We start from the raw sequence: 60,948 nt of genomic DNA, 5'->3' as shown, positions 1-60,948 counted from the left end.
CAACCCTAGAATTAGAAGTCATTGGCTGAGTTTACACAGGCAGCCCAATTCTGATATCTTTCCCACTATTGGTCTTTTGACCAATCAAAGATTTTCACATCAGATCTTTTTCATAGCTGATCTGATTGGTCAAAAGACCAATTAGTGAAAGAAAGATCAGAATTGGGCTGTCTGTGTAAAGCAGCCATAGTGGCATCAGCACTGCAAATAATTACAGCTCTTTTACAGTGATACTAGAGGACAGGTTGTCATTAAAATAGTTAAAATAATATTCTGTTCTCCAATTCAGAATTCATTTTCAATTGATTACAATATAGCCATAGCAGCGTTATTCCATATTAAACTACTGAATGAACAATAGTCTATCCTTTATGCAACTGAAAAACTGTAGAAATCTATTGCATAACAAATTAGTTTACTATGTATATGTAATCGATGTGACTCACATTTTATTCAATTATATATCCAAAATGCCCCCACAACAATTTATCAACAAATGTTAAAGAAAACCAAGAAAATAAAGATTTAAAAAACTATTTCTGATTTATTGAATGAGTCATGCATTTAGTTGACATTATACAAGGTATTTCTCTGTACCATGTGTATGAGAAAAACATATAATAAGGAAGATTAAATGGTAAAAGGGTTAGCGTTCTGATACAAAGTGGGCAATATTTCTTCCCCTGTACATTCTAAATGTCTTTAGTATCAAGGACGAGGGACTCGTTAATTTACTAGAATAAATGCTTTGCTTGGTGTTAGAGGTGGACCAATTCCGTCTAAAACCATGTCTCTTTCAGGAGGGCACAATGTTCAGAACTTGGAAGGAAAAAACTTACATGTAGAGCAGACATTTTTCTATTCAAAACTATAGTGTGATCTATCCAATACATTTATCTGTAGCAATCTGAACATATTTCTGCACTGAATATACCCCCGGACAAGCATTTAGCTGGTGTGACACTGGACAAGGACACAATTCTGCTTCGCCGTGGTTCAGAATGGGAGAGACATCAAAATCAACTCAGGTTTGACAGAACCCGCTCCAGCAAAGATAAATGCACTTTAGAGTAATTTACATCATTTTACAGAATAATGTTAGGGTTGGAATAAATGAAGGGAAAGGCAATGAAGTAGTATTTACTTTAGAGTAAGCAGGAGTGTTTAAACTTTTGATAAAAGCACTTCCTGGGTACATGACCTGCATGCCTTTTTCCCCAACTGTTGCATTGATAAAAGTTGTATGTTTCAAGGCATCGGTTTGCTCACAGGAATGACTTCATTTTGGAGAGACAAGTTCTCTGTCACTTTTGCTACACACAAAAGCCACCCACCAACGACACAGCTTTCAAACATAAAGACATGAGCCGGTATTATAAGTTATAGGCCATCCACGCATGTCGCTTTTGAAACAGCTCTCTTCAATACTGAATACATATGTGTTTGAGACCGAAAAAATAAAATAAAATCGGTTTAGTAGAGTATCATAAAAAAACATTCACATATCAAGGAAGTTGACTTGTGATAATGAGCTCATACTGTTCAAAACAAGGAGAAATAAACAGACTAAGACAGACAGAGGAATGATATCACTCCCATTATTTACATGGTCTGCTCAAGGACAACCCTCTCTCTGGATTGGCCTGAGTTAGTCACAGGAATGCAGCCCAGAGCCAACCAGAGAGGGACGTGTTGAGCATTCGTTAAATATGCAACCTAAGTTAAAACAACATACAATAATAATGCGTTAATATACACAGTTAGAGATGAAAGACGAACATTAGTGGAACATCAATGTTGAGTTTTTTGCATAAATCCATTGCAATTGTTTTGTATATGTAACCACAGGTAGCCATTTTGGTTCAACATAACTGTCATTAAGTGCATGAGGCTCATCACTACGCTAGCGTTCCTTCAAGTATGATGGTTTAAAGAGTGACACTAGCAAAGCAAAGACCTACATGATGTATGTTGGCATGACACAGTCGGCATATTCAACAGTACAACATTCTGCCCTTTCCTGATGGTTTCAGATACTAGGCAGACTTGCCTGGTGCTTATTCAGTAAGGACAAGAGTCCCTAGATAACTGAACTGTGATGACAGAGAACAGTCTCCTTTCTATTCATGGCCTTTCTATCTGTAACACTAAGTACAGATGTGCTCTACTGGATGAGCCCCAGTTGTCTGAAACCCAGATTGAAAATGAAACTGCTCCTTTTAAGGATGGGAAGAAAAACACATACAACCAGCAGCTTTGCTGCATGCTTGGACCCCTAATAAGAGACGAGTTGGTCCTAGTTCAAACTTCCAGTTTGAAATTTAAACATTGTTCAAAACGAATCAAAACCTTGGAATAAAGAGTTGTTTTCCAGACAGATAACACTCATACACCAATGGTTTTTAATAGTCCTTTTTTCTCCCCTCTCTTTGGGCTGGCTCATTCTTGTTAACCACAGAATTTTCAGAGAAGAAGGAAAATGTCCGTTAGAAAACCCCAGCAAATTATGTCTTGTGCTTTCTTTGTCGTTACATAGTGGCTTCAACTTCTCAAAGTCCATTTTGTTCTAAGAACAATGAAAATAAGTACATATATTCGATATGTACCTCTTTGTGATTCGCTCTTGCACAATTGAGCCACAGGACTTCAACAAACAGTTTTGTCATTTGTCCATTCTGAGAAAACTCTTCTGGGCACCTCTGAATATAGACCACGCCCTCTCCAATGTTGCCCCTCCCCCCTTTGAATTAAGTACCTCCTCTGATATTGATACTTAATCCTTTTCGTGTGTGATTTGAACTGTGCGTTATGCCTCGTTTTAGAACAGTCAATGCGGTAAAAGTCCTATGGATAGGAGGACAAGATGAGGTGCAGACTCCCCCTCCACAAGGCCAAAATAAGGAGGGGGAAAACAGAAGTCCATCTACGACAAAGAACATATCAAGTTTGCAAACAGATCCTGTAGCACTAATCTATACATGAGTCAATTTTCGTAGATGTGCTGCTATGGCAAGCACACATGCGTGAGTCCATATGCACATGTTCGCCACCATCTGTGTGTGTACACGATTGCTTGCTCTCCCATGTGGTTGTCCCATGTAGTTGAGTTTCGTGTCTTGGTGTTGAACTGTTCACATGATGCCGTTGGTGAAGTACTGGAAGCCGTCGTAAAGCTTGGTGGTGATGGAGCGCATGGAGCCATCCACCATCTGCTCCACCAGCACCTGTAGCTGCTCCTCTGTCAGGCTCATGTGGAAACGCTCCTTCAGGTAGCGGATGGTGCTGGAGCCATGGAAGCAGGGCAAGTGAGAGCCTGGTGGGGGAGGAGAGACCCAGGGAGAGGGAGTCAGAGGAGTTGCAATAGCAATACCATAGAGAAACCAGACAGAGGGCAGAAAGACCATATAAATGGAAACCACCACAACACACTGATCATGCTAATATACTGTTTTAGCTAACAGTACCTTGCTGCATGATCTCCACTATTTGGACCACCTTCTCCATGTGTTTGCGAGCAGCTATCAGGCCCTGGAGCATCAGCATCTTGTAGTAGTTGAACATGTCTCCATCCAGGCCTCCCATCACCTGAGAGAGAACCACGGACAACAGAGGTTAGTCTTTACACATACAAAACCGACAGGTTATGCAGGCTACTGCAGATAAGCAGCAAACTCAATGTCGCTAATAGCATCTTTGAACACACCAACAAATGTATGTATTTATGTAGTGAACATTGTGACATTAATAACTAAATTGTTAGGCAGCTAGCTGTGTGATCAATTCCACATTGCGTTCTCCGGTTTACATTTTAATGTGACAATGCACATTCACTGATTTATTTGACTCACATCCACAAATTCGCTGGTGAGCTTAAAAGCAGAGGTCTCAAAGCCCAGGTTCCTGGGTGAGCTGGACAGGATGAAGCCAAAGTCAATGTGGATAATGTGGCCCTCAGAGTCCAGGAGGATGTTGCCATTGTGTCTGGAGAAAGGAGATAAGAAGGGGGAGTGAGTAAAGAGTACAGGAATACAGGAGAGGGTGGGATGTGGTAGTTGATATTATTGGCAAAAGATCTGAATTGAGCTGCCTGTGTAAACGCAGCCAAACAGGCTCAAAGATGCAGGAAGCTAAGAACAGGGGAGTAATAGTACTAGTGAAACTAAAGGAGGGATGAGAAGGGAGGGCTGCCCACCTGTCTTTGACCTGCAGCAGGTAGCAGATGAGGCTGTAGCCGGCGCAGCTTTCCACAAAGTTGCGCTGGGCGGTGAGGAAGGCCTCGGTGGTGTAGCTGCCGTGCTCCTGCAGGAAGTAGTCCAGCAGAGACAGCTGGCTCTGCTTCCTCACCTGGAGCACAGACACAGCATTTCATTAGAAATAGCAACCGACACGGTATTCCATTAGAAATAGCAACCGACACGGTATTCCATTAATAATAACTACCGACACAGCATTCCATAAGAAATAGCTACCGACACAGCATTCCCTAAGAAATAGCTATTGACACAGCATTCCCTAAGAAATATCTATTGACACAGCATTCCCTAAGAAATAGCTATTGACACAGCATTCCATAAGAAATAGCTATTGACACAGCATTCCCTAAGAAATAGCTATTGACACAGCATTCCCTAAGAAATAGCTATTGACACAGCATTCCCTAAGAAATAGCTATTGACACAGCATTCCATAACAAATAGCTATTGACACAGCATTCCATAACAAATAGCTATTGACACAGCATTCCATAACAAATAGCTATTGACACAGCATTCCATAACAAATAGCTATTGACACAGCATTCCATAACAAATAGCTATTGACATGGTATTCCATAACAAATTACTACTGATAATAGCGTGATCAAACTGTTACTTATTTTATCCAAATCTTTCATCCCAAGAGGGCAGTCGTACCGGATTACTTAGCTAAACAACCTCTGCTTGAATGTATTGTTAGGCAACTAAGATTTCAAGTGCGCAATTGGATTAATTTCATTTTCAAAACGTGCTCACCTGGTGCAGAGACACAGCGTTCAGTACGGGCTCGATCATCCCGCTGTCCGATGACATCACCAGGATCTTATAGGGCTTGATCCACAAGGGGACACGCTCCTGCTCCCAGATAGACTGGAGAGGAAGGGGGAGAAGTAGAGCGAATTAGTGAATGTTAATTATTATTATTATTATTATTATTATTATTATTCAGAGCATTTCTGTGGAATGGGACTGTGGAGGGTCACGTACCTGTAGTTGGCTGAGCACCTGGAAGGCCAGTAGCTCCTGCCGCAGGTCGTCCCCACACTTCACAATGACCGACAGCAGCCGCCAGTTTGGCAGGTGACCGTAAGGGGAGCCCTCCCTTATCCGCCTGAGGAATGGAGAGAGAGCGGAAGGAAATAGTGAGAAACAACAAATGACTTTACAATGCCACTGTGTTGTTCTTCGCTGCACTAAGTGGCCTAGACATGTATCCTCAGGGGGGGATTGTGTATGCCCATCCATTTCTGTGTCCCTTCTATTAGTTCTATGTACCAATCACCCACCTGACTTTCTCCTGCCAGGGCTCCTTGAGCGCCACAGCGGACGGGTCCTCCGGATCTTTCCGGAACGTGGTGGGGGTGTGGGCCAGGTTCTCTGACAGACGTCGCCTAAGACAAAAGAAACATGCCGTTGTAAAACCTCTATCCAGACCATAGCGATGGACCCAAAACATGAAACTATAACAAGCAGTGCTTGGACTTGGGCCGGAGCTGTCCGGAGCGCTGTACCGGCACCTCCAATTTTTGGGGAACTGCCGTCTCCTTTAGAAAACAAAGTGGCCCATCACACAAAAGCAGCAAAAAATATGCAAAAAAAGGTTGATCCAAGTGGAATGAAGGCAGGATCTGCATTGATTAGCAATGGAGTATGCATTCATATCCTGATTCCTCTTTGTTCAAGCTTATTTGACATATCACCAGGATCTTATAGGGCCATCACTAGCACATTAGAGGCTGCTGCCTATTGATAGACTATAAATCACTGGCCACTTTAAGAAATGGAACACTAGTCACTTGAATAATGTTTACATATCTTGCATTACTCATCTCATATGTATATACTGTATTCTATACTATTCTACTGTATCTTAGTCCATGCCGCTCTGTTATTGCTCGTCCATATATGTATATATTCTTAATTCCATTCCTTACTTAGATGTGTGTGTATTGGGTATATGTTGTGAAATTGCTAGATATTACTTGTTAGATATTACCGCAGTCGGAGCTAGAAGCACAAGCATTTCGCTACACCTGCAATAACATCTGCTAAACACGTGCATGTGACAAATAAGATTTTATTTTATTTGACTAGTCTGTGAATCCAGTGTATGTGTCCCAGTAGACAGTTCGAGTTTGAGAATGCGCCAGCCTGAACGCGCAGGATGCGATGTTCCAAATTGTCAAATGAGGTCATGAAAATCCAGGAAATCTTAACAATTCTACATATCAGCCCTGATCAGAATTATGTCTACCCTTCAGCGCGTCTGTGTGCTGTGGATCATCTGTGTGTGTGTGCCAGTGGAAGTAGGCCATTGACCAAGGGGAGAGAGACATTTCAGCAGCAGGTGGCCTATAAAATAATGATAGACTAACTAAATAGCCAACTCAAAACATAATTAGCCTTGCTACAAGCCATCTCGCTAGTTAATGCTTAGGCCTATAGCTAAAAAGTTAATGTCGTTGACTCGTTGTAGCCTTTCCACCGGCAATGTTGAGAAATACATTTTACACCGTTATTTGAAAGCTGGAATTCCCCTCTATTAAACAGTAGTCTATGTAATTCCGACGTTAAAAATATTCTAAGAATAGCCTAATTGACAAATATCTCCCCTGAAACAAATATTTTAGCCTTATAAAGGTTAGCTACCTTGCTTTAAAGTAGCCTACATTATCAATTTTATCCCTGATTCATTGAATGAGGGAATAATTCTATGAAGACAAAAGTATTTGGTTGTAATGTTGCAATATTTTATTTCAAGGGTGGTCAACCGTCCTCCAACAGAGCTACTGGTTGTGCAGGCTTTTGATCAAGCCATGCTCTAACACACCACATTGTAGCCTAAACATCAGCTGCTCAACAGGACCTTTATAGGCAGACTCTTGTGCGTTTCAGGGCTGGATCAAAAGCCTGCATACCCAGTAGCTCTCCAGATGGAGGGTTGATCACCTGTTTTATACAGTAGCCTAACAGTGCAGCTATTTTACTTTGTGGGGGGTTAAGTGCCATGATCAAGGGCACAACGGCAGGAGATAGTAGGCCTACATGGGTTCAGAGACCAGCAGCCTTCTAGTGTCAATACCACATTTATTCTGACTTTTCATGTAGGCTACAATTATTGGTCATGGAAATTTGGTTGAAAGTCATGGAAAAGTAATGAAATTCCATCTGTCAAAATGTGTATGAACTCTTAACAGTGAATAATCAGGAGATAGCATAATGTCATTTGGGAATTTCTGTGAACATCTAATGGACCGACTTGAAAAAGGACCGCTCCTGCTTTCATCCCAAGTCAAGCAAGTAGGGCTGTGGCGGTCACGAAATTGTCAGCCAGTGATTGTCAAGCAAATAACTGGTCGGCCTCACGGTAATTGTCCGTTAATTAACAAACACATTTAGCATCTCCTGGCTTCCACACATAGCCTACAAGCCATTTGAAAAAGTCTAATAAATCCATGTAATATAGCATATACCTTCACAATAAATCCATTATTTATTTTAGACAGGTCTAAAGAAGCATGATATGAAGAAAATGTAGTCTATTTCAGAAGAAAATAATAGCATACTCTGAGTTGTCCTTATGTTAGGTCCTGATGTGGCTATGCCAAATGGCGGTGGGCTACACTAGTTCATTTAGCAGACAAGATTTGCTTAGAATTCCGTGGCATTATTTTATAGTATGAAGAATACAATAAATATAAAATAAATATTTTAACCAAACGATTTGAAGGAGTGCGCACATGCGGCTATTCTATGTTGAGCGGTTAACAAAGAAATAGGTACTCCTACATGCTTAATTTAGAGTTATTAATGTAACTTTAGTTGTTCTACAAACGTTGGGCTATATGTTTAGATTTTTAATACATTGTAAGGCTGCATGATGAGACTAATGATGATTTGAAAAGTCGCTTGAAAGGCATGAGCTCTGCTTTTTTTTTTTTTTTACACACTCCAATAGTCTCTCATTCACAATTTGACAAGCACTTGATAATGCCTTGAATTTCACAGTGGCAACCCCTTTGTGGCCATAAAGCACCCTAAAATAAGCCATGCCTTTTGCGGCCCAGAGTGCTGCGTTGTTCTCTTCTCCCTGAGTGTGCTGCGCAATCCAAAGCGTCTCTCACTCACACGGCTCTCCGTCACGTGATCGGGTCTTTCTCACAGGCTACAAGTTAAGACAGACACATCGGGGACGCAACTGCGTGCGTCCTTATCCAATTCCGAAGTGCATATTGAAGATATTGGAAGAACTGTCCACATTTACTTTTCGTCAGCCAACAAGATGAGTAGCCCTAACGACCAGCAAAAGCACTAGCCTATGTCAATCTACTATCCCCCATAGTACAAAAGTCGACCTATTCTATTCTGTGCGAGAAATAAATATTCCAAACATAGTCTGAGACAGTTGTGGGGTGCAATAGATCCCAAATTAATACAACCACTAGCATCAAATAAACTTTTTTATGCAATGTGGCTGATGCAACAGATCAGAACGTTTAGCTTAAAATGTTGATAAACTATTAGTCTATTTCTTCACATTATAAGTGCAGCAATGCGCATATGGCAGTAGGCTATAAGCGTGAATGTTCCATTAGCGGAAAACACCATTATCAAAAGTCACTGCAAATGCAATTATGCATGTAATGCTTTTATTATAAAAGGTGCATTTTTATGGTGAACATTATCTTCCCCAAACTTGAAACTCACACACTGCTTATATGCCAGTTAGGCTCTATACCCCTTGTAAAGCGGATTAATGTGCTTAATTTTAAGAAGTTATTTGGCTACTTTATTTGTGATACAAACCTTATTAAAACATATAAGCATATATGGGCTAGGCTACATGAGGTGTGCCGACTGATTCGAACAAGTCGCAAAAAAAAGGCTTTGTTTCTTATGCTTGGCATCGTTCACAAGTGATAATATATAATTCACAAGTGATCGGCTAATATTGTCACCCATCAGACTATTCTTGATTTAATCTGGTCTTTACATATACTAAATGATGTGTGTGACATTTGAGTACCAGTCAGTTAGCAAGTTTGGTAGGCTACTAATGACCATCAGCAGCATCAGAGCTTGGAGAAGCCTAATTACCGTGACTAAACGGTCATGTGGAATTTGACTGCCTTCATGACTCGTGACCGCCTGTGTGGCGGTAATACGGTCACCGCAACAGCCCTACAAGCAAGTCTTAAAAGAGAAGCTACAAGCTAGCACAGCAATTCTAGCTGACAGTGACCCTGTACCTGATGTCGCCGGCGGCGATGAAGACAGGCTCCTTGCTCTCCGTGCTGGTGATGCTGTCCACAGAGAACTGGGAGATGTTGTCACTGCTACTGGTGTGGCCTTCTGGGAGCTGGAACCATAGAAGGACCCCAGGGTTATAGGACATTCAAATCTGATTCACTCCCACTTCTCCTACACCCTAGTCATCAAAATGTGATGAAAGTCACAGTGCCACCACGTGGTTGCCACGGGTACCTACCTCCACTTGCAGCTCGCCGATGTCGTCCACGGCCCAGGCCTCGTCGTCGTTGTCATAGTTGGGCACGGTGGAGAAGCTGCCGGCGCGCTGCTCGGCTGTGATGCCAATGCACTCCGGGAGGAGGTTGTCCGCAGAGCGGGCGCTGCGGATGCGCGTCTCCGGGATGCGCACAGGAATGGCGGACGTCTCGAAGCTCTCGCACTCCAGCACCTCCACGTAGATTATGTACGGGGCCTGAGAGGATGGGGAGAATTAAGAAGTCAGAGGTCATACTTAGGGAATGGAGTTCTAGAGCTATTTTTTAAAGGTACATTTAACCAGGAAGTCCCATTGACAAAGAGCATTGGGGCCCGCTCCATTTAAACTCCAGGCACCTCAGGAAATAACAAACTAACAAATTAGTTAACTAAAAGGTTTCAAAACTACTAGGCCTTCTGGTCACCTTGTTTTTGGAGCCTTTGTAGTGTGTGTGTGTGTGTACCTCCATATACAGGTATATTACAACAAGTCGCCTCACCTTGTCTTTGGAGTTGAGCACCACGGCCTGTGTGTGGGGCACGCGCACCACGTGGTGGTCGAAGGCTGCAGTTGGCAGCCAGACGCGGGCGGGCAACTTGTGGTTGAGCACTAACAGCTCTGAGGTGAGCTGCTTGGTCTTCTGCTCCTTGGTGGGCAGTGTGGCCAGCCGCTTGCCGATGCCCATCAGAGACTTGATGAACTCCCTCTGCGGGGTCAGGCGCAGCGGCTACAGCAAGGAGGAGAGAGGTTAGATCAAGACATGTCTTTTTGTTTTGAAGAAATGTACAGCAAGTTACAGCAAATGACAAGTGGCACAACTTTTCCGGGTCCCTCCTTCAATAACTACTCAAATAAGAGGCTGAGAAAGGAGGGAGGACAAAGATGGTATGATGGGAAATGAAAGAGGGATGTTTTAGTTGCAGAATCAAAAGAAAGAAAACCAAGGGAGGTATAAGACTAAAAATACATGGCCAAAGGAGAACGAAGCAGAAAATTGAGAATTTATGTAAACCTATTGCAGTACCACATACTAGCACCAGGGGTCAGTATCACAGTGGTTAAAATTAGGGAGTCGAGAGAAACGCAGATGCCAAACAAACTCTGGGGCCTTGGGGATGTTTAGTCCCCACTTATGGTGTCCAATATCTTCATATCTAAAGTATGAACAATATTCAATACCATTATAGTAGGTCAAAGTACAAATCTAGGAAGTCCTTTGTTTTACAGTCCACCATTAAAGTGGAACAGACAGCGTTTTAACTACTTTGCAGATATGAAACAAACAGACAATCATAATATCAGTAAAAATATATATCTAATTCCCAGTTTATGCTACAAAACCGACTTAATAAAGTTATTAAAAATAGGTTGTATTTGAATCAACATTCCATTACGTACACTAAGGCATTGTTGGTAGAATAGATGGATGCAGTTCAATGCATGATTAATATATTTTCAATAAATTTCTTGCTATCAGGTTGTAAATCACAGCTGGCCAGGTACATTGTTTGCTGCCTCCATTCGAGATACACTGTTTCAGTTTCAATAATCAATATTTTGGACAAAAACGGACGAATGTAACTAAGGATGGGAATGTCAATACAATCAAACTAGCAAGGGCAATGATCACAAGTCAGTCATAACGTGGCTAATAGGCTAGCGTATCTATTTTTGTAGCAAGGTAAAAACATGGAGCCTAACGTTAGCTAGCTAGCTAGCTAGCTAGCTGCTAGGAGGATGTCATGTCATTGGAGGAGTGGGTGAGTGACTGACTTTCCCCCCCCTCATTGTGTTTCGGTGGTTATACACAGCTAGAGATGTAGGTGTCAATTGGTTAGCTAGCAAGAACTAGAACAACTTATCCAGTTAGCATATCTCTTGCGTTCGCAAATTCACTCTGGCTATCTACTCCGAATTCGTCTGTGTGCCAGAGCGCAGAATAACTGATTAATTTACGAACGCGCCAGAGCCGCAATATGACCGTGTCAGTAATAGTCACAAACGCTCTGGATCAGGGTTTCTCAAACTCTTTCCCGGGGCCCCCCTTGGCTGCACGTTTTGGTTTTTGCCCTAGCACTACATAGCTGATTCAAATAATCAACTCATAATTAAGCTTTGATTATTTGAAACAGCTGTGTAGTGCTAGGGCAAAAACCAAAACGTGCACCCAGGGGTGGGCCCCAGGACAGAGTTTGGGAAACCCTGTTCTAGATAACATGTAAAACAGCCTAACCAGCTCTGCTAGGGCGAGTAAAATGGTCAGAGGGAGGTGTTCTCTTATTTGTGTCTGAAAGTAGCTAGCAAGCTAGCCAACTTTAGCCAGTTAGCTTGGGTGCTTGGTTGGGACAAGCATGCATCATAGGCAGGCAAGCTGCAGAAGGACGAGTAGGTTACAATTCCCCATCGTTTATCAGTGCAATTTTGACAGCCAACTACCTGAAAAGGTTTGAGGGTTTATCTAATGTTCCTTCGTTAGATTTTAGTTAATCTTTCTCTGGCTAGCATTAGTTGTTGATCTTGTTGATGTGCAAAACTGAGGAAGAGAGCCTACCTTTTCATGACAATTTGATCAATAGGACTGTAAAGTTCCCAAATGTAAGAGGACGCCCATGGTTTTGACATATTTGCAGAAATCCATTCAGGTGTAACGTTATTTAGTGGCTTTTGGCGAATCTGTTCTAATTATCTGAAGTCGCAACTGCCTGTAAACACACAGTCCAGTTCAAAGTGAATGATGGCAGGCCTGTGTGGCAAATGGCTTGTTTGCATAAAGGCCTACTGTAGCTCTGATTGGCTATGGTGCACCGGTCTGCATATACTCCGGTCCTGGACGAGACAGATGTTATTAGGTTTTATTTACTGTAGTGTCTATTAAAAATTGTCCAAACGCACAGCCGCTTTCCCACTCTATATTGCTATAGAATTTTCATAAATGCCTTTCTATACGTAATTCCCAAACATTCTAACGTGAAACTGACCATATCTAAGTGCTTTCTTGTCAGAAAATGTATTAAAAAATAAAAAAGTGTAATTCTTCCTGGGAGGGTGTATATGAAAATATTTTAATAAGATTTCATGTTGCTAAAATGCTGTCAGTTCCACTTTAAAATTAGATAACATCTCAATCATAAGGTTACTATTTAAAAACATACTTCATTTTTAGTTTTTTATGGAAACAATGAATCAAGCTCCAATTAAGTAGGCTAACATATGGGACAGTTAATTTTTGTTAAAATACATAACACAAGAAAAAGCTTAATTAGTCAATTCTTAGATAAAAAGGTAGACTCAGCGAAATTATGTTGCCATGAGCAGCACCACAGATATTGAGATGAGTGAGATGAAAGACTTCATTCTCACAGTTACAGCGTGGTAGCCAGGGGACCAAAACAGTGGAGAAGTTGAGCCTCGCGCTTCAATTTTATTTTATCTTTATTTAACCTTTATTCAACCAGGTAAGCCAGTTGAGAACAAGTTCTCATTTACAACTGCGACCTGGCCAAGATAAAGCAAAGCAGTGCGATAAAAACAACAGAGTTACATATGGGGTAAAACAAAGTCAAAAAATACAACAGAAAATATATATACAGTGTGTGCAAATGTAGCAAGTTATGGAGGTAAGGCAATAAATAGGCCATAGTGCAAAATAATTACAATTAGTATTAACACTGGAATGATAGATGTGCAAGAGATAATGTGCAAATAGAGATACTGGGGTGCAAATGAGCAAAATAAATAACAATATGGGGATGAGGTAGTTGGGTGGGCTAATTTCAGATGGGCTGTGTACATGTGCAATGATCGGTAATGCTCTTACTTACAATGCTCTTACTTGTTGCAGAAATTGACCCACTATGCTGTTAACTTTCTGCATCTACGTCATATCGCTGAGTCCACCTTAAATACCAGGTCGGCCAATTTTTGCCACATGAACTACTACCAGATTGGCATGATTGTTGCTTAGGACTACCAAGTAAAATGTGTAAATGTGTAATTATGACTGACTTTACATGTGACAATGGAGATTTCCATTCAAAATGTTCCCATACTATCCTCTCATTCAGTACAAGCCACTCCAGGTGTCTTTACATTTAGCGGTGTCTAAATTTTTTTTGGGGGAAAACCTGAAGCAAGTTATCCGATTACAGAGAGAAAACAACCCAAGGGGTTGAGAAACCGTTGCACTACATTCCAATGTCCATACTAGTATACTACAAAGAAATCATGCCCAATACATACACTAAGTAGTATGCTGGTTGGTGTGGACATTGAAACATAGCCTAGAGGTGGCATTGGCACACACACCCGTTAGGCCTATTCAAAACCAAAGATTTTCCAGGATGAGGAACCCGTTTTTCATTGCATTTCCGTAGTCTTTTTGTGATGACAAGCAAACCAAACAGCTTCCTTTGCGTTCTACTTTTGTAGTCAAATATCAAACGCCTTTCCTGTGAAGTGTCTTTTTCTGGACCATGACCAAACGTCATGACTTCCTGAACATCACTTCCAGAGTGGACAGGACGTTCTATTGAGGAAGGGTCGCTGGGATCTGATTTCCCTATTCAAAACAATAAATCAACTGTTCTAAACAGAAAAAAATGAACAGATTCTGGACCAGTGCTTAACAAGGCACAATAATTAATCTGTGTTCAAAACAAATAAAGTGTCTGGGTAACACTTCCGAAAATGTAATTAATAGATTTGAAAAGTATAGTGGATACCTGCTCTATGATGTAGAGCAGAATCCTGTTGCTGTTAGGGTCGGCACAATTACCATATAACATTTTATTCGTCACGCAACAGACGTCATCAAAGCGCGCAACAGAACAGTGTACTGTCTACACTTGGTTTGTTGTTTTTAAAGTTTTAATTAAATCGTTTTTAAATCATAGCTAAAGTTTGTATTGCAACCGATTCCGCGACACGGTCAGCTTTTACAGCGGAGACCACAAGTTTGTGTCCCGGATTCCTGTGAAGTAGCAGTTAGCCATCATGAAAACGGAGCAGGCTAACGCTAGCAGTGCTAGCTCACCAGTGTTTTTATCCACGGCTGGGCACAAATGCGTCAGGTGAGAGATGTTTTCCACGCAATCACACAATGAAGATAAGGTTGGACTGGAAAATGTACAGGGATTTGTCTGCCCTAAATGCACCATCATCAAGCAGCTTAGGGAAGAGATCGTCCGGCTGTTAGCTCGGCTGCGAGAAAAGGAGAACCGGCTTTCTTCCGACCTTGCTGTAACCCAAGCAAATCAAGTCTCCGTTTTAAATGCCTCCTATAGCAAAGCTGTCGATGAGTCGGGCGGCGTTGATCTGTCCCAATCCAACGGACAGATGTTAAGGTCAACTCCGCGGCCCATGCGTGACTGGACACTCGCAAGGCGTAGGAGATAGGGGAGGCAGTCTATCCGAGAAGATCCGTTCCAGCTATCAAACAGCTTTGCCCCGCTTGAGACGGACCTACCAGCCCCGGAAGTCAACAGGGATCCTGGGTGTATACCAACAGCCGGCAGTCGCCCAGTGGCACCCTCCCCACGGCCACCGCAGTTCAGCAGGTCGCTTCCCCATCGGATTCCATCACAACCACCATCATTGTGGGCAGCTCGATGGTGAGAGATTTTGGCCTGCCTACGATCTGTGGACCGACCAAGGTCCTCTGTCACCTAGGAGCCTGTGTCCATGACATCACCTCCCTTCTGTCCACGGTTCTGGCCAACTACTCCAATATTGACACCATCGTCACTCATGTAGGTTTTAACAACCTTCGTTTTAGGCGATCTGAGGAACTGAGGGAGAACTACAAAAATGTTTTAAACACCCTCGCTAGCACAGGGAAGATAATAATTATCTCTGGCCCCATCCCGTGCTACCGAAAGGGTTCAGAATGTTTCAGCCGACTCTTCGCCCTGAACGAGTACCTGAAGAAACTTTGCAACGACAGGAATGTCTCTTTTTGTAACAACTTTGCTGTAGGAGCAAACAGCACTTTTTAAAAGAGACGGGATTCACCCTATCCGCAGGGATTCCATTATTATTTCCAGTAACATTGCAAACTGTTTTAGAGACTGATGGACAGGGTCTGGTAGTGCTCCAGTTCTCCCTGTCAGAATAAGCAACAGAGGACTTGGAAATCAACTCCTGTAGAAATGGCACTATGGTTATTGTTAGTAACCGAATTTACAGTATGTTCCTTTAACTTCGCCTTCTAGTGGTTGTAACGTTACGTGGTTGTAATGTTAATCATTTGGTTGTTATTCCATTGGTTACCTCGAGGCAGATGCTCCAGGGGCAGAGTGGCCCACACTCATTGAATATGGCAGTTTTAAATGTTAGAGCAATCACAAGTAAAACCTCTCGTGAATGACCTCATTACTGAGCTCAAAGTTGATTGCATGTTTCTCACTGAAACATGGCTGTCATCAGACTGTAGTGCCGCTCTTATTGAAGCCTCCCCCCACACTACACCTTTTCATACTATATCAGAAAAGCGAAAAAGGGTGGGGGGACAGCCTCTATTTTTACTAATGCTCAGTTGTAAGGACATATCCTTTTGGCAACTTTGGGTCTTTTGAGCATCATGCTATACTGTTTAAATGTCAGCCACCAGTGCTGCCCATAACCCTGTATAGGCCACCAAAGCACTGCCCCACTATCTTTACTGATTTATCTGAACTATTGTCCTTGAGAACTATGATAAAATCATTGCGTTGGACGATTTTAATATTAATGTTGACAAAGAGACTGACTCCAAGGCCATTGAATTTATTCATCTTTTGAGCTCTATGGACTTTATCCAACATGTTACTGGGCCCACCCATAACCGCGGCCATACTCTGGACCTGATTATTACCAAGAGGCTTTCTATTGACATATCCTCTATTGTTGATGTTGCTTTACTACCTTGTTGCCCATAGTAATGCGTTAGCGTTTCTTAGCACAGGGTAATACCTATCTTACCTTTGAGTTGCTACAGATTTTATTGAGTGTATGAACAATACTCCACCACCTACTCTGCCTTCCTCGTGATGATTTAGTTTATAACTTTAATAGCAAATTAAAGGCAACCATTGATGCCATAGCTCCAGTAAAGTTGAAAAAGGCCACATCCAAACAGAGAGCCCCTTGGATGAGTGAGGAAACGAATCAATTAAAAAAGAGAAATTGCAGAAAGGCAGAGCAGAAAGTCAAAGTTGCAGGTCCATTATGATATTCTGAGAGAGCAACTTGGCATATATAACAAGGCAATTAGACATGCCAGACGGGCTCATTTATCTACCTTGATCACTATTAAAATCAGAATAATCCGAGAGTGCTTTTCACGACCATTGATGGCCTGATAAATTCTACCCCCGCAAACCTATGTGAACTTTCCTCCACATCTAAATGAGATGAGTTTGCTGCATATTTCAGAGATTAGATGCTCTTAGATTTAAGTGCTGCATTCGACACTGTTGACCATGATGTCCTTCTGGACAGGTGGGTTGGCCTGTCCGGTCCAGTTCTAAATTGGTTTAGGATCTATTTAACAGTTTGAGACTTTTTCACCCTTGGTGAACATAACTCAGAGAAAATACATATCACATGTGGCGTTTCACAAGGTTCGATTTTGGGTCCGGTACTGTTCAGTTTATATATATATATATACACACACATATATACACACACACACAGTGGGGAGAACAAGTATTTGATACACTGCCGATTTTGCAGGTTTTCCTACTTACAAAGCATGTAGAGGTCTGTCATTTTTATCATAGGTACACTTCAACTGTGAGAAACGGAATCTAAAACAAAAATCCAGAAAATCACATTGTATGATTTTTAAGTAATTAATTTGCATTTTATTGCATGACATAAGTATTTGATCACCTACCAACCAGTAAGAATTCCGGCTCTCACAGACCTGTTAGTTTTTCTTTAAGAAGCCCTCCTGTTCTCCACTCATTACCTGTATTAACTGCACCTGTTTGAACTTGTTACCTGTATAAAAGACACCGGTCCACACACTCAATCAAACAGACTCCAACCTCTCCACAATGGCCAAGACCAGAGAGCTGTGTAAGGACACCAGGGATAAAAGTGTAGACCTGCACAAGGCTGGGATGGGCTACAGGAAAATAGGCAAGCAGCTTGGTGAGAAGGCAACAACTGTTGACGCAATTATTAGAAAATGGAAGAAGTTCAAGATGACGGTCAATCACCCTCGGTATGGGGCTCCATGCAAGATCTCACCTCGTGGGGCATCAATGATCATGAGGAAGGTGAGGCATCAGCCCAGAACTACACGGCAGGACCTGGTCAATGACCTGAAGAGAGCTGGGACCACAGTCGCAAAGAAAACCATTAGTAACACATTACGCCATCATGGATTAAAATCCTGCAGCGCACGCAAGGTCCCCCTGCTCAAGCCAGCGCATGTCCAGGCCCGTCTGAAGTTTGCCAATGACCATCTGGATGATCCAGAGGAGGAATGGGAGAAGGTCATGTGGTCTGATGAGACAAAAATAGAGCTTTTTGGTCTAAACGCCACTCGCCGTGTTTGGAGGAAGAAGGATGAGTACAACCCCAAGAACACCATCCCAACCGTGAAGCATGGAGGTGGAAACATCATTCTTTGGGGATGCTTTTCTGCATAGGGGACAGGACGACTGCACCGCATTGTGGGGAGGATGGATGGGGCCATGTATCGCGAGATCTTGGCCAACAACCTCCTTCCCTCAGTAAGAGCATTGAAGATGGGTCGTGGCTGGGTCTTCCAGCATGACAACGACCCGAAACACAAAGCCAGGGCAACTAAGGAGTGGCTCCGTAAGAAGCATCTCAAGGTCCTGGAGTGGCCTAGCCAGTCTCCAGACCTGAACCCAATAGAAAATCTTTGGAGGGAGCTGAAAGTCCGTATTGCCCAGCGACAGCCCCGAAACCTAAAGGATCTGGGGAAGGTCTGTATGGAGGAGTGGGCCAAAATCCCTGCTGCAGTGTGTGCAAACCTGGTCAAGACCTACAGGAAACGTATGATCTCTGTAATTGCAAACAAAGGTTTCTGTACCAAATATTAAGTTCTGCTTTTCTGATGTATCAAATACGTATGTCATGCAATAAAATGCAAATTAATTACTTAAAAATCATACTTGATTTTCTGGATTTTTGTTTTAGATTCCGTCTCTCACAGTTGAAGTGTACCTATGATAAAAATGACAGACCTCTACATGCTTTGTAAGTAGGAAAACCTGCAAAATCGGCAATGTATCAAATACTTGTTCTCCCCACTGTGTGTGTGTGTGTGTGTGTGTATATATATATATATATATATATATATATATATAACCCCTTGGCAGCGTTATCAGAAAGCACAGCATTGACTTTCACTGCTACGCAGATGATACACAACTTTACATTTGTGTCACCAGAGGATTTTAACGCCACAGATAAATTAGACTATTAGTGATTTACAGTGGGCTCCAAAATTACTGGCACCCCTGACTGGCAATGCACAAACATGTGAGAAATACTGTACTTTATTAATGTTTCAATGGAACCAACCAAAATCATACAATTACTTACTACATAATAAAATGTCACCAAAATCAAAAGGTTTCATAATTATTGGCACTCCTCATTTAGTACTTAGTGCAACCACCTGTCAAGGATAACAGGATGGAGTCTTTTCCTGTAATGTTTGACAAGGTTGAGGAACACATTTGGAGGGATTTTGGACCATTCCTCTATGCAGATCCTTTCAAGATCCTTCACATTCATGGGTTTGCGCTTATCAACTGCCCTCTTCAACTCAGCCCATAGATTTTTGATTGGATTGAGGTCCGGCGACTGAGATGGCCATGGCAGAACATTGATTTTGTTGTCACAGAACCATTTGTGTGTGGATCTTGAGGTATGTTTTGGGTCATTGTCTTGTTGGAAAGTCCACCTATGGCCAACTCCCAGCCTTCTGGCAGAGGCAACCAGATTGTCAGCCAAAATTTCCTGATACTTGATGGAATTCATTATGCCATCAATCTTAGCCAGTACCCTGGACCTCTGGAATTAAAACAGCCCCAAAACATCACTGCCCCACCACCATATTTCACCGTGGGTATGAGGTGCCTCTCCTTGTATGCATCTCTGTTTCAACGCCAAACATGGCGATGCTGTATCTGACCAAAACTTTCAATTTTGGTCTCATCTGACCAGAGCACCTTCTTCCAGTCATAATTTTAAATGACGTTTGGCAAATTCCAAGCGCTTGCGTCTGTGTCTTGGGGTCAGAAAGGGCTTTCTTCTGGCAAACATTCCAAAGAGCCTGTGGTTGTGGAGGTGGCGTCTGATGGTGCTTTTTGAAACCTGGTGACCCCAAGACGCCGCCAAGGCCTGCAATTCTTTCACAATGATTCTTGGGGATTTTGTTGCTTCTCTCACCATCCTCCTCCCTATCCTGGGAGGCAAAATGCATTTGCGTCCTCTACCCGTGAGGTTTTCAACTGCTCCATATCTTGTAAAAAAAAATGTATAATTGCCCTGACATTGCTCAGTGGTATATTCAATCGTTTGTGGATCTTCTTGTAGCCATTACCATATTTATGAAGGTCTACAACCATCTGTCTCTTCTGAACTGCGAGTTCTTTTGTTTTCTTCATGGTGTTGGATGACAAAGGGATATTGCATGCATGTTACCTCATTTTTATACCCTAGTGAAACAGGACGTGATGTAATGGCTCAATATAGTTCCATAAGACAGAAACTTAAATAAGTGGAATTTAATTCCTTGTTTAATTTAGGTAGATGTTATTTAAAGTAATCTTTAAGGGTGCCATTAATTGTGAAACCTTGATTTGGAGGACATTGACTTTTTATTAAATCAATAAATGATTTTGGTGGGTTTCAATGGAACATTAATATAGTACAGTATTTCTCATATGTTGGTATTTTGAGTTCCTCTCTATAATTATATTGTTTATATTTTATATTTTTATTTTTAAGTATTGTTTGTGCATTGCCAGTCAGGGGTGCCAGTAATTTTGGAGCTCACTGTAAATACTTGGATGGCTTACAAATTCCTCCAGCTAAATCAAGACAAGACCGAGGTACTTATTGTTGGAGCCAAAGCACAGAGAGAATCTAGCCGCACATTTTAATTCACGGGCAATAAAGATAAAACACCACGTAAAAAACCTAGGTGTTATTTTAGATTCTGAACTCAATTTTGAGTCACACATTACGAATGTGACCAAAATAGCATTTTACCACCTGAGGAACATTGCCATGGTGTGGCCGTTTCTCTTAGGCTGATTCAGAGACTCATCCATGCTTTTATTACAAGCAGGCTTGACTACTGTAATGCTCTGCTGTCTGGTCTACCAATGAAAGCCATTGGACAACTGCAAAACATACAGAATGCTGCAGCACGGGTACTGACCAAGACCAGATGGAGAGCACACATTACACCAGTTAAGGTCTCTGCACTGGCTGCCTGTGAGTTTTAGAATTCATTTAAAAGATTATTCTATTGGTTTTTAAAATCAATCCACGATTGTGCACCCCAACACATGGGAGACATGCTTTTAAGGTATGTACCCAGTAGGTCCCTCAGGTCCTCTGGCATTGGCCTTTTAACTATCCCAAAGCCTAGGACCAAGAGGCATGGAGAGGCAGCCTTTATGCCAGAGAACCTGAAGGGGGCTGAAACTGTGGACATATTTAAAAGAGATCTTAACACAAATGTGTAGCTTTGCTTTTCCTTAGGCTGCTTTTTAGTTGTTCAGTTTGTAATCTTATGTTTGTTGTATAGTAAATATATTTCAGCTTTTATTTTTTCCTGTAAAGCACATTGCGTTGCATTCCATGGCTGAAATGTGCTGTATAAATAAAGCTTGATTTGATTTGGAACGAACGGCTGACTGAAGACGGGACGGCCTGCTACAAGACTCTACATCATGAAACTTTGTTGCCGCTTGCTGAAACAAGCAAGGTGTTCTAGCAACGCCCCCCTCCCTGCAGCACCAGCACATGCAGTCTGACGAGAGGAGAAAATGTGTAGAGGGAAACAATTATCAAATGAAATACTTTATTGTTGGCTGACCAAGTGATTTGACCGACCAATAACCGCCATCTAAAAGTCCATGATCTTCACAGCCCTAGTCATTGTTGTTCTACAGTTGGGGTCAAATATATTGGCACCCCTGCAAAGTAATTTTAGAAAATACAATTGCGATTTTTCACTTCAAAAGGCCTGGAAAATTATGCAGAATTCAAATTCATTTGTTTGGAGGCAGGAAATTCTCGTTTACTGTGTAATTTCTCACCTGTGGTAAGTTGCAGGTGCCTACATGGTACAAATTATAATTCAACACTTTTTGAAAAGAGAAAACTGAACATTCTGCACCATTGCACTCTATTGTAAAGTACAAGGATGCCAATATATTTTGACCCCAACTGGAGCCACATTTTAAAGAACTGAAAATGTCATGCGTATTGTTTTCAGTGCTTAATGACACAAAAATAGATAAAGATACTTGTCTTTCTCTGCGATGCATTTCAGGAGTTTAGCCTAAATGAGCAATTAGCTGTAGGATACCTTCCGGAATGTACCTGTACAGACAGTAACTGTTCACCCAATAGACCTGTAACCAAAGTACACGTTGCTGATGACTGCCTTCGGGATAGAGTTGACAGGGAGACAGAGCCTGGGGCTTGGTTACCTGCATAACACAAGGTGTGGCATAAATGCATCATCTGTGTGCATGGACGTCAGCAGTAGAGCAGACGTCCTTTGCACCTGTAGTCCAGGTGATTGTTGAACACAGGGCCACGTGTTAGAATACCATTTTGTAAGGTCGGAGCTAATCTGGTGACAAATAGCTTCTCTGTACTAGCTTATTTTATAAAAGGAAGTCCGTCTAAAGATTTACAACTGTGACTTTACAGCAGTCAAATCGATGTTGAAGCATCTGTCTGCCACAAAACGTCTATTTTAAAGTAAATAATTCCACCAATCGAACACACAATAAGCTTCTCAAATTATGTGCACAAATTTGTTGACATCCCTGTTAGTGAGCATTTCTCCTTTGCCTAGATAATCCATCCACTTGACAGGTGTGGCATATCAAGAAGCTGATTAAAAACAGCATGATCATTACACAGGTGCACCTTGTGCTGGGGACAATAAAAAGGCCACTCTAAACTGTGCAGTTGTGTCACACAACACAATGCTACAGATGTCTCAATTTGAGGGAGCATGCAATTGGCATTCTGACTGCAGGAATGTCCATCAGAGCTGTTGCCAGAGAATCAAATGTTCATTTCTCTAAAATAACCCGCCAACAATTTCATTTTAGAGAATTTGGCAGTACGTCCAACCGGCCTCACAACCACAGACCACATGTAACCACACCAGCCCAGGACCTCCACATGCAGCTTCTTTACCTGCGTGATCGTCTGAGACCAGCCACCCTGACAACTGATGAAACTGGGTTTGCACAACCAAATAATTTCTGCTCAAACTGTCAGAAACAGTCTCAGGGAAGCTCATCTGCGTGCTCGTCGTCCTCACCAGGGTCTTGACCTGACTGCAGTTCGGCGTCGTAACAGACTTCAGTGAGCAAATGCTCACCTTCGACGGCCACTGGCACGCTGGAAAAGTGTGCTCATCACGGATGAATCCCGGTTTCAACTGTACCAGGCAGATAGCAGACAGTTTGTATGGCAATGTGTGGGCGAGCGGTTTGCTGATGTAATAATAATAATAATATGCCATTTAGCAGACGCTTTTATCCAAAGCGACTTACAGTCGTGCGTGCATACATTTTTGTGTATGGGTGGTCCCGGGGATCGAACCCACTACCTTGGCGTTACAAGCGCCGTGCTCTACCATCTGAGCTACAGATGTCAACGTTGAACAGAGCGCCCCATGGTGGCGGTGGGGTTATGGTATGGGCAGGCATAAGCTACAGACAACACAATTGCAATTTATCTATGGCAATTTGAATGCACTGAGATACCGTGACAAGGTCCTGGGGCCCATTGTCGTGCCATTCATCTGCCACCATCACCTCATGTTTCAGCATGATAATGCACGGCCCCATGTCACAAGGATATGTACACAATTCCTGGAAGCTGAAAATGTCTCAGTTCTTCCATGGTCTGCATACTCACCAGACATGTCACCCATTGAGCATGTTTGGGATGCTCTGGATCGACAGCGTGTTCCAGTTCCCGTCAATATCCAGCAACTTCGCACAGCCATTGAAGAGTGGGACAACCTTCCAAAATCAACAGCCTGATCAACTCTATGCGAAGGAGATGTATCGCGCCCCCACCTTTTTTTGTTAAGGTATCTGTGACCAACAGACGCATATCTGTATTCCCAGTCATGTGAAATTCATGGATTAGGGCCCAATTAATTAATTAATTATATATTTGAACCTGGCCTGGAGTTGGTGCAGTGGGGCATAATAATAATAATACACCTTGGACTTTTAAAGAGACAGTACTGTATTGTTGTATCGGATGGTGATAGGAAGAGTGTTTGAAGAGATGATACTGTAATAGCTGGACATTATGTAATACTTAAAGCTGCCAAAGAAAAGCAGTGACTGCGAGGCTGTGCAAATAGTTTGAGCACACACAGTGCATTCGGAAAGTATTCAGACCCCTTGACCTTATCCCCATTTTGTTACGTTACAGCCATCTAAAATGGATTAAATAGTCCCCCCCAATCTACACACAATACCCCATGACAAAACAAACAGGTTTTTAGAAATGTTAGCACATTTATAAAAAAAAATAAAAAAAATGAAATATTACATTTACATAAGTATTCAGACCCTTTACTCAGTACTTTGTTGAAGCACCTTTGGCAGTGATGACAGCCTCGAGTCTTCTCAGGTATGACACTACAAGCTTGTCACACCTGTATTTGGGGAGTTTCTCCCATTCTTCTCTGCAGATCCTCTCAAGCTCTGTCAGGTTGGATGAGGAGCGTCGCTGCACAGCTATTTTCAGGTCTCTCCAGAGATGTTCGATCAGGTTCAAGTCCAGGCTCTGGCGGCTGGGTCACTCAAGGACATTCAGAGACTTGTCCAGAAGCCACTCCTGCGTTGTCTTGGCTGTGTGGTTAGGGTCGTTCTCCTGTTGGAAGGTGAAATGTCGCCCCAGTCGGAGGTCCTGAATGCTCTGGAGCAGGTTTTCATCAAGGATCTCTGTACTTTGCTCCGTTCATCTTTCCCTCGATCCTGACTAGTCTCCCAGTCCTTGCCGCTGAAAAACATCCTCACAGCATGATACTGCCACCACCATGGCTCACCGTAGGGATGGTGCCAGGTTTCCTCCAGACGTGATGCTAGGCATTCAGGCCAAAGAGTTCAATCTTGGTTTCATCAGACCAGAGAATCTTGTTTCTCATGGTCGGAGAGTCCTTAAGGTGCTTTTGGCAAACTCCAAATGAGCCGTCACGTGCCTTTTACTGAGGAGTGGCTTCCGTCTGGTCACTCTACCATAAAGGCCTGATTGGTGGAGCACTGCAGAGATGGTTGTCCTTCTGGAAGGTTCTCTCATCTCCACAGAGGAACTCTGTCAGTGACCATCGGGTTCGTGATTACCTCCCTGACCAAGGCCCTTCTCCCCCGATTTCTCAGTTTGACTGGGCGGCCAGCTCTAGGAAGAGTCTTGGTGGTTCCAAACTTCTTCCATTTAAGAATGATGGAGGCCACTGTGTTCTTGGGGACCTTCAATGCTGCAGAAATGTTTTGGTACCCTTCCCCAGATCTGTGCCTCAACACAATCCTGTCTCAGAGCTCTACGGACAATTCCTTCGACCTCATGGCTTGGTTTTTGCGCTGACATGCACTGTCAACTGTGGGACCTTATATAGATATGTGTGTGCCTTTCCAAATCATGTCCAATCAAGTTGTATAAACATCTCAAGGATGATCAATGGAAACAGGATACAATACTTATGTAAATAAGGTATTTGTTTATTTTAAATAAATTTGCTAACATTTCTAAAAACCTGTTTTCGCTTTGTCATTATGGGGTATTGTGTGTAGATTGATGATGAAAAACATTTACTTAATCCATTTTAGAATAAGGCTGTAATGTAACAAAATGTGGAAAAAGTCGAGGCGTCTGAATACTTTCTGAATGCACTGTATGTATGTATGTATGTATGTATGTAGCCCGCGGCCCTGTTGCCAAGACGATGCGAGGGGGACAGGAAGAGGGAAGTAGTGAGGCAGAGGGAGCATGCTGGGCACTGACAGCTGAGCCCAGACTGTAAACAAAAGCACTGTTATGCAACACCCACCCAACCTGCACTGCGGGGGCGTCCCACTCACATTACAGCACGGCTCAAAATGGTGGACATACAGTGTACAAAACATTAAGAACACCTTCCTAATATTGAGTTGCACACCCCCTTTTGTCTTCAGAACAGCCTCAATTCGTCGGGGCATGGACTCTACAAGGTGTCGAAAGGGATGCTGGCCCATGTTGACGCCAATGCTTCCCACAGTTGTGTCAAATTAGCTGGATTTCGTTTGGGTGGTGGACCATTCTTGATACACACGGGAAACTGAGTGTGGAAAAACCCAGCAGCGTTGCAGTTTTTGAAACAAACCGGTGCGCCTGGCACCTACTACCATACCCCGTTCAAAGGCACTTAAATCACATAATTTGTGTCTCAATTGTCTCAGGGCTTAAACATTCTTTAACCTGTCTCCTCCCCTTCATCTACACTGATTGAAGTGAATTTAACGAGTGACATCAATAAGGGATCATAGCTTTCACCTGGATTCCCCTGGTCAGTTTGTCATGGAAAGAGCAGGTTCATAATATTTTGTACACTCAGTGTATTTCACAGCATTCTTCTTCCTCCTCACTGTGCTTTGTGCCTCGGTTTTTACTCACTGTTTCAATCCAGCCAGAGGCCAAGTAAAAAGATTAAAACGAAATTAGTCAGTTAGGCCTATAACCAGAGCCGTGTTTGAATACACACACTAACATACTGTATACTACATACATACACACACTACATACTATTAGTTTTAGTATACTGTAAACAAACGGTATCCTTTCAGCTGCTGTAATGATATGCTATGCGGTTCGTAAGGCTAGCATAGCTAACAAATTGTCAGCCAACAAAGTGTAACGCACCTTATTTGAAAAGTCATTACTTCATAACATTGCTCAGCATTTTCTTAACATTTGTCATAATTAGTTGAAACAATGAATTTGTATCCGCTCACGTCGGACTTCGACTGCATATTTTCCGCCATGTTCTTCGAATCTGAAAATGTTGTGAAGCCATGCCCATTTTCTGGAGAATTGCATTATGGGTCCTAAAAGCACAGAAATAGTGTCCACTGCTTGTATACCTCGAATTTTGGCAATTGTAGTACGACATCCGGGATCTTTTGGCATACTAACTATATCCATACTATGACCAATAAGCATACTACATACTCAATTTGTCCCAAATAGTATGGTTAGTATGAGTATTCGAACACTCAGCTCAGGACTAACAAGACGGCGAGTGAAGCCTTATCGATAAGGACCATCAGTACAGTATTTATTATCAAAGCAAAATGGACTGCTTGCCATCCAACTAGCGATCACTATGTACTAATATCACAGAGTTTCTAAACCCAGAGACGCAACATTGCGAGACTTCCGGGAACGCTTGCGAAGCAGACTCCACAGACCAGACCGGGGTTTGGCAAGTCAATAGGAGAAGTGAAAAATGTGTCCTTAGTTGTTAATTTTCTCAAATGCAAAACAGAATCGAGCCAATGTCTTACGTAGCGGAAACTGTCATTACTATAACGTTGTGAAAGTGACACGTTTTTATTTTCATCAAAAACTTCATATGGAAGGAGTGCCTTTGATTTGACGGCCTGCACATGCGCAGTTCAGCGCGACAGGGATTTCTATTGGAGATGCAGTTTCTGCCCATCTTTGCTAATAAATCCTAAAGAGCAGAGTCAATAGAGTGATGCGCCCTTGAACTCCTTTGGGGTGTTGGTTGCGTTCTATGGATTGTTATTGTGCTCCAGCTGCCAAACAGGAGTCTTCACAGAGCACCGAGACACATTAAACATGGATCACTGACCACCAAAACACCAGCGGGGAGGTTTGATGCAGGCACAAGTGGGGAAGGGAGAGGAGGAAAACAGAGTGAGGGACAGTGAAAGACAGGGAGAGGATATTCGCTGAGAGGGAGGGTTGGGGATATTAAAAAGGATGACAGAAACAGAAACAGAATGAAAGAGGCAGTAGAGAGAGCGACTAGAGGTGAAAGAGGGAACATTGGTAGTAGGAAGAAAAATGCATAACGCAGCAAGATGCCTGGGAGAGTCCACTTGCCCATAAAGTGTATAAAAAAAGAAGAAGGGGTGAAAGTGGGAGGACAGTAAAATATATAAAATGAGAGGAGCGGGAGTATGACCATCTCTCTGCTCTGGTGCAGGACATTGTTCCATCTAAAACTACCCCATTTTATTTCTCATAAAATAACTGATCCCCTGATGAGACAGAGACGAAGGCTGCAAGCCAGATTTCAGTTCAGACAGTCAGCGAGACAGAAAGGCCAGACAAGGGGAAGCAGATAAACACTCTCCCTGACATTCTTTCCCCTGTGCACTCACAAGGCACTCATAGGGAAACCACACGGTCTAAAAGTGTCTCTTCCAACCAAGAGGCATGGCTTTCATGTGGTTTACCACAAGGCCCATATCCCTGGTCAACACTAACAAATCCTGCCCCAACACACAAACATGCTCACAATAGCATCTGCTAAACAATCCAATATCTGCAACAGAAAGTGACCAATTTTTCCACCAAGCTCTCCATTCGAGAGGGACTCAACCTCACTCCGACACCAGCTGCAGAGCAATCTGGCTGAGAAGTCCAGCCAAAAAGGAGAGGGAGGAGACTGCACGTCCAAAACAACAGGGAGGGAACTCTGGAGATGTGGGACAGATGCTACCTAACCCCACCCCCTTCTTTATTAGTTAGACTGAGGGTAGTCTGGCTAGACCATAGAAAGAGCTTAAATAGTGCTCCTGAAGATCCAAAACTTGTAATCCTGTGCTCCCAAAGAAAGTTGCATTTTGACCCTGGTCCTCGAGTACCCCAACAGTACACATTTTTATTGTAACCCTGGACAAGCACACCTGATTCAACTAGTCAACTAATAGTCAAGCTCTCAATGAGTTGAATGAGGTGTGTTTGTTCAGGGCTACAACTAAATTGTGTATTGCAGGGGTACTCGAGGAACAGGGTTGGGAAACACTGATCTATAGTGACTATTAAAAAAGAGAACATGTATGCAACAGGCCGATACCACTCTCCCCTCTTTTTGTATGACAAAAGATGTTAAAAAGGCACTCACCTCATCGTAGGTGCTTTCCACCTTGGGGTTGCTGGCTGTTCTCTTGAGGCTAGTCCCCAGGCTCGTGCAATGCGTGGCGTCCGACTTGGACCGCTGGTGTGTCCGCTTAGAAGGCGAGAGGTAGGCATCGGCGGGGATGATTTGGCTGTCGGGGGCCGGGGACAGCTCCACGGTGTGCCGCTGGTGGTGGTGAACCCGCGCACCGTTCCGCAGCCCAGGGCTGGCGGCCGCAGCACCGGCAGGATCCACACCTTTAGAAGCTGCGTGGGGCTTTAGTTCATCTGAGAGGATTAGCTTGCGCAGCTTGGTGCCGCGCGAGTGGCGCTGGGTGGAGATGTGCATGTCGGAGGAGTAGGCGCCGAGCAGCCATGCCGTCTGCAGGGAGAAGGCAATGCTCTGGCGGCAGCGGTGCACCACGTAGGGTCGGATGGCGTCGCCCATATCCTCGTCCATGTGGACGTACATGTTGAGCAGCTGGGGCAGGTGGAAGTCCACATCTTCGTCCGAGAAGCTGAAGAGGCGGTTGCCAATGTAGGCCTGGACACCGGGCTCTTTGGACTTGTACAGGTAGGAGATGGCCATGGAGACATCGAAGAGCTTGGACTCAAACAACCGCAAAAGCAAGGACTGCTTGGCTGCCGCGGAGGACTGGTCGCCATTTTGCGGTTGCGACTGAGGGCATGTCTGAGTAATTTGTCTGGGAGGATCACACTTCTCTTCCTCCTCCTCTTTAATCGAACCTGTGTCACAAGGCTGTTGTGACGGAGGGCATGGCTGCGTTATTTGTTGTGAAGGATCATGCTGTTCTTCCTCCTCTTTAATCGAATCTGTGTCGAAAGGCTCCAGGTATACTGTTCCATTGGGCAGCAGCCTTTGCGGGCTGCACTTTTCCAACAACTCTGGTTCTTCCTCAACCTTCAGGAGTTTGACCTTCTGCAGGACCTCCTGGCAAGCCTTCAGGGCCACTTCAGGGTCGATGACCAGGTCCAGCTCCACAGCGTCCTCAGATATGATGTCCAAAGGAGGGCTGCAGCCACGCATGCCATCGCTGCTGGGGCTGGAGCTTCTGGGACTGGAGGAGGACTGGTGCTGGTTGGGGCAGTCCGAGGAGCAGTCCGAGCAGGAGGATGAGGAAGAAGAGGATCCAGGTGAGGAAGGGCAGGAAAATGTAGAGGTGGAGGACAGCGAGGGGCTGAGGTGAAGTGCCTCGATATGGGCAGGGGAGATAGCCACTTCCATGTCAGCCATGGTGGCAGTTGAACCTGGGAGAAGGAGAGATGAGTCAGTGAATCAAGAGAGACCAGTGCACAGACAGGGAAAAATAAGCGTGTATTCATAACATCAGATTGATTCTTAAAAGTGATGCTTTAGGCTAGCTCTTGAAGTCATACATTAATTTGTTGTTGTTTTATTAAAATATTTAACTGAATGGCTCAATTAACATTTACCAAATAGCAAACAACTATCTGGAATATACACTGAACAAAAATATAAAACAACAACATGCAACAATTTCAACAATTTTACTGAGTTAGTTCATATAAGGATATCAGTCAATTGAAATAAATAAATTAGGCACTAATCTATGGGCAGGGGCGCAGTCATAGGTGGGCCTGGGGAGCCAGACCCAGCCAATCAGAATGAGTTTTTCACCACAAAGGGGCTTTATTACAGACGGAAATACCTGTTGTCTATTCCATTTGCACAACAGCATGTGAAATGTATTGTCAATCAGTGTTGCTTCCTAAGTGGACAGTTTGATTTCACAGAAGTGTGATTGACTTGGAGTTACATTGTGTTGTTTAAGTGTTCCCTTTATTTTTTTGAGCAGTGTATTTTTGTTCAGTATAAGACGGGTGCCTCTCTCCATGAACAAGTATTAACAATTTTAATCTATCCACTACATTTACCAAAATCAATTCACAAAGCATGCAGTTCCAATCAGCATAAGATCTACTGGGTCACAAGGTCAGAGTCCTCCAGACATCCGTGATCGCACTCATGCCATAACCAAGTCCAAAGCCGTGACAAACACAGTACTCTACGCAGCTGCACTCCCAAGGTTTCCTAGAACGAGTCTGAGCCAATGACACAAAAGCCTCACAGATGTGCTTGAGGCCCTTTCCAATTCCCTCGGACGGAAAGGATTAGAGCATTACGTAACCAGGCAGATTCACCTCATTGCTTGAAGGGGATGAGATGAATGCTTTCTTGCACTTATGTGATAGTGTCCATGACAGTATTTCCATTCAAAAGGTCTGGAAATGTATTTGAGAGCTCAAGATTTCACATCCAGTGTGTCCATCATTCATACATAGAAGTGTCATGACAATAAAATGCTAGTCACTTTCAGCAAACAGAGCGAGATTGGCACTTTTCATAAAATCTCTCTGCTAAAACTAGGGTTTCGCCTTTAAAAATGAGCTAATAGGCAAGTCTTTTAGGGGATTCAACAGGGGGGAAATGGCTATTAAAGCATGAGAACCACTTGAGGGACCAAAGTAAACATATTTCCAGATAGAAACCATCAGGCTAAAACTAGGCCTTTTAGACGGATTTCGGTAATGAGAATTTGGGGTGAAATGTACAAAATTCAGATGAAAATGTAAAATGTGTTTAAAATAAGACAATGTGCCATAAACTAGGCATCTTAGTCTTCAAAATTATAGTGGATTGTTGCAGATACATCATGGTTTTCTAACTTAATTCGCTACTGCCATGGTTAAAACTGATTTTATGAGAATCTCCCGCATGCGCGTCATTCAACAGGTTTCAGCACGCAGTCAGCGACAGGGCCCCCCTATGAATACCACAGGCTTGAGCAACAACAGTGAAACAGAAGATACAGCCCTGCATGTTTGCCTTTATCAGTACCACATACGTTCACATCACCAACTGAAAATTGACCTCTGACTTCCACAATCACCCAAGCGTCTGGAGTCAACCTCCGGTTGGATTAAAGGTTTGATCAAGTATAGACTCTTCGCATGTTTCACTTTTTAGAATAGAGCCTATTTTCTGAAGGTATTTGGAGTCGTCTACCTCCTGAGTCCCTTTTAGAATGCATGTCGCGTGGCTTAGCTCTTTCTGGTGAACAATCCTTGAAAGCATGTAGCCCGGACTACATATCATGAGTATTGCACTCTATATAAAAAAAGGCAAGGTCGCTGAAGACCTAGGCCTACCAATAAAACAGCATATGGCTCAGGTTCCTACACCTATTAAAATGAGCATATGCTGTAGCTCTCATCGGTTTAATTGGGTTGTGGACCTATTAAGATTGAGCATTTGTGGCCTTGCTCTCTCAGGTACAGTTTACTTTGTAAGACAGCCTGATCCTCTCACCGTCACCAGATCTGATTATGTTGTGGAGGCTATTCTCTCCAGCGATTTCTGTCCAAAGGTCCCGTCCCTGCTGTGTCAGAGAATCAGGCACTGATACCCCACAGCTGAACAGTTTGTAGAATACACATTGCCATTCCAGCCTCAACTTTGAGAGAACAAAACACACAAGTAATCTACTTCCCTCTCAGTGTGTGTTTAGCCTACATGTTAAACACAGACCACGATACAATATTCTGATCTGCTGCAACTGACACTAATTTCAGGCCCCCCCAAAAAATGGTGCTATTAGGCTAAGCCTGTTCCTATTACTACAGCTTTAGAGTCAAACGTATAAGCTAGGCCAAGCCTAATTAATTAACCCCACAAATGTTGTTTTAGAAGCTGATCTGAGATTAGCACACAATGGAGATTGACTTTTCCTTGCATATAGGCCTAGAGTATGAATTAACAGTGACAAATGCCCAAAGCACTTATATGGTACTGATAAGATTACACACTGACCTCCAATGATGTAAATGGCTAAGAGACATGGGATAGGCCTACCTAATATTTATTCCGATAAATGTTTAACCAACTTTACAAGCTGTAACCTAGGACACGACTCATTCTTGTGGGATGTGCTTGATGTTCCGATTTCATTAGCGATACGCCAGTTGACACTATCAGAAATTCTTTAGGTGGAATTTCAAGAGGAATTTCAGGAAGTAAATGTTTACAGCAATTGAAAAAAAGTATTATTACTTTGACAAGTGATGAGGCTCTGCGTGGTTGTAATAATTGCACACTCTGCCAACTGTAAAATACAGCCCAGATGAAACACGTCGCGATTAATCTAACACAGGTGACTGAAGTAATGGCTCTTTGCCAGCTCCTCCAGGCCCTGTCAGGCAGGGGTGGGACGATGGCTTCCAGATGTGGGCTTTTGGAGGCTGTAGGGGTGGGCGTCTGCCACCTCTCTTCCTCCACACAGCTGCTGCACTCTGCAGGAAATTCATCTGCTGCTCCACAGAGCGAGTCATACAGCACAGGCACGAACAGAGCCAACAGCGTCTCCCTTTATGGCATCAAGTCTGTGTGTGAGCTTGTCATAGTTAATTAAGGCAGTGAGAAGGTTATTTACCAGACCAAAGGTTTGAGGCAAATGTGCACTTGATAATTATGAGTATTCGTACTGGCACCTCCATTTCTCTTTTAAGGCAAATATGACAACTGCCAACTGGGCTTGAGATATTTGCAGGACAATGTAGGCCATACCATGGCAGTTCAGCCTGGCCTTCAAGCCTATTTAATGTACAGGCTGGCCTTCAAGCCTATTTAATGTGGCCCCTTAACGTGTTGTGCACAAATAATCACTGTGGCCAGCCTGAATGGCCTTTATCATTGTTGTGGTTGGGTGATAAAGTATGGAGTGAAATGCGGGATGTTCCCTAAACGTTTGTATTTCACTGTTACCAATTAGATCAATGGTGAAAAATCTCTTACTCATTTTACATTTGAGTCATTTAGCAGACACTCTTATCCAGAGCGTGCATACATTTTTCAAATTACTCCACACACAAACGACATCTGACCTAATTGGACTGACCAACCAGCAATGTAGCAGCAGGAGCCCATCTGCTGTCCTTCCCTCCTGAACTCCGACCCTTGGTTATCAGGAATCTAGAGCTGTACACAGAATTTCATCACCCCTTAAACAAACAGCATCTAAAAACTTGCTGGAAAATGACCCTTCCACTGACCCCATAACATACACAAGCTTGTATGTATACTCTAAAATGTCACTGCCACAAGTGAAGGCATTTCCAGCAGGTGTGACAGGAGAAACAGATCTTTAATTTGTTTCTATAGTGTGGACACTGGACAGTGAAAACAACAGGAAGGGTAGTCAGTGAGTGTGTCATTGGGGTGGAATATCAAGCACACAAAGCCCTACCTCTCCCCTGTCCCGATTTATTATTTAACGAGGTAGTGGCACAATCAGCTACCCAGGCGGAATAACACCGATTGGCGTATCGTTCGCTCTCTGAAACTGTGACCAGCAGGATCAGTTGCACACTTCAGGTCTTTCCATCACAGCACAGATGGTAAAGTTTCTCTGCTATAGCGGGGGAGTGAGTAATCTGGCACTGGTTCAAATCACGATCTCGCACACATTATGACTTCACCAAGAACATCCCCCAGCTTTTAGAAGACGTAAGAATAAACATAATGATATTACATGCTCTTTTAGAGTGGGAATGTGTGGTTGTGTCGTCAATATTCAACAAAGACCCTCCAACACACATCTCCAGAAGGCAGCTTGTCCATTAACAGTGCATTCGGAAGTATTCAGACCCCTTGACTTTTTATAAATGTTGTTACTTTACATCCTTATTCTGAAATTGATTAAATTGTTTTTTCCCCCCTCATCAATCAAGTCGGAGATTTCCGAGTTCCCAGTTGTTTTGAACACGCAACGAGGGTCAATTATCGAGCGTTAACGATAAACAGTGTTGTGACGTCTCATCCTGTACAAAGTGTCAAGAGGCACGTGCATTTCAAAACAGTCCGCAAAGGTAACCATCGGTCATGTGACTCCACTGGCATTAATCTCTTCCGAAACCCCCCGGCAAACCCACTCGTTTTCATCGCAACGACTCGAACGAGGGTAGCCCTACCTAGTATCATGCACACTTTTCCTCACCACTTGACTCCTACCGTGGTTAGTCATGATGCGGGGTAGGAGCACTTCCCAAACGGTATGCCTAACTACTTCGCACATATTGTTGTTTTTAAAGTACATAGACCGACGATATTGCTATTTAACTAAAGTCAGGAATAGGCGAAACCAATAAACTATAATATATTTACTATGGCTAAATACAGTAGCTAGTAAACTAGAAAATCTTGGCTATCAAGGCGTGCCACAACTCCATCGTCGTTACAGTCAAAGCGGTTAGTTAGCTATCAAACAACCTAAAACCACATCAGTGCCCACCTGAGAATGACTAGCGTCCTAGCTGTATTTAATGCCCCGTCTCCATCGTGTTTTATATTTTTTAGCTAATGCTTTCACAGAAGGCCAGATAAACTGGGTCATGTGAGTTATTGTTTGGCATCTACTTTACTAGCTGAGCGAGCCAGGCTAGCTAGCCGCCTAGCCCAGCAGCTCGCTAACTACAGTTAGCTACCACTTGAAGATCCTGAATGCTACAACAAGCTTTACACAGATTATTCAAATCACTGGTTTCAACCTCCAATCGTTAAAGGACAAATACATTCATACTGCTAAACTCAAAGAAAACAAATAAAGCCTGGCTTCTGACTAATTTGCTCGCTAGCTAGTATTGTTAGTTAGCTACTGCGTCGCCCGCTGGAAGAGGAAGCGTTCCTTAAAACGCCTAGCCGGAACAACCAATATCAGTTGAACGTTGTTATATAAATAAACAACTTACCCTCTTGACAAACAATTTCGATTTTAGGGTCTCAATCTATCCATTGGATTTGTAATTCCATTTGGAAAGACTCTAGCTCCCCAGCTCGAATCTCATTCTGATGCTGCGCAAATCCGAAACCTGTAGCCAACGGATCCGCCTCAAAATATTTAAATAAAAGAACCGATGACGCCAGCATTATCACTTATCAGTGGGCAAGTGAATCTGATGCGGCGTTGAAAACAACTGGGAACTCGGAAAACGAGGTCAAATCACGACGTCAGTGATCTTCAGAATTCCGAGTTGGATGACCGTTCTAAACGATTTTTTCCAGTCAGAGACGTTTTTCCGTAGTTCCCAGTTGTCTTGAACGCACTGAAGTCGGAGAGTTCCGAGTTCCCAGTTGTTTTCAACGCGGCATAAATGAACACATCCCTTGGCATCAAGATAAGTTACAGTGTGATGCGTCCTATCTGTTCATTACCAAAGCCAACCAAACATATACCCAAATAATGGTTTATGGTCTGTACTTTACATTGTGTGATTTGAAAAGAGGAAGATCAGAATAACCAATGTTGGAAATAAATTACATTGGAATATTAACTTGCTATGTCTCATTTTCTCGTAGACCATGAGTCTTTGGAATCTTCCTGTGTTGTGTGACTTCTCGCTGTGTTTCAGGAAGATTTTATGTTTGCCTTGTGCACTCACTGCATTGATTTGCATTAACTCATTTTATGTCTGTGGATAGTATGCCACCCGGTGGCCAATGTGGGAAGATACACCAGTCCCTGAACCCTGGGTATATTCATTACGGAAACGAAAAGGGGAGGGACCTACCTGAATTTGTACAATAAAAACTAATTTTCAAGCTCATGTAACTCAAAATTGCAAGCTCTAAAATTGCTAAAATGTGGAATACAAGTAGTCATTTGTCTGCCCTACATATACAAACAAACAACATTTGGATTTCTTACTGCATATTGGAAATATAGACCTGTAAACACACAGATACAATAGGCGGAAATATCAACTATGAATATTCATGATGAATGGCGAAATGCTTGTTTCTAGCTCTAACAGTGCACTAATACTTAGCAATAAATAAATAAAACAATGCACACGTAATCCAAAATGAACAAGGGCTACTTATATGCAGGCAAAGATGCTTGAGTGTAATCATGTTTGCCATATTGGATTCAGAATCAAATTGATATACACTCAAAGTTTTTGTAGGCATGAGTGTTGTACACAATTCTGAAAAAATGCCTAATTTACACAATTCACATTTGCAGGTGATTTAACTTCCAACAAATGTCATTATGGCAGCCATATTGGATTTTGGACACCATACTGGATTTGAGGCCAAATATAAAGATAATCTGTGATGGCCCCTTGATTTAGGGCTCTATTCAATCCTTATCATGGAAATTCAGCTTTACAACGTGATTGAAATTTAAAGGCAATGTTCCCGCGTTAGTGGAGACTGCATTCACGGCTCAATTGGAAATTACCTTTACATTTATTTTGCGCAAACTGTAACGCTTCAGCGATACAGATTGAATAGACCCCTTAATTGCAAAACTAGGGTCTAAGGATACAAAATCCTTTAAGGAACCATAGACCCCCAAAAATTGTAATTTCAATGTCTGAGCCCACTTGTTTTCATTAGAGCTGATTACAATAGCCACAACATAAAAATAAAAAAACATAACTGTATGGATTATTGTCAGGCAGGACGATACAGTACTGAATGAGAGCTAATTTTACTTGGAAAGTTGTCAATTGAACAGCTACCAAAAACATACGTTTTTACATCCATCATGAATATTCATAGTTTATATTTCCGACTATTGTATATGTGTGTTTACAGGTCTATATTTCCAAGATGCATGACGATATCCTAATGTTGTTTGTTTCTGTATGTAGGGAAGACAATTGGCTACTCCTATTCCACATTTTAGCAAAATCAGAGCTTGCAATATTGGGTTACATGAGTTTATGTGCCCCCTCCTTCCCCCTTCAAGCCAGGCTATATTTTACACTGAGTTACGTGGGCAGGTGTGTCATATATATAAATGTAAACACTTTTGCAGTAAAATATTTTTACATAACCATCCATTTCATATATGGGAGACCTTAGAGATATAGAAAAACATGGTTGTGTTTTGTTATACCTCGGGTCGGGGTACTTGCAACTAGCCTAACTGAGCCGAGACCTTTCTTTGAACAAGTGGGGCATTCATTTCCTTTTTACTACTTTGGTACAGTAAAATCACTGGTACCAGTAAAACTGCTGAATTTCTGTAAACTGGGTGATCATTGGGACCAGAAAGTGCATTGTGGTAACTTGGAAGAAAAAAAGAACATTTTTGAACCTCTAGCTACTGTGGCCAGAGCCCTATACTACGGATCAGGTTTGAGGAGTTAGCAAGATAACTTTGGTCAACTCTGAGTTCAACTCGGTATAACTGGTAACACAATAGTGGCTTACCTTTTAGCCAGGTACATTTCTATGGCAACGAATCCTTCAGAACTAACCTGCTCTGGGCAGGCTAACTCCACTTACCCTGAATAAAAGTGTCTGAGCCACGAGTCGAGGACGAATGAAATCAGATACCTCCCTCTCGCAAAGATTGTGTCATCGTCCCCTTCATTTGAGGAAGTCGACTGATTTAAATATGTCAAATGTTGTTTTTTTGTGTGTAAAAAAATAATGTTAAAATACTGTGGGGGTCTATTTTCTTATAACTAGATGTGATGCCTAGCTTAGAAAGAATACATTAATGATTAAACATAATAGGTTTGTGCTGTACTGTTATAGATTGGTCAACATAACAAGCTGTGATTAATGTGAGGAGCTGTTAGGGGGTAGGCCGAGACAGACTTGTGTCTCACATACACACACTGCCTCTTTGTTAGACCGCTCAAGGACATGTGTACTGCAAAAGTGCTGACTCTCTGGACAAGTTGCAAAACAACTAAACACCTGGCAACAGTGAAGCGCCAAGGGGCTGGGACCAGCCTGTGCGCCAACGATAGGCTGAGTAAGTCTAAACCACGCTCAGTCTCTACTCTGATAGGCCAGCAGGGAGCGGGAACTATCTCTGTCAGAGTATTTAAAGAAGAACTTATAACAATGGACCAGTTCTCTGTCTGCCCTGCGTGGTATTTCAGTGAGCCCGTATACGAACTCTCATACTTGCCATTTAAGCATTAATAAATACTAGACTAACTTGGATACTGTGTAATGACCTCTTTTGTTCCCAAATACCAGATTTGAATTGACGCAACTTATCAATACCTATGACATTACACATTTAGTAATGACAGCATTTACTTTCCAAACTGTAGCCTACGTTTTTCGCGCGATTTTATTAAAACATTTGCAAAAGACAAATTGACAGCCGCTTACCAACCATAGACATTTGGGCTAATCCATAGATGGCAGTTTCCGTTCAAGTCAAAACCATTTGAGAGTTTGGGACTAGGCTATAAGGTTCTATCTGCATTTTTGTCAAAATTGAGTTATTAACATAGCCTTGTTCTGTTCAATGTGCTCTACCGATATAGTACTCTAAATACCCCAATTCATGTTGTTAAGTTCAAAATAATACAATATAAAAATTACTGACACCATTCAAACCAATGAGGGTTTGGAAACTTAAAGCCAATTGTCTCAGAATCATATTTTTGCAGATATAACTTTATAGTCCCAAACCCTTGCATTGCTAGCATATCCATGAGTGTAACAGTCAAATTGCCAGGGTTAGAGGTTCCAAAAGCATGGCCGTGGGAAGTAGGGGTGCTGAGGGTGCTGCAGCACCCCTTGAAAAATCTGAATAAAAAAAACATATTTATAAAAAATATATACTTTTTTTGGAGAAAAAATTTTCCCCCACAAAGGTAGTGCACTGGGCCTTTACTAGTATTAGAGGACTGATGATATAGACATCTGTAGAGCAGGCAAAAAAAAAATTCAGCATCTCCACTTTGGCAAAAAAGCAATAAGGCACGAGGGGGTGTGGTATATGGCCAATATACCATGGCTAAGGGCTGTTCTTAAGCACGATGCAATGCGGAGTGCCTGGATACATCCCTTAGCTGTGGTATATTGGTCATATACCATCAAACTCCGAGGTGCCTTATTGCTATTATAAACTGGTTACCAACGTAATTAGAGCAGGAAAAAATATGTGTTTTGTCATACCCGTGGTATACGGTCTGATATACAACGACTGTCAGCCAATCAGCATTCAGGGCTCGAACCCTCAGTTTGCAAGGCAGGCTCAATGGCTCCGGGGGAGAGCAAAAAGAGAGCGATAGCAAAGACGTGGTGCACAAATGTGCACATGTGTGATGTAGTATGCAATTTTCGTGTACCACATTTGCCTTGTGAGTGCCACTTTCTGAACCAGAGGCCAAACTTCACACACGGCATCTTTAAAAGTAGCTTTTGACTAATGTAGGCAGTGCTTAGTCAAAATTGGACTAGCTACTATCTAAGACTGCTAGATTGTTTACCAAGACATTTGCACACCGAAGACAGGAAGTCATCAACCAGTGTCCCAATGTTAAAGACATGAAAGGTAGATGGCCTGCTCTGTTTGAAGCCTCTCAGGTGAGTCAGCAGCCAAAAAATACAATATCAAATGAAATATCTTTACTATCACAAACCTCTTATGAGCCTTGCTTGACAATATTTCAGTATTTGTCTTTCAGATAAATGAAGAATTCCAGAGGATCACCACAAAGCATATTGAGCCAAGGTTTATGCCATGTTGGACCAGTACACCCCTAAGCTGCTGTCCTTATTCCATTCCAAGGGAGGAGCACTTGGACACAGATTGCGGGTCATGCTGGATGTCCTACTCCAGGTAAAGTATTCTCAGGAAACATCCACTGTTTTATTTTTAGCTGGCTAATGTTTGGTGCTGCAATTTAAGCCACAGGCCCTGCTCTGCTACCCAAGCATTGTATGCCTTTTAGTAATATAGTATACTTGGATCGGTGAATGCATAGATTTCACTCCTTCACATGCACAGATTCAATCGTATTCAATCTGTAGTGTTACTATGCAATGAGCAATTAATGGTATGTGGTTTGTGTTGAATACCTTGTAGTGGAAATTCTTACACAGGGACACTCAAAGTCAATGTTAAATGAATCATTGTTTATTGTCAGCGCGCTGGAGTGGTTCCAACAAACTCAATGCACCATAGTGAACGTCTGTCAGAAGCTCTAACGGGGCAGTCCCGTTAGTTCTCTTATATACTGTCAAGTTATATTTGCATGATTTAGCTTATTCATCATTAATGTTTGCTTCATTCATGTGATGACCAATACTGGGTCATGCATGTGAAAGACCAATACCTCACAAGTCTTCTTCTCTCTAAGCTGAGACCTTGAAACTGAGATATCCCCTTCTCTAAACAAGTTTCTGGGCGTACTGCCAAATTGCAGATACTGATAGTGAGGATTCGTTCAATCAGTCACTTGCATGAACACAGAAATTGGTTTATAGAAAAGCACAAACATAGAAATTGGTAAATAGAAAAGCACAAACATAAAAATTTCCATCACAACCTCATTTCAGAACCCAAGCAGTACACCATTGAGAAGACAAGATAAGTGGTTTTACGTTGCTTGATTAACTACCTGGCTGAAGATGAGCCCTGAATTACATAAATTACAGAAAATACACAAATAAAAATAAAAATACTAAATGCAAGCAGAAAGAAAAACACAGTCATAAAAAACAGACTTTCATCAGTAAAAAGGTCCTCAATCAGCATTCTGAATTGCCCTAGAGGCAACAAAACATCAAATTTCAGAACATTTTGAAGATTGTTCCACTAATAAGGTGCAAAAAAAACTAAAAGCTGATTTACCTAAGTCAATAGAGACCAAAGGTGTGGTAACTCGTATGTCTAAAGTTTAGTAATGATGTTAGGTACAGTGGGACTTTTTGTAAAAGGGCTTTATAAATTAAAAATAGCAATGTATCAACCTACGTGACATCAAAGAGGGCCAACCAACTTTCTGGTAGAAAATGCAGTGATGAGTGCTAAAACTTTTGCCCGTAATAAAGCACAGTGCTCTGTGATAAACTGCATCTAACGGCTTTAATGAAGTAGCAGCTGCATTCATATAGATGATGTCACCATAGTCTAGGACCGATAGGAACGTCGACTGAATAATCTGCTTTCTACTATTTATCGAGAGGCATGACCTATTTCTATAGAAGAAGCCCATTTTCATTCTCAGCTTCTTAACTAACTCGTCAATATGCTTTTTAAAAGACAGCTTTTAATCTATTCCGACGCCTAGATACTTGTAAGCAGGGACACGATCAATATGGACACCATCCAAAGTACATATGCTTAAATCATCAGACTTATTTTTATGCGCTCTAGAGAACAACATATATTTAGTTTACCTGCATTCAATACTAATTTCAGGTCAATAAAGTTTTTCTGCAATACAATGAAAGCAGACTGTAGTTCAGATAGAGCCTGGCCAACAGTGGGGGCAATAGCATACACAACAGCGTGTAGCTCAGTTGGTAGAGCATTGCGCTTGCAACGCCAGGGTTGTGGGTTCGTTTCCCACGGGGGGCCAGTATGAAAATGTATGCACTCACTAACTGTAAGTCGCTCTGGATAAGAGCGTCTGCTAAATATGTAAAATGTAAACAACAGTATCATCGGTATACAAGTGCAGGTTACAATTCTTTACAGACAAGTCGATATTGTTAATGTAAACAGTAAAAAGTACAGGACTCAAAATCGACCCATGCTAGACACCTTTAATAATATCCAGGAATTCTGATTTAACACCATCAGTAGATATACATTGAGTTCTAGCTGTCAAGTAATTTTTAAACCAGTTACATGGAGTCTGGTCTAGGCCAATTGAGGAAAGCTTCTGAATTAGCAGTGTGATCAACAGTATCGAAAGCCAGGTCAATGAAGAGGGCAGCACAATGTTGCATTTTATCCATACAATGGACTAGGGATGCAGCAGAGATAGTGCTATGACCTGGTCTAAAACCTTACTGATGTACATTTAGAATACATTTCAAAAATAAGAAAGATCTTAGGTGAGAATTAATTAAGGATTCTAATATTTTAGCTAGGCAAGAGGGTTTAGAAATAGGGCAATAATTATTTAGGTCACAAGGGTCACCACTTTTGTGAAGGGGGAGTAAATCGGCCGCCTTACAAACCTTGGGGATAGTACCAGATATAATCGTCAGGTTAAAATATGGGTTAATGATTCTGCAATCAGGAGGGCAAAGAGCTGCAGCAAAAAAAAATCAAGCATATAAACCCCAGTGGATTTTTTTTTACATCAATCTTAAGCAAGGCATCTAGCACATCACAGATAGTATATTGCTGAAATGAAATTAAAGATTCACTAGAAGTTTGCAGGTTAACCGTCGAGTCAGCTAGAGTCTGGCAGAGGGAAGAGCAGTCGATTGACTGACCAGGATCAACTACACCACAGTTTCTCTCAAATAAAAAGCCTGCTGAGATAAAATGATGATTAAAAGCATCACTTATCCCCTTCTTCTCAGTTATGATGCCAGAGTCAGACAGAACTTGGTTAGGCAGGGAAGAAGAGGAATTTGTACACTTCAGTGAATTTACTGTTTTCCAAAATTTTGAAGGATCACCAGCAGAGTCAGAGATTAAAGAGTAGCTTGATTTAGCTTTCTTAATCGAGATAGTATATATGTTTCTCAATTGTCAGAAAAATCACTGAGATCATATGCAAATACTCCACTAGACAAATATTTATGGGGGTTATTAGTAAGAATTAAATCAATCAATGAGGAGTTGTCACGATCGTCGTAAGGAATAGACCAAGGCGCAGCGTGATGAACGAACATGGTTAAACTTTATTATCTTTAGTGATAATAGACCACAATAACCAAAACAAGAAACGACTCGTGAAGTCCACGGTAACAATGACCAACACGGAACAAAAACCCACAAACACAAAGGGAAAACAGACAGTTTAAATATGGCTCCCAATCAGAGACAACCAACGACAGCTGACACTCGTTGCCTCTGATTGGGAGTCACTCTAGCCAACATAGAAATAAACACAACAGAATGAACACACCCTGGCTCAACATATAGAGTCCCAGAGCCAGGGTGTGACAGTACCCCCCCCCCTAAAGGCGCGGACTGCGACCGCGCCTCAACTTGAACAAAACAGGGGAGGGCATACTTCCTCGGCGGCGGTTCTGGCTCCGGCCTTGCCACTCACCCTCCAATAAACCCCCCATAGCGCCCCTGGTCCAGTCTGGCCCCGCTGGCTGGAGCTGAACTGGACTTAGCAGGAGCGGTTAGCTTCAGCTCCATAGTGGAGCAGTTGACCGGTACCTTACCAGGCACCGGTGACCCAGGCACGGGTTGTGCTGGACTGACGACGCGCACCCCTGGCTTGGTGCGTGGAGGAGGAACGGGCCTTACCAGGCTGACGACGCGCACCCCTGGCTTGGTGCGTGGAGGAGGAACGGGCCGGACCAGGCTGACGACTCGCACCCCTGGCTTGGTGCGAGTGGCAGGAACAGGCCGGGCCGGGCTGGCAACGCGCACCGTAGACTTGGTGCGAGTGGCAGGAACAGGCCGGGCCGGGCTGACGATGCGCACCATAGGCTTGGTGCGTGGAGCAGGGACAGGCCGGGCCGGGCTGGCGACGCGCACTGTAGACTTGGTGCAAGTGGCAGGAACAGGCCGGGCCGGGCTGACGATGCGCACCATAGGCTTGGTGCGTGGAGCAGGGACAGGCCGGGCCGGGCTGGCGACGCGCACCGTAGACTTGGTGCGAGTGGCAGGAACAGGCCGGGCCGGGCTGACGATGCGCACCATAGGCTTGGTGCGTGGAGCAGGGACAGGCCGGACCGGGCTGGCGACGCACACCGTAGGCTTGGTGCGTGGAGCAGGGACAGGCCGGACTGGGCTGGCGACGCACACCGTAGGCTTGGTGCGTGGAGCAGGGACAGGCCGGACTGGGCTGGCGACGCACACCGTAGGCTTGGTGCGTGGAGCAGGGACAGGCCGGACTGGGCTGGTGACGCACACCGTAGGCTTGATGCGTGGAGCAGGGACAGGCCGGACTGGGCTGGCGACGCACACCGTAGGCTTGGTGCGTGGAGCAGGGACAGGCCGAACCGGGCTGTGGAGACGGATAGGAGACCTGGAGTGAAGAGCGGCCACAACCCGTCCTGGCTGAATGCCTACCCTCACACACTCTGTGTGAGGCATTCGCACAGGACGTACAGGGCGGTGTACCCGTAACCTGGTGGCCTTCTGAATCCGCCCCTTTTCTGCCTCCGTCAGCCCCGTCGTCCATGCCGTGTGCCCCCCCTAAAAATTTTCTGGGGTTGCCTCTTGCCTGTCCGACGTTGACCCGTTTGGCGCCGCTGCTCCTCTCTACGGCGCGCCTCCACCGTCTCTTCCCACGGACGCCGATCCATCCCGGCCTGTATCTCCTTCCAAGTCCAGGATCCTTTCCCGTCCAATATCTCCTCCCATGTCCAGGCTGCCTGCTCCTGGACACGCTGCTTGGTCCTTGTTTGGTGGGTTTTTCTGTCACGATCGTCGTAAGGAATAGACCAAGGCACAGCGTGATGAACGAACATGGTTAAACTTTATTATCTTTAGTGATAATAGACCACAATAACCAAAACAAGAAACGACTCGTGAAGTCCACGGTAACAATGACCAACACGGAACAAAAACCCACAAACACAAAGGGAAAACAGACAGTTTAAATATGGCTCCCAATCAGAGACAACCAACGACAGCTGACACTCGTTGCCTCTGATTGGGAGTCACTCTAGCCAACATAGAAATAAACACAACAGAATGAACACACCCTGGCTCAACATATAGAGTCCCAGAGCCAGGGTGTGACAGGAGTTAACAGGGTTTTTCACATTTAGCTGTGTGTGTTTTGAGATCAATTGAGTCAGATTAAAATCAATGCATATACATATTTGCATAAATTAATCTGAGGCCGGGGATATACAGTGGCTTGCGAAAGTATTCACCCCCTTGGCATTTTTCCTATTTTGCTGCCTTACAACCTGGAATTAAAATAGATTTTTTTGGGGTTTGTATCATTTGATTTACACAACATGCCTACCACTTTGAAGATGCAAAACATTTTTGTGTGTGAAACAAACAAGAAATAAGACAAAAAAACAGAAAACTTGAGTGTGCATAACTATTCACCCCCCCAAAGTCAACACTTTGTATAGCCACCTTTTGCAGCAATTACAGCTGCAAGTCTCTTGGGGTATGTCTCTATAAGCTTGGCATATCTAGCCGCTGAAATTTTTGCCCATTCTTCAAGGCTAAACTGCTCCAGCTCCTTCAAGATGGATGGGTTCCGCTGGTGTACAGCAATCTTTAAGTCATACCACAGATTATTTCTTTAAACAATGGCTTTTTTCTGGCCACTCTTCCATAAAGCCCAGCTCTGTGGAACGTACGGCTTAAAGTGGTCCTATGGACAGATACTCCAATCTCCGCTGTGGAGCTTTGCAGCTCCTTCAGGGTTATCTTTGGTCACTTTGTTGCCTCTCTGTTAATGCCCTCCTTGCCTGGTCCGGGTGTTTTGGTGGGCGGCACTCTCTTGACAGGTTTGTTGTGGTGCCATATTCTTTCAAATTTTTTAATAATGGATTTAATGGTGCTCCGTGGGATGTTCAAAGTTTAAGATATTTTTTTATAACCCAACCCTGATCTGTACTTCTCCACAACTTTGTCCCTGACCTGTTTGGAGAGCTCCTTGGTCTTCATGGTGCCTGTTACGAACCCCATGGCTTTACACGTCTAGGGTGGATGGACAAGAGACCCGTAACATAATTCATGCAAATTAGAATCGTGACATGGAAACAGTGAGAACAAAAACTAAACGACAACCATAAACTACCGTCAAACATAAAATGTTTATTCTGAACACACAGTAAAGGTTTGGGAAAAAGGGCTGAGCAGGACCCAAGAAATGAAACAATAGTGTAAAAAAAAACTAAACTGATCTTGCCTGCCTCAAGAACCGCTAAGCTACTGCTAATCATACAAAAATTACAGTGGGTGGTCCGCTCAGGTCTAACTAGTGTTTTTAGACAGTTTTCTTCCTACGGGTAATGTATGCCCAAGGGCAACTTGCTTAAATCCCCCTTTTCCCAGAAACACACAACAAAGTTACCAAACAGAGTAACCAGCAAATGAGTGAGTACACAAAACACAGGACACCACAGTATTAAAACAATGGGATGTGTAATTGAAAAACCAGAAACAGGTGGTGCAATGCAGAGGAATGTCCACTTATTGGTCCACCTCAGCAATCAGCAGACACTCCAACGACCACCAATCAGGAACATACAGGACACCTGTGATTAGGGCAGAAGGAGAGGAAAAACACAAAAACACACAGGATACCTACAGTGGGGAAACCAATTGTCAGTGGGGAAACCAATTGTCAGCCACCAATTGTGCAAGTTCTCCCACTTAAAAAGATGAAAGAGGCCTGTAATTTTCATCATAGGTACACGTCAACTATGACAGACAAATTGAGAAGAAAAAAATCCAGAAAATCACATTGTAGGATTTTTAATGAATTTATTTGCAAATTATGGTGGAAAATAAGTATTTGGTCACCTACAAACAAGCAAGATTTCTGGCTCTCACAGACCTGTAACTTCTTTAAGAGGCTCCTCTGTCCTCCACTCGTTACCTGTATTAATGGCGCCTGTTTGAACTTGTTATCAGTATAAAATACCCCTGTCCACAACCTCAAACAGTCACACTCCAAACTCCACTATGGCCAAGACCAAAGAGCTGTCAAAGGACACCAGAAACAAAATTGTAGACCTGCACCAGGCTGGGAAGACTGAATCTGCAATAGGTAAGCAGCTTGGTTTGAAGAAATCAACTGTGGGAGCAATTATTAGGAAACGGAAGACATACAAGACCACTGATAATCTCCCTCGATCTGGGGCTCCACGCAAGATCTCACCCCGTGGGGTCAAAATGATCACAAGAACAGTGAGCAAAAATCCCAGAACCACACGGGGGGACCTAGTGAATGACCTGCAGAGAGCTGGGACCAAAGTAACAAAGCCTACCATCAGTAACACACTACGCCGCCAGGGACTCAAATCCTGCAGTGCCAGACGTGTCCCCCTGCTTAAGTCAGTACATGTCCAGGCCCATCTGAAGTATGCTAGAGTGCATTTGGATGATCCAGAAGAGGATTGGGAGAATGTCATATGGTCAGATGAAACCAAAATATAACTTTTTGGTAAAAACTCAACTCGTCGTGTTTGGAGGACAAAGAATGCTGAGTTGCATCCAAAGAACACCATACCTACTGTGAAGCATGGGGGTGGAAACATCATGGCCAGACGGAAGCCACTCTTCAGTAAAGTCACATGACAGCCCGCTTGGAATTTGCCAAAAGGCACCTAAAGGACTCTCAGACCATGATCTGATGAAACCAAGATTGAACTATTTGGCCTGAATTCCAAGCGTCACGTCTGGAGGAAACTTGGCACCGTCCCTGCGGTGAAGCATGGTGGTGGCAGCATCATGCTGTGGGGATATTTTTCAGTGGCAGGGACTGGGAGACTAGTCAGGATCGAGGGAAAGATGAACGGAGCAAAGTAGAGAGAGATCCTTGATGAAAACCTGCTCCAGAGCGCTCAGGACCTCAGAATGGGGTGAAGGTTTACCTTCCAACAGGACAACGACCCTAAGCACACAGCCAAGACAACGCAGGAGTGGCTTCGGGACAAGTCTCTGAATGTCCTTGAGTGGCCCAGCCAGAGGCCGGACTTGAACCCGATCGAACATCTCTGGAGAGACCTGAAAATAGCTGTGCAGCGACGCTCCCCATCCGACCTGACAGAGCTTGAGAGGATCTGCAGAGAAGAATGGGAGAAACTTCCCAAATACAGGTGTGCCAAGCTTGTAATGTCATACCCAAGAAGAATTGAGGCTGTAATTGCTGTCAAAGGTGCTTCAACAAAGTACTGAGTAAAGGGTCTGAATACTTATGTAAATGTGATATTTCAGTTTTTGCAAAAATTTGATTTCTAAAAACCTGTTTTTGCTTTTTCATTATGGGTTATTGTGTGTAGATTGATGATTGAAAAAGTATTTAATCAATTTTAGAATAAGGCTGTAACGTAACAAAATGGGGGAAAAGTCAAGGGGTCTGAATACTTGAATCTGGCATAGTTTGCATTCGCAGTCAGCTACTTTATGCTACGGTTACTTTCACATTGATGTTGGTATCTGAACTCGGCCTTGATAGCGTGTATTGTGCATCTATTTCATGTTGCACTGTATGCACTGTTCCACAAGTAGGCTAAATGAGTCAACGTAGCCTATGTATGATGAGATTGAGTAGTACATTGTACACGCCATTCCACATTGTACACTCCAAACCTAATATATACAGTTGAAGTCTGAAGTTTACATACACTTAGATTGGAGTCATTAAAACTCGTTTTTCAATCACTTCACAAATTTCTTGTTAACAAACTATAGTTTTGGCAAGTCGGTTAGGACATCTACTTTGTGCATGACACAAGTAATTTTTCCAACAATTGTTTACAGACAGATTATTTCACTTATAATTCACTGTATCACAATTCCAGTGGGTCAGAAGATTACATACAAAAGCCAGACTAGGGTTTGCAACTGCACATTGGGACAAAGATCGTACTTTTTGGAGAAATGTCCTCTGGTCTGGTGAAACAAAAATAGAACTGTTTGGCCATAATGACCATCGTTATGTTTGGAGGAAAAAGGGGGTCGCTTGCAAGCCGAAGAACACCATCCCAACCGTGAAGCACGGGGGTGCTTTGCTGCAGGAGGGGCTGGTGCACTTCACAATATAGATGGCATCATGAGGAAGGATAATGATGTGGATATATTGAAGCAACATCTCAAGACATCAGTCAGGAAGTTAAAGCTTGGTCGCAAATGGGTCTTCCAAATGGACAATGACCCCAAGCATACTTCCAAAGTTGTGGCAAAATGGCTTAAGGACAACAAAGTCAAGGTATTGGAGTGGCCATCACAAAGACATGACCTGAATCCTATAGAACATTTGTGGGCAGAACTTTAAAAGTGTGTGCCCGCAAGGAGGCCTACAAACCTGACTCAGTTACACCAACTCTGTCAGGAGGAATGGGCCAAAATTCACCCAACTTATTGTGGGAAGCGTGTGGAAGGCTACCCGAAACGTTTGACCCAAGTTAAACAATTTAAAGGCAATGCTACCAAATACTAATTGAGTGTATGTAAACTTCTGACCCATTGGGAATGTGATGAAATAAATAAAAGCTGAAATAAATCATTCTCTCTACTATTATTCTGACATTTCACATTCTTAAAATAAAGTGGTGATTCTAACTGACCTAAGACAGGGAATTTTTACTAGGATTAAATGTCAGGAATTGTGAAAAACTGAGTTTAAATGTATTTGGCTAAGATGTATGTAAACGTCCGACTTCAACTGTACCTAATATTGAGGTGATAATGTCTGGGGGACATTTTTGTTTGTTTTTGCTGTTCTTCAAATAGCATTTTAGAGTTTTAAAATTGTGTAGAAGTACAGTAAATGAGCTTCAACTGGTGGGTGTATTTCTAATCACCCCACTTTGACATACCCTAGTTTTTTTTTTTGACAGTCATTGACTGAGTTTGACTCTTATGACTGTAGGATCTCCTCACCCTCCAGTGATAGCATCTGGTCTGAAAGATCGTAATATTGGTTCTGAAATTAGGACGAGCTCAAAACAGCTCCATTACCACAATAGAGTCAAAACTCTTTCCCTCCTCTCCCTCCCTTAAAGTCCTATGCCAGTCTCCTTTTCAGCTAATTTATCACCTGATTTACTTCTCAAAAGGCACATCTCAATAGGTGGTCCAGGTGTACTCTGATATGGTACAAGTGTGTTTTTTTTTTTTACCTTTATTTGTGTGTGTGTGTCTGTGTGTCTGGAGGCTATCCTCGTTTGTTCTGTATTGTTCCTCAAGCAACTGGGGAGGCCGATGACATCAGAGGGCACCATCAGACCAACTCCTTGAATGGCCTACTCCACTCTCACTCAAAACATATTTTTTTGACCTGAAGTTTGTGTACATTACAGTATTTATATGTGGGATATTGTTTTTCAACAGCAAAAGTTTCAAAATAGCTGGAGTGTGTCTTTAAGAGAAGAGTATAATAATGACACAGAAATGATCAACACCCAACATCTCTCCAGTTACCTTTAACAACATTTATTACAGTCAGCATAGGAAAATATATTCACATTAGTTGTTGTTGGCATCATTTTGTTTAGCTCTGTTTTTTTTAAGGAAGCATAGATGTAAATGTCACAACTCTGAGACGATGATTTAGAAAAAACTACTCAAACAATTTCAAACAAGGGCATTCAGAGTTGCACGTATAAAATCACTAACATGTAAGGTGCAATTCTTCATTATCAAATCAGGATTCTGTTTTTTATGTGCACACCAATTATAAATTATTTAATCTTCAGATATAAATAAAGTGCAAAACACAACCTGGGGGAATATAATGTTAAACTAAAATGGATAACTTAACACATCCCATTTTTAAACCCTTAGTCAATACATTTTATGTTTTGACGTATGATTTCTAAGCTAGGAGAGTAACCGTTTTTTTAAATAGAATCTTAGAATAATAGAATTAGTCACATAAAACCATGCATGGACAGATTTTTTTTAACTGGAAGTGTCTTTGAAATTCAAAGACATTCATGTTAAAACTGCACTTCAAATGACCTGTACAATGAATGAAACTTTAATGACTCATATCAACAAAAGCACATTTGATAAATAATGTTTTCATAGATTTGATAAAACAACAATAGCAAAATGACTAATTTGCAATCTTCTTATTGCATGACTCAAACAAACCGCAAAGCAAAGCTATGAAGCTACTTAACCACTACATAGCTAGCTGGGCTAGTTTACAGAGGGTTACCACCATCATCAGAGCATCTACAGAGCTTGACCGTGGTCGTCATGGTGTGGTTTGACCGCCAGTTAAGGTCAAGGCACCGCTACCCGGATCCCGATCCTTATCTTTGATTCTCTGACCCGTTTCTTTTGAGCACCGTGGCTCCACAGTGAAAGTTCTCCCACGCATTCACTTACTGCAATACTAATTTGACTGCACACTAAAGGACATGTACTTATTTAGGGAAGAGGTTACCCATGTGTGTCCCCTGGGCCTACAGTTTATCAGTAGTTTTCATTCAAAGTCAAACCCACCTCTTACTGATATTAATTGTCTAATACATCTCTGAGATAATTGCTAGCTCATACTCCAATGTCATCAACGAGGATAAGGTGAGTTACTATAACTATGCACATGTAATTAACAATTAACAGACCAATAGAATATACTAGATGAGGGGTGGCCAACCCTCCTCACAGGGAGCTACATTCCAGCTCTGCTCGAACACAACTGATTTACCTAATCATGAGCAGCTGATTAGTAGAATAGAATCAGGTGTGTAAGAACAGGACTGGTACAAAAGCCTGCCAGCAAGAAGGTAGCCACATGTATGTCTATGGTTGGTCACCCCCGTACTACATACTGGTCAGGGGAGAAAATCTATTAACAGGGTTTGAAGACAGACATAGGGAATCCCTGTTTTCCCGGGAAATAGTGTAGTGTGTAGACAACCTTGAGTCCTCACCATTACAGTACCAAATGTATGCACCATGAATTTACATCCAGTTTGTCTCTTCATAAGCCCATAGCTTACAGAAGGACAATAACATGGCATAGGCTAATAATAAAGTCAAATTCCGTAGTGCTTATTCTCAATGAAGTCAAATTTGACCATCAACTCAATTGAAAAATAAAGCTAACATCGCTTCTTCATGTTTTTAATCATTGTTTAATTCCTAGTAAATCACTACTATTATCAGTTATAACTAACAGGCTTTTCCCTTTTTGCTTTCTTCATATCAGTGCAAATATTCTTGTGATTTTATTCCAAAAGGGCTGAGGCTGGGGATTACAAATTGAAATCTCCCATTGTCAAAGGACGGAAAGTATAATAAACAAAACAAATAACCAGCCTATTTAAGGTTGATCATACTTTGGATGATATGCTGGGTTTGGATAGAAGGGTATCAATATCTTACATTATCATGTACTGCTTATGTATTGCAATATACCTCAGTTTAGCACCAAAGATGTACAGTTGAAGTCGGAAGTTTACATACACCTTAGCCAAATACATTTAAACTCAGTTTTTCACAATTCCTGACATTTAATCCTAGTACAAATTCCCTGTTTAAGGTCAGTTAGGATCACCATTTTATTTTAATAATGTGAAATGTCCGAATAATAGCAGAGAGAATGATTTATTCCAGCTTTTATTTCTTTCTTCACATTCCCAGTGGGTCAGAAGTTTACATACACTCAATTAGTATTTGGTAGCATTGCCTTTAAATTGTTTAACTTGGGTCAAACGTTTTGGGTAGCCTTTCATAAGCTTCCCACAATAAATTGGGTGAATTTTGGCCCATTCCTCCTGACAGAGCTGGTGTAACTGAGTCAGGTTTGTAGGCCTCCTTGCTCGCACACGCCTTTTCAGTTCTGCCCACACATTTTCTATAGGATTGAGGTCAGGGCTTTGTGATGGCCACTCCAATACCTTGACTTTGTTGTCCTTAAGCCATTTTGCCACAACTTTGGAAGTATGCTTCCAGGCACTGAGTTTGAAGGTAGGCCTTGAAATACATCCACAGGTACACCTCCAATTGACTCAAATGATGTCAATTAGCCTATCAGAAGCTTCTAAAGCCATGACATCATTTTCTGGAATTTTCCAAGTTGTTTAAAAGGCACAGTCAACTTAGTGTATGTAAACTTCTGACCCACTGGAATTGTGATACTGTGAATTATAAGTGAAATAATCAATCTGTAAACAATTGTTGGAGAAATTACTTGTGTCATACACAAAGTACATAACCGACTTGCCAAAACTATAGTTTTTTAACAAGACATTTGTGGAGTGGTTGAAAAAAACGAGTTTTAATGATTCCAACCTAAGTGTATGTAAACTTCCGACTTCAACTGTATGCACCCCTAGGCTGAAAGTTTGGCAAAGGGTGGCTAAGCAATAGTTGTCTCTGCCAGACAGTTTGAAAATGGTACAGCATCCAAAACGTATAAAAAAAGGGCTTGGCAACCTACATTAGCATCAGGCTAAATCATTTACAAAATCAACGCAAAAATTTCAAAAGTCTCTTTGCCGCACTCAAGGTTTTACACTAGGCTCGCAGGTTTGTGCTTTGATGCTTTCGCCTGAGGTGATGTAAGTTCAAAATACAAAGGCCTACTTAACTACAGTTTGTCATAGTCTAGCCTATATGGTGTCTATGTTTTGTAATCTACGCTAAGTCGCTAACAGGAAGTGCTGTAATAATGGCATCATGCCCAGGTAAGTGCTCGCGTTGCGTCACACTCCAGCTTAGTGGGTTTGGAGAAGGGGGGCAATCTCACAATCTTGTCACACAATTTTTTACAACACTGTGGCAGACCCAGTTCTGATGCTTGACGGGGGGATCATTTAAATGCAGCTCCACCAGCAGCGAGTCATGCCTTCTCCTTTACTCTGGAAGTCTATTTGAAAGCACAACTACAAACATCAACATAACACAACCAAAGATATATATATTTTTAAAATGCTTTGAGGGGAGATCCTCTCAGGGAGAGTAGCACTTAGAACCTCGTAAGGTCCGAACCCGTAAATACCCCCTTGTCGTCATCAGAACTACAAAAAATCTGATCTCAGGAGTACGGAACCACCTTTATCGCTCTCTTCGCTCACAATTACAAAGACAAACATGCAGTTAGAGTCACAGCAAATAGTTATAAATGGAAGGTCAACAGGGGTTAATAGTGTTTTGGCTTCATCGATCCTTCTTGGCTCTCTGCGCTGCCCATCTCGGATTTCCACCAATCGGGGAGAAGATGCTACCTGGGAGAAGATGATTGGGGGTGGTTATCCTCACCCTGAGGGTAGTATAAAGTCCCTTAGTGCTCCCTAGTCTCTGGGACAAGGAGGGTGAGGCTCGAGACTGGAAGGGCCATGACTAGGTTCTTTAGAGCTGTCATCGGGCGTGGGGCGGCCCTCCGAGCTAGCCTGGGCGGTGGGGGTTGGCAGATCGTCCGAAGGCTCCACGGGGGTGAGGGTGATCTCCACCTCCCCTCGATCCTCCAGCACAGTGGACAGGGGCAGGCGGTGGTGGGGGGTAGACTGGGAGTTGTTGTTCTTGGTGATTGGTCTCGGGGCCCTCTGGATGACCTCTACCATGGCCCTGCCCATGTCCCAGTTTGTGTGACTGGTCCCTGGCAGCAGCAGCAAGGGCCGTGGGTCAGTCTCGAGCACCACGCCCCGATGCGCTGGGTCGCCGGTGTCCGCTACCGAATGCAGCTGGCCTAGCACCAAGGCCTGCTGGTCCTGGAATACGACCTCCACCACCTGGGAGGAGGAGGAAGAGCAGGCTTTCTGGATCACCCCTCCAGTGAGGGACTTCATGATAGGGGCTTGGTTGACCGAGGGTAGGGGTGGAGGGGGCGGCTGCGGAGGGGCGGTGTCTTCTGGCCGTGGCTTCCTGGGTCGTCCTCGTTTCCGTTTGGCCGGTGTGCCTCCTGGCCCGGGGCCCCGGCTGACTGCAGCCGGAGCCTCGGGGGCCCGTTTGGTCGCGGCGCGGGCCCTCTGCACCACCGACGTTGGTGCCATGGTGACCGGCGGGGCTTTTTCCCTATCGGGGTAGGAGAGGCTGACGCTCTGGGGGAGGATCATGACTGGGAGAGCGCCCCCTTGCTGCTGGGGCAGGGCAGTCATTGTGATGACCTTCACGCCACCTGCGTCTTTGGGCGCCAGCGACGGGGGTGAAGAGCGCACCGAAAGCTGGGACTTTTCCGGGACAGAGCTGCGAGGCAGGATTCGGGGCAAGTGCTTCATCAGAGCCTCAACCTGCGATTCGCGACCCCCCGGGCGTACCGACTCCACCCCTTTAGTTGGCTTGTCACTGGACTGCAGTTTCCCTGGCAACAACTGATCCCCAACTTCTTTATCCCTCTGAGAGAAACAACATCATTGTGTTACATAAACCCAATATGAGTAGATATGGCTCATTTTTACTAGCTACTATGATTACAACTTCCAGCCCAGCAGTATGTTCATGTACTATGCATTTAGTCTTTGAAAGGGTATTGTTGATGCACTCACTACCTTCGCTTCAGAGCTGCTCCCTTCCGTCTCTGGCCCACCTCCTTTGGATGGTACTGGGTTCTTCTTGATCACCTTGTGGGGCTTTGCAGGACCTCCTGTGAGACAGAGAAAAATCACAGATGATTACAAGAAATTCCAACCATAAGATGGTTGCGGATGGTATTGGAGATGACTGAACACAGTGTAACGAGGACGACTGAACACAGTGTAACGAGGACGACTGAACACAGTGTAACGAGGACGACTGAACACAGTGTAACGAGGACGACTGAACACAGTGTAATGAGGACGACTGAACACAGTGTAATGAGGACGACTGAACACAGTGTAATGAGGACGACTGAACACAGTGTAATGAGGACGACTGAACACAGTATGATGGAGATGAGGACACTGAGACTCACCTGCCATCGCGGCAGAAGTGACGAGTTCAGCCTGGCTGCAGCGCGGGTTGACGATGTGTTCCTGCACTAGAAAACGGGCGATCTCGACCACTGTGTCAAAGGAACGCTTGAGGATCTTCTGGGCCCAATCACAGATGAGCTCACAAGCCGCCTCCGTCACCTCTTGCTTGTAGGTCTGCACCAGCTCCGTCAGCTCCGACTACATGGACGCACAGCCTTAATCACTACTGACAGTCATTTTTGCACTTAGCTATAGCAAAAGCAATGGTAGTGTGCTATCATAGAACCAGGAAGTGCAGTTGGCTAGTCATACATACCGGGTCGTTTTTCAGGTCCAGGTTTGGCAACAATGGCATGTTTAGCACCGTCTTCCTGCGGATTCCACTATAACAATACGTGTCAGCGGAAGAGTTAAGGAAGAACTGTAGACAGAAAGGGGAACCCCACCCTCTCCACTTATCAATAAACTATGGTAATACTTGTTTGAGCCTTTGTACTCCGTGGCATCATTCTATCCACATTTCCCGCATTGTGCAACAATATAAAAATAGGATACAAATAGGATGCATTGAAGTATAGGTGAATCCCTGAATTCCATCCAGCATTCAGGGAGCTGCTTGAATACTTAATTGCAGGTGTCAATGCAGTTGTGCTTAATTTGCAGGTGTCAATGCAGTTGTGGCACACAAAAGTAAAATTGTGTTAAAATGCTTAAAGGGCCTCCCAAAACAACCTCCTGACAGACTGAAAGGATATTTGGATTGTCCCCTTCCACCGAGCCTCCGGGCTTTGATGTTGGGGAAGATGTCACGGATGATCTTCCCAAAGTTAGCAGCACTCAGAGGCCGGTGCTGCAGGTTTTCACAGTATCTCCTGGGGGATTAGAGGGCAAGAGATCCTAACATTAGCTGGGTCGTTTTCATTACGGCACACCGTAGCAAAGTGTTTGCAACGGAAAATGAAAATGAGCATTTATTATTGATGTCCAGGTAGTCCGGGTTCACAAGTACATTTGTAATTCACAGTCACAGCTGTGTCTCATGACATGAACTTACTTGTATGTCTCGTAGACGTCTTGCTTGGGCAGGCAGGTGTCTGCGTGTTCCTCCAGGTGGCTACGGATCCAGTTGCAGGTGTGCAGCTGGTCAGCTGTGTTGAATGAGCTGGGGTCACTGCTGCTGCTGCTCAGGACAAACACAACAAAGCTATCAGTACATCTCAGCAGCCATGTTTTGCTGATAAAACAATATATTTTTCTTGTGGCGGAAAAAAAGGGACAGTTCAATGTAGATATTTTGAAACAAGTTAAGTCGGTGAACATTAAAAAAAATTCAAAGAAGGAGATATGCACATCCCAAATGTCTCAACCGGTGCTGGGCCCCCCTCCCGAAAAAGAAAGGTGAAAAGCCAGCACACGGTTCATGTTGCTGCTGTTTTATTCCAGCTCAAACATGCATTGCTGCACTGGCAATAATAATAATAATCAATGTGCACTCACATTTTGGCAAGCAACTAAATAACAATCACACAATTTCAATCATTGTGTTATAAACATTTATAACAGATTTGTAAACTATTAACTAAATCATTTAGAGTTTATAAAGTATTTATAATAGCATTTATGAATCGTTTTAAGTGTAAAGCGTTACTGGGGAAAAAGTCAGTATGTGACTGGGTTATTGAGCTTTGTATAGATGTTGACAATAACGCCCATGAAAACGTGGACCTCTTTCCTTACCTTGGCAGTGTTCTCTCCTCCAAAGCTGACATCGATGCAGAAATACACCACCGCCTAAGTTGTGCCAGCGGGGCCATTGCCAGACTGAGAAAAAGAGTTTGGGGAATTTGGAGATGCGTGCAGGTTCGAGATACATAGATCTGCATGATCTGTTGAATCTTTGCATCTCAAACGCACACAATAACATCCAGATCAAAACTAAACTCCTTGTCTACAAACCTTAAACCGCCAGTAGGTAGGTACAGTACACCCCCTATCTCTAACGGACTGAATGGAAATCAAACTAATGGAGGAAGGCCATCCACGGTGGGGCTGCACATCATGAAAAAGACCTCCACCATGCCACTGAGGACAAGCGGCAACAACGAAAGAAGAGGCTGAACATCACCCACTATCACCACACACACTGGCCTCTTCAGTGGGATTTGTGGGTCATAAATCAGCCTCTTCAGTCATCTGAAGAGCCACAAATATGTCCCTCCAGGAGGACAATCATACAGTGCTAGACCCAGAGTGATTGCTAATGATAATGATGCTCACCTTTTCTCCCCTGAACTGGGGCCAGAAGGCAGCTGGAGGTAAAGGTAGAGTTTGTCGTTGTCAGAGAAGCGCTGCACATCTTGCTGTGGGTAGGAGAGACATATGATAAAATCTGGGTCTTAAACCATTCATAGACAAGGCAATTCATACACCGTGCAATCCCAAAGATGTCTTGGCACTCACCAGGATAATGTCCACTTTGCCCTGTACATTCTTACTGCGAAAAAAAAAAACTATTACAGTTAGACACAAACAAATTTCTGAAGACTTTCTAATGACACTGATGGATGAGCTGTATGAGATAAATGGCAGGAAATGTTGGAGAGGGTGCTGATACTACACAATACTTTATTGTCCATTTTGATGATTTAAGCAGTGGCTGTGTGGACAGAGGGGTGGGACTTACGAGATGTTGCTCTTTAGTTTCTGCAGCAGCAGGCTAGGCTCTGTGTCTCCCTCTCCTGAGTCCAGCCCCTCCTGCTTGGAGGGGTCCGCCTTCAACCTGTCCTCAGTCATTGTTTGCTCACACAGCGGTGGCAAACACACCCTGAGGCCTCTGAAATTAGGAGAGGAAGGTAAATGTGATAACACTGTTCTAAGCACTGTGGGATTTGCTGGGGGCTGTCATTTGACATTTTAAAAGGAACTTTTAGATTTAGTTGACGATGGAAAATCTATCCCTCCACATCCAATAATGCTGGTTATTGGACATGCACAATGTTAGTGAATTTTCAACTGATAAGCTGCCCAACAAGACAGAAGAAGCCTTCATTTCATTCCATTTAAATCGAAATGGAAACTGACAATACCAGCTTTTTAGGAAGGTAACACCCGAGGATCATATCTGACTATGATGATGGTAGTACTAATAGGAGTTAGTTTCTGATGAAATTCACCAACGGAGTGGAGCAGAGACCATGCTTTGTGGAATTCAGCTCCAACTACATCAATTCGCCCAAGGTCAATACTTTTAAAAAACAAGGCTATTGGCTACCTGACGGGCTCACTTTGCCGTTGAACTCGTCATCTTTCTTCTCGAATCCGCAGGACATAAAACAATATAGAGTTAAGATGGATATTGATTTTGAGACATGACATGTAGTATTTTCATATTTTAGTATACACTTTTCATATTAATTCAATATTCCTGTTCTTTTTCCAAGATTTCTCACAAAAACAAGCGTATCTCTGTGAAATGTCAATGGAGCACTGAGCGTACACCAATATTTTTTATTTTCAAAGCCTTTACATTTAATTCAGCTTGTGTCATGCTAATTTTGCTTTTTGCAACCAGCGGAAACAACTTTGAATATGACAACCACAAAATCTAAAATACCCAAATGGGGAAACCTGCACCGCTATGTCAACAGAGCTCTGTGCTTATTATCGGATGTATTAGGTTACGAAATCCTACTTTTTGGATACAATGTTAATGATATGTTACAGAAAGACCCCACTGAACGATTCAGAACATGAATAATCATTATTATCTTGGTAAAATGTATTTTATTACATAAGGAAGTGACATTTCCTCACTAAAGTGGCTGGACATCCTAAATCAGGGTTCCTCAATTGGCGGCCCGCGGGCCAATTTGGCCTTCGGCTGATTGTATTTGATCCCCAACCTTTCTGATAAAAAAGAAAAAGACTGTAAAGACACCAGAAAAGCAGCTCTAACATGATGTCCAAACCGACTCCACGCGTGTGTCTGCATGTTGAGTTTGTCTATCCCCACCAGACGCGATCAGGACACAGAGGTTGAAATATCAAAACGAACTCTGAACCAAGTATATTCATTTGGGGACAGGTCGAACCATATGAAACGTTAATGGATATTTAGCGAGCTAGCTAGCTTGCTGTTGCTAGCTAATTTGTCCTGCGATATAAACATGGGGTTGTTATTTTACATTAAATGTACAAGGTCCTTTTTTTTAGCTGGATCTTTGTATTATATCGACCCAGTTTGAGTCACACAAAATCGTGTGTTCTCTACTTAGACAATTAATCCACAGATTAACCTAGTTAGTTTCTAGTAATTTCTC

The 60,948-nt window shown here is 43.0% G+C and overlaps 2 protein-coding genes across 2 annotated transcripts; both read right to left on the bottom strand.

Moving 5' to 3' along the window:
- Positions 1 to 427: 427 nt before the first annotated feature.
- On the bottom strand, positions 428 to 36,040 carry LOC311113198 (phosphatidylinositol 4-kinase beta-like). Its single transcript, XM_084156398.1, has 12 exons — positions 35,920 to 36,040; positions 29,141 to 30,402; positions 10,262 to 10,489; positions 9,745 to 9,978; positions 9,506 to 9,615; positions 5,543 to 5,647; positions 5,244 to 5,367; positions 5,013 to 5,126; positions 4,193 to 4,344; positions 3,849 to 3,981; positions 3,465 to 3,585; positions 428 to 3,313 (listed from the first exon to the last, which is right to left on the bottom strand). Exons 2-12 carry the CDS (start codon positions 30,386 to 30,388, stop codon positions 3,132 to 3,134), a joined length of 2,751 nt encoding a protein of 916 aa, XP_084012524.1. The 5' UTR covers positions 30,389 to 30,402; positions 35,920 to 36,040; the 3' UTR covers positions 428 to 3,131.
- An 18,929-nt stretch (positions 36,041 to 54,969) lies between these two features.
- Positions 54,970 to 59,456, bottom strand: LOC311113189 (DNA-binding protein RFX5-like). The gene is made up of 10 exons (XM_084156384.1): positions 59,313 to 59,456; positions 59,090 to 59,123; positions 58,907 to 58,989; positions 58,367 to 58,450; positions 57,684 to 57,809; positions 57,370 to 57,501; positions 56,946 to 57,012; positions 56,629 to 56,827; positions 56,225 to 56,319; positions 54,970 to 56,071 (listed from the first exon to the last, which is right to left on the bottom strand). Exons 1-10 carry the CDS (start codon positions 59,420 to 59,422, stop codon positions 55,031 to 55,033), a joined length of 1,971 nt encoding a protein of 656 aa, XP_084012510.1. The 5' UTR covers positions 59,423 to 59,456; the 3' UTR covers positions 54,970 to 55,030.
- Positions 59,457 to 60,948: the final 1,492 nt, after the last annotated feature.

The sequence above is a fragment of the Coregonus lavaretus genome (assembly GCF_964263955.1).
Source record: "Coregonus lavaretus genome assembly, chromosome: 3".
NCBI classification, from domain to species: Eukaryota; Metazoa; Chordata; class Actinopteri; order Salmoniformes; family Salmonidae; genus Coregonus; species Coregonus lavaretus.
The sequence above is the reverse complement of the archived record's forward strand: the minus strand, read 5'-3'. Positions and strand labels throughout refer to the sequence as shown.

Coding starts and splice junctions, on each gene's coding strand:
- LOC311113198 (XM_084156398.1), bottom strand. CDS start 30,388: ATGGCTGACATGGAAGTGGCTATCTCCCCTGCCCATATCGAGGCACTT. Junction 5,127..5,243: donor AGGTGCTCAGCCAACTACAG/GTACGTGACCCT, acceptor CTTCCTCTCCAG/TCTATCTGGGAGCAGGAGCG. Junction 4,345..5,012: donor ACGCTGTGTCTCTGCACCAG/GTGAGCACGTTT, acceptor TCTGTGCTCCAG/GTGAGGAAGCAGAGCCAGCT.
- LOC311113189 (XM_084156384.1), bottom strand. CDS start 59,422: ATGACTGAGGACAGGTTGAAGGCGGACCCCTCCAAGCAGGAGGGGCTG. Junction 58,990..59,089: donor GCAAAGTGGACATTATCCTG/GTGAGTGCCAAG, acceptor TCCTACCCACAG/CAAGATGTGCAGCGCTTCTC. Junction 57,013..57,369: donor TCCAAATATCCTTTCAGTCT/GTCAGGAGGTTG, acceptor GTATTGTTATAG/TGGAATCCGCAGGAAGACGG.